Below are 72,089 nucleotides of genomic sequence, written 5' to 3'. Positions count from 1 at the left end.
AATGCCATTGGGATTTTGATAGGGGTTGCATGGAATCTGTAGATCACTTTGGGTAGTATGGACATAAAATCCTTTTTTTAACAATATAAAATCTTCTAATTCATAAACAGTGGATGCTTTATCATTTTTTTTGTGTCTAATTTCTTTCAGCAATGTTTTTCAGTTTTCAGTGCATAAGTCTTTCACCATTGTAGTTAAGTTTATTCCTAAGTATTTTATTTTTTATGCTATTATAAATGTAATTATTTTCTACTTTCCTTTCAGATAGTTCATTATTAGTGTATAGAAATGCAACTGGTTTTTGTGCATTGGCTTTGTATCCTGCTACTTTGCTGAATTCATTTATTAGTCCTTACAGTTTGTGTGTGTGTATGTGTGCTTGTGTGCACATGTGCATTTTATGATTTTCTACATATAAAATCACATTATCTGTGGTAATTTTATTCTTTCCAGTTTGGGTGACTTTTATCTCTTCTTGCCTAATAAGGCAAGGAGGTTAAACTTTAGTACTATGTTGAATAGAAGTAGTGAGAATGGGTATCCTTGCCTTGTTCCTGAGCTTAGCAGAAGGTCTGTTTTTCACTAGTGAGTATGATACTAGTTGTGGACTTCTCATATAAGCCTTTATTATGTTGAGTTAATTTCCCTGTATTCCTAGTTTGTTCATTGTTTTCGTCAAAAAGTATGTTCAGACTTGTCAAATGCTCTTTCTGTATCTAATGAAATGATCACAAAATTTTAATCCTTTGTTCTGTTAATGTTGCATATCACATTTATTGATTTGAAAATGAACCATCCTTGCATCCCCAGAATGAATCCCACTTTCTCATGGTGAATGATCCTTTTAATGTGCTATAACGCATTTGGTTTCCTAGAATTTTGTGGAGAATTTTTATATCTATATATATCCAAGAATACTGTTCTGTAGTTGTCTTTTCTTGTAGTGTCCTTATCTGGCTTTGGTATCTGGGTAAGCCTGGCATTTAAAATGAGTTTTGGACTATTACCTTCTCTTCAGTTTTTTTGAAGAGTTTGAGAAGGATTGGCATGAATTTTTTAAATGTTTGGTAGAATACAACACTGAAGCCATCTGGTCCTGGGCTTTTCTGTGTTGGGAGGTTTTTGATTACTGATTCAATCTCCTTACTCATTATTGATCTGTTAAGATTTTCCCTTTCTTCATGATTCAGCCTTGGTAAGTTGTATGTTTCTAGGAATTTATACTTCTCTTCTAGGTTGTCTAATTTGGTGACATATAATTGTTCATAGTAGTCTCTTATAATTCTTTTCCCTCCTGTGGCATCAATTGTAATCTCTTTTCTGTTAGTCCTGGTATTATTTATTTGAATTCTTTCTTTTTTTCTTAGTCTAGCTAAGAATTTTCATTTTGGTTGACCTAAAAAAAAAAAATCAACACCTAGTATGATTGATTTCCTCTATGGTTTGTCTACTCTCCATCACATTTATTTTTGCTCCCATCTTAATTATTTCCTTCCTTCCTTTAACTTTGGGTTTAGTTGTTTGTTTTTTTGTTTTGTTTTGTTTTCTTCCTGAGGTATAAACTCAGGTGGTTTGAGATCTTTCTTCTTTTCTTAATGTAGGCATTTGCCACAATGAACATTTCCCTTAGTACTGCCTTTGCCACATTGTATAAATTTTGGTATGTTTTCTTTTCATTTTTATTTGTCTCACTATATTTTCTAAGTTCCCTTTTGATTTCTTCTTTGACCCATTGGTTGTTTAGGAGTATGTTGTTTAATTTCCCCATATTCCTGTTCATTCTACTATGGATTTCTAATTTTATTCCCCTGTGGTCAGAAAAGATACTTAGTGTGATTTCAGTGTTCTTAAGTCTTTTCTTTCCAATATTTTGACAAATGTACATTTTATTAATTATAATAATAAATAGTAGTAGTACACATCTGGACACATTATAGATACCACTTATTAGAGTTTTCATAGTTTCACAAACTATTATGACAATTTATATCCAAAATAGATTAAAAGTGTCCTATAAATCAATAATAAATTTTAAAAAACTAGTATTTTAATGGTAAAAACATTCATAGTGGTGTAAATAAGACTGAATTTAACCTCAAGCCAGAAATACCTAGAACACTGAACAAAGTATATGAGAGAGTTGCTTTCAGATACTGGAAAGAAGTAGCACAGGGCTATGATCCCTGAGAAAATGAAAACAAAATGAATCTCACAATTATTCTGGCTTCTGCCTGGAAGGAATGTCTGGACTCCAGGTGCAAGATAGGGAACCTAAAAGAAAACAATGGACTCCCTCATGTGAGCATCCTGAGAGTAGATTTTTCAGAGGCTGAGATGGCTCTAAGATGGAATACTAGAGACTATCCAGATAGAGAAGATGCTAATTTTTGGAACAATACTCTATTTAATTTTAAGTAACAAGTTTAGTTTAAAAAGAATTTTACCATAAAAGTGCCTTAAATAAATGTTTTGCCTGAGTCATTTCAGTAAATCAAAGCTGACAACCTAGAATATCAGAATATGTAATTCAGATCAATTCTCTCAAGTAAAAATGAAGAAAATATTTAAGACAAACTTCTTAAAACATTTGAAAGCTAAAAATAAAGATAAGGCTCACAAGGTTAATCTGAGCTAAAACTAAAATGCAGAGATATTAAGTTTGTTCTTGAGATCTCATTATGTATTGGCACTTCAACAATTCTGAATAAGGACCTGAGAGTATAAGTAGTCCTTTTTTTTCCCCTTCAAATTTTATTTAAATTCTAGTTAGTTAACATATAGTGTAATATTGGTCTCAGGAGTAGAATTTAGTGATTCATCGCTTACATACAACACCCAATGCTCAAAATAACAAGTGTCCTCCTTAATACCCATCAGTGTGATCTATCCTAGAGAATGTCCCATGGGTTGAGAAGAATGTGTATTTTACTAATGTTGGGTAGACTATCTGTATATGTCTGTTAGGTTCATTTGGTCTATAGTATTATTCAAATTTCTGTTTTCTATTGATCTTTCTGGTTGTTCTTTCCACTAATGAAAGTAACGTATTGAAATCTCCTACTAGTATTGTGTTGCTGTCTTTTCTTTCCCTTCAGATCTGTCAGTGTTTGCTGCATATATCTGGGGTCTTGTAAAATATATATTCCTGAAAATCATTTTTCTTAAAGTCTACCTTTTCTTAAATATTAATATGGCTACCCCAGCTTTTTTTATTAATATTTTTAACATTTATCTTTTTTTATTTTTCAGTGCTTATATGTTTTACATGTGTCTCATATAAACAGAATGTAACTTTACTTCCAAAATATACTGCTTGTAAATTTGTCTCTTTGTCCAATTACAAAGTAATCACTAATATTTACCATGTTAATGAATACCTTCTGTTTATCCTGACCGTTTTATGATCAATTTTTAATATGTTCTTCCTTTCTCTTAGAATTATTCTGTATTTATTATTAAGTTGCTTTTCTTTGTTATTTGTAAGTCATACACTCTTTTATTATTATTTTAGTGTTAACCCAGATTACACGTCCTTGGTTAATTAAAATCTAATTTTTGTTTTGTTTTGTTTTTCACGTTATTGAGATACACTTTATACATTTGAATTCTAAACAGTTCGGAGAATCAAATTATGGTTTTATTTCCTCAGTTCACTACTTGTAAAATTTATTTATTTATTTATTTAAAGAAAATTTATTTTATTAACATATAATGTATTATTTGTTTCAGGGGTGCAGGTCTGTGATTCATCAGTCTTACACAATTCATAGCGCTTACCATAGTACATACCCTCCCCAATGCCCATCACCCAGCCACCCCACCCCTCCCACCCCCCTCTGCTCCAGCAACCCTCAGTTTTTTTCCTGAGATTAAGAGTCTCTTATGGTTTTTCTCCCTCTCTGGTTTTGTCTTGTTTCATTTTTCCCTTCCCTTCCCCTATGATCATCTGTCTTGTTTCTTAAATTCCTCATATCAGTGAAATCATATGATACTTGTCTTTCTCTGATTGACTTATTTCACTTAGCATAATACCCTCTAGTTTCATCCACGTTGTTGCAAATGGCAAGATTTCATTTTTTGAGGGTTGCATAATATTCCAGTGTGTGTGTGTGTGTGTGTGTGTGTGTGTGTGTGTGTGTGTGTGTACCACATCTTCTTTATCCATTCATCTGTTGATGGACATCTAGGCTCTTTCCATAGTTTGGCTATTGTGGACATTGCTGCTATAAACATTGGGGTGCACATGCCACTTTGCATCACTACATTTGTATCTTTGGGGTAAATACCCAGTAGTGCAATTGCTGGGTCGCAGGGTAGCTCTATTTTCAACTTTTTGAGGAACCTCCATACTGTTTTCCAGAGTGGCTGCACCAGCCTGCATTCCCACCAACAGTATAGGAGGGTTCTACTTTCTCTGCATTCATGCCAACATCTGTCGTTTCCTGACTTGTTAATTTTAGCCATTCTGACTGGTGTGAGGTGGTATCTCATTGAGGTTTTGATTTGGATTTCCCTGATGCCGAGTGGTGTTGAGCACTTTTTCATGTGTCTGTTGGCCATTTGGATGTCTTCTTTGCAGAAATGTCTGTTCATGTCTTCTGCCCATTTCTTGACTGGATTCTTTGTTCTTTGGGTGTTGAGTTTGATGAGTTCTTTATAGATTTTGGATACTAGCCCTTTATCTGATATGTCATTTGCAAATATCTTCTCCCATTCTGTCAGTTGTCTTTTGGTTTTGTGGACTGTTTCCTTTGCTGTGCAAAAGCTTTTTATCTTGATGAAGTCCCAGTAGTTCATTTTTGCCCTTGCTTCCCTTGCCTTTGGCAATGTTTCTAGGAAGAAGTTGCTGCGGCTGAGGTCGAAGAGGTTGCTGCCTGTGTTCTCCTCAAGGATTTTGTTGGACTCCTGTCTCACATTGAGGTCTTTCATCCATTTTGAGTCTATTTTTGTTTGTGGTGTAAGGAAATAGTCCAGTTTCATTCTTCTGCTTGTGGCTGTCCAATTTTCCCAACACCATTTGTTGAAGAGACTGTCTTTTTTCCATTGGACATTCTTTCCTGCTTTTTGAAGATTAGTTGACCATAGAGTTGAGGGTCCATTTCTGGGCTCTCTATTCTGTTCCATTGATCTATGTGTCTGTTTTTGTGCCAGTACCATACTGTCTTGATGATGACAGCTTTGTAATAGAGCTGGAAGTCCGGAATTGTGATGCCACCAGCTTTGCTTTTCTTTTTCAACATTCCTCTGGCTATTCGGGGTCTTTTCTGGTTCCATACAAATTTTAGGATTATTTCTTCCATTTCTTTGAAAAAAGTGGATGGTATTTTGGTAGGGATTGCATTAAACGTGTAGATTCCTCTAGATAGCGTAGACATTTTCACAATGTTTTTTCTTCCAATCCATGAGCATGGAATGTTTTCCCATTTCTTTGTGTCTTCCTCAATTTCTTTCATGAGTATTCTATTGTTTTCTGAGTACAGATTCTTTGGCTCTTTGGTTAGATTTATTCCTAGGTGTCTTATGGTTTTGGGTGCAGTTGTAAATGGGATTGACCCCTTAATTTCTCTTTCTTCTGCCTCGTTGTTGGTGTATAGAAATGCCACTGATTTCTGTGCATTGATTTTATATCCTGCCACTTTGCTGAATTCCTGTATGAGTTCTAGCAGTTTTGGGGTGGAGTCTTTTGGGTTTTCCACATAAAGTATCATATCATCTGCAAAGAGTGAGAGTTTGACTTTGCTGATTCGGATGCCTTTGATTTCTTTTTGTTGTCTGATTGCTGTGGCTAGGCCTTCTAGCACTATGTTGAATAGCAGTGGTGATAGTGGACATCCCTGCCATGTTCCTGACCTTAGGGGGAAAGCTCTCAGTTTTTCCCCATTGAGAATGATATTCGCTGTGGGTTTTTCATAGATGGCTTTTATGATATTGAGGTATGTACCTTCTATCCCTACTCTGTGAAGAGTTTTGATCAAGAAAGGATGTTGTACTTTGTCAAATGCTTTTTCTGCATCTATTGAGAGGATGCTATGGTTCTTGTTCTTTCTTTTATTAATGTATTGTATCACATTGATTGATTTGTGGATGTTGAATCAACCTTCCAGCCCAGGGATAAATCCCACTTGGTCGTGGTGAATAATCCTTTTAATGTACTGTTGGATGCTATTGGCTAGTATTTTGGTGAGAATTTTTGCATCCATGTTCATCAAGGATATTGGTCTGTAATTCTCCTTTTTGATGGGGTCTTTGTCTGGTTTTGGGATCAAGGTAATGGTGGCCTCATAAAACGAGTTTGGAAGTTTTCCTTCCATTTCTATTTTTTGGAACAGTTTCAGAAGAATAGGTATTAATTCTTCTTTAAATGTTTGGTAGAATTCCTCTGGGAAGCCATCTGGCCCTGGGCTCTTGTTTGTTGGGAGATTTTTGATTACTGCTTCAGTTTCCTTAGTGGTTATGGGTCTGTTCAGGTTTTCTATTTCTTCCTGATTCAGTTTTGGTAGTTGATACATCTCTAGGAATGCATCCATTTCTTCCAGATTATCTAATTTGCTGGCATAGAGTTGCTCATAATATGTTCTTATAATTGTTTGTATTTCTTTGGTGTTGGTTGTGATCTCTCCTCTTTCATTCATGATTTTATTTATTTAGGTCCTTTCTCTTTTCTTTTTAATAAGTCTGCCCAGGGATTTATCAATCTTATTAATTCTTTCAAGGAACCAGCTCCTAATTTCGTTGATCTGTTCTACTGTTCTTTTGGTTTCTATTTCATTGATTTCTGCTCTGATCTTTATTATTTCTCTTCTCCTGCTGGGTTTAGGCTTTATTTGCTGTTCTTTCTCTAGCTCCTTTAGGTGTAGGGTTAGGTTGTGTATGTGAGATCTTTCTTGTTTCTTGAGAAAGGCTTGTATTGCTATATACTTTCCTCTTAGGACCGTCTTTGCTGCATCCCAAAGATTTTGAACAGTTAAAATCTAATATTAATCCATCAGTTCTTCTCTCTTTTCAGCTAACATTAAAATCTTAGAATGTTTTAGCTCCACTTACTACTTTTATGATTTTTTAATGATTTTTACTACTATTTATGAGTACATTGCTGTTTATGATTATTATGCTATTCTAAGTATTTTTAATATTTTATCTGGTCAATATTTGTTTGTATTGATCAAAGATTTACTGGTTTTATTTCTCTTCATTTCTTCCTGCATCTTCAACTTACCAAGTATTGTATGGTTTATTCTAGATGAAGAATATTCTTTATTATATTTCTTTTAGTGTATGTCTGCTAGATAATATATTTTTCTGGGCTTTGGATAGAAAGTGTCTCTATTTCACCAGTATGATATTTTATTTGGGTAATTATTTTCTTTCAGCACTAGGACTATGTCATTCCATTGTCTTTGGCTTCCATTCTTTATATAGAAGTCACCTGTAAGTTCCTCCTTATAGTCTGTAATTTTTTTTAGTAACTTTTACTATTTTGTCTTTTTCTTTAAGTTTTTGTACTTTTATTATGATATGTGAAGGTATGGATTTTTTGAATCTATAGATTGATTGAATGTGCAGAATAGCTTGCTAAATCTGTAGGTTAGTGTCTTTTATTAGTTTTGAAATATTCTTAGTCACATCTCTTCAGTCTTGTCCTATTTTCTCTCTCCTTTCTTTCTGGGATGCTAATTAACGTGTGTGCTATATATTTTTACCATATACTTCATTTCTTTTGTTCCATCATTTTACTTCTCTTTGCCTAGTTTTTTTTTTTTTTTTTACTTATTTTCTCCTGCCTTTATGTTCTATTTTTCCAGGTGTCTCACTAATTTTTTTTAACCTGCTGTGACACCCCCTCCCTGAGTCCCTAATTTCTGGTACCATATTTTCCATTTCTATAATTTCTTTTTTTGGTATTTTAAAAGTGCTCGGTTTCCAGTTCTCTGCTTTGATATTCAGTGTTGATCTTTATCTCTTTATGTGGTGATCACCTTTTCTTTGAAGTCAGTATTAGATAATTTCAATTTCTGGGGCCATTTTAACCATTGTTAGTTCTTTTGCTAATTTTAGTTCATGTGACTTTTTATATTTATTTCTCTTGTACTTTTTTTTTTTTTAAAGATTTTATTTATTATTTATTTTTATTTGAGAGAGAGAGAACGAGAGAGAGCAAGTACATGAGAGGGGGGAGGGTCAGAGGGAGAAGCAGACTCCCTGCCGAGCAGGGAGCCCGATGCGGGACTCGATCCAGGGACTCCAGGATCATGACCTGAGCCGAAGGCAGTTGCTTAACCAACTGAGCCACCCAGGCGCCCTCTCTTGTACTTTTTGATTATATACTTTATAGTTTGGAAAAAAATCAGAAATATTTTGAAGGCAAGAATGATATTTTCTTTCTTCAGGGAAGATTTTTTTTTTTTTCCTTATTCTGAGACCACTAACAATGTAGCATCATTGTAATCCAATTTCAAGAATTAAATGTTTTAGAAATTTGGATTTGAAGTTTAGCTATCATTTGTGCAAACCCTGTTGTATATTCAGCTCATGCTTATATCTTGGATGCAGTCTTTTGCCATTCTAACTCTAAATAGAAGGTGGGTTGCTAAAAACACCATTCTTCATGTGCCCTGTGCTCCAACTTTTGTAGCCTTAATCCATGAGAATATCAAAAATGCTGCCCAGCCTTTCAGTTGCCTTTTCTATATCAATAACTCAAAGTGTCAGCCTCATTTATTGGTCTGTTATTTCTTCACAACAGTGTTAGTCTTTGATAACTTTTGGCAGATTCCATATATACTCCAGATTTTCTAATTTTCTTTTGCAGGTAGTTTGGTTTGATTTATCTAAGTCTTTTATTATCTGAGGTCAATGTCCTATATATTTAATAATTCTTCCTGACTATCTCTATGTTCAAATTCTCTATTGGAGAAGCTGCATAAAGTTATAGTTAAGATTTTGGCCTTTGAATCTTGACTGCCTGGGCTCAAATTCTACCCTGCCTCTTATTAGTTCTTTGAACTTTGGCAAGTAACCTCAACCCTCTGTGCCTAAATTTCTTCATTTGTAAAGAAGACACAAAGCTGTATTTCATTTGTTAAATATCAGTATTTATAAACCATAAAAAACCATTCCTGGTGTGTGTGTGTGTGTTTGTATATATATTCATATACTATTGTAAAGTTACTACTTGATCTATTCTGATCTATGCTGAATGCAACATGTTCTTGTGTGTATCTTTCCTTTTTAATATATTTCTCTCTTGGCCAACCTTCTTTCAGTCTTTTATTAGTTTCTTTTCATAAATAGAAATTTTCTTTCATAAATTTTCTTTTATAAATAGAAAAAAAAAGATTGATTAAGGTGTTTTTTAAAAAAATCAACAACAAAATAGCTATATTTCTTTTTCTGACTAGTACTATACCTGTCTAATATATATGTGTATATATATTATATGTATATGTATATATATTCTAGTAGTTCCTCCTTTTCATTATACATAAGGCCATATAATGCTAGACTTAGATGGGGCATTTTAGTTCACTGGTCCCAAAACACTTCTTAAGCTGTATCAGAATCATGTAAAAGGTTTTGTAAAAATCAGTCTTGAGAGCAGCTCACCCAGGACAGTCTGATATATTAAATCTGGAATAGTTTCCAAAAATTGAACTGTAATAAGTTTTGTCTTCATTCCACTACATCAGTCCCACATCTTACTCACTTGTTATTTATACTTTCTTAAAGTTTAGATACTAGTTATTTTAAAAAGCAAAATGAATACACCTTTTTTTTCATTTGTAGAGGATACTGTATGGTCATTTTCATGCTATCATAGTTTAGTTTTTTAAACCTCTGTGCTTAAAATTCTTCTCACTTCAGAAGTAAAGTGTGGAAAAATTTATTCTGTTCCTGGTCTCACATTTAACATTGTAGTGCTAAAAAGGTCTTGAGTGAATTATTTACTCTTCTCTATGTTCAAAAATTTAAAAACCCACCAGTGAAGAATTTGAGTGATTTTGAATTTTATAGACTACATTCTCACCTAGCACATTTCAAATATAAAAGCATCAAAGATATATATTTACTTATTTAGTTTTTGCCTTAATTTCTCCTTACTTTTTTAAAGTTTGACTGCAGTTCTTTAAATCAAGTTTAGGGAAGTGATAAAAGGACAGAAATAAACTTATGAATTTGATTCACATTGTATGTCAATCCCATTAAGCCCCAATTAAAGTCTCATAAGGCAATTTGGCAGGAGTATAATGGTTTTCTGCTGACACTAAGAATTTATTTAGTGAGAGGGGAGATAGTCTCCCCTAACTGCCCCAGACAGTACTCGTCCCTTTCAGTATTTTCATTATTTTCCTATCAGGTAGTACTTATCCTTCAGGGCACTCACCAGTATTGTAATGAACTATATGCATACTTGTGGTTTTCCCTAAAATACATTACACTTGAAGAGAACAGGGATATAGTCATATTTGATCACCACTTCTCCCTGGGCTTAGATAAGTGTCAGGCATATAGTATGTTTCAATAAATAGTAATACATTTTATTTTTAAAGCAAGGGTTTGAATGGTTCAATAAATGCACCTGCTCTTCAATATCAGAAAAGATATATTTGGATGAAAAAGAATTGTTAACTGGAGTGTAGGTAAATGATTACACATTGTGGATGTTTTTATTCCCCAGAGATATTTCTAAGGCATAAAAGTATTCAAACTTACCTTTAAATTATGAATACTTTTGGGGCACCTGGGTGGCTCAGTTGGTTAAGTGTCTGCCTTCGGCTCAGGTCATGATCCCAGGGTCCTGGGATCGAGCCCCGCATCAGGCTCCCTGCTCTGCGGGAAGCCTGCTTCTCCTCCTCCCACTCCCTCTGCTTGTGTTCCCTCTCTCGCTGTCTCTCTCTGTCAAATAAATAAATAAAATCTTTTTAAAACAATTATGAATACTTTTAGCTTTCTGTTTTTTTTTTTTTTTTTTTAATTCTCTTAAAACCAGTGTGCTTCTGAGCTCTCTGACCTTGTTGGTGATGATTATAAAGCAGGGTTGGAATAAGGACAAGGGTCAAAATGATTTTGGCTAAAAAAGCACACCACATCATGCGTTGAGTAAACATATCAATTAAACTCATAGGTACATTAGCAGTTCAGTAACATTTATAGGCATTGTACCTAACCCAAACTTGTCCTCTATGCTGATTGCTTTATTTGTGATTTTGGACATAGAAGATGTGAATTCTGAAGCTTATAATTAGCAATTAAAGTTGAATAATTAAATCTTCTATTATAACAGAATTTTTCTATGGAGAAAGGGTAATGATGTTGTTCAGCATGATTAAAGATTAAACTTTAATCTAGCTTAAGACATTTTGTTATTCCCTTTAGAGGTTACTGAATATATCATATTTCCTTCATTTAATTATATTGTCTACAACAAGAAATATTTCAGAGAATATATATATACACACATATATATGCAGAGAATACATCTATACACACACACACACACACACATATACACAGAGAAAACACACACAAACATGAGGAGAGTAGAAATGGACGAGGTAGGCAACAATCCTGAAGAATGGCCTATTCTTACTTCTTGCTGAAACACTGCCTCTCCGTAGTGTAAACAAGACTGATGGTATATATTAGTTAGTGCTCCCTTTGTGCCCAGCCCTGTTCTATGTGTTTTATATCTGTTAATTCATCCAGTTCTCAACAATCCTGTGAAGTAAGTGTGATGATTATCCCTGCAGATAAATGAAGTCCTTCATTTTCAACTACCTAGGCTTATTTTCTGACTTCCTTTCCTTCTCTCTTTCTCTCTCCCTCCCTCTCTCTCAGAGAGAGATCTAATTTAGTGTTACTTTGTTTACCTTGGAAAATTTTACATTTATGTTGGTATATTCTATCAATCATTCTGTCTTATGCTTTTTAACTAACATTTTAAAACTTTTTGTTGAATTTAAACCTATACAACATGCACAAATATTGAGTGTGAAGTTGAATGAATCTTTGCCAAATGAATGGACCATTGGAACCCTCATGCGGATCTTGGTTTGGAACACTACCAGTGCAGGGAAGGTGCTCTGGAGTCCTCAGTCATAACTCCCCCAGATAACCATGATTCTGACTTCTCTCAGCACATTTCAGATTTGTTATTGTTTTAACTCTAAGTAAGTGGTGTCATAAATTATAAACTCTTATGTCAAGCTTCTCTCAACATTATGCCTATGAGATTTATCTCTATCGTGTGAAGCAGTATTTCTTTCACTTTCATTGCTCAATAGCATTTTATTTTATGAATGTACTACAATTTATTGATACATTCTACTGCTGGTGATATTTGGGTTATTCTAGTTTTTCCTCTACTAGTGAATATACAAATTGGTATAACCGCTTTGTTTTATTTTTTCTTTTTCAAATTTTTATTTAAGTTCTAGTTAATTAACATATAGTGTAATATTGGTTTCAGGAGAAGAATTTAGTGATTAAATACTTACATACAACACCGAACACCCAGTGCTCATCACAAGTGCCCTTCTTAATACCCATCACCCATTTAGCCCATCCCCCACCTACCTCCCCTCCAGCAACCCTCAGTTTATTCTCTTAGTCTTAGTTAAGAGTCTGTTATGATTTGCTTCCCTCTTTTTTTTCCCTTTCCCCTATGTTCATCTGTTTTATTTCTTAAATTGTACATATGAGTGAAATCATATGGTATTTGTCTTTCTCTGACTGACTTATTTCTCTTAGCATAATATACTCTAGCTCCATCTTCATCATGCAAAGGACAAGATTTCATTCTTCTTTTTTAAAGATTTATTTATTTATTTGAGTGAGAGAAAGCATGAGTGAGGGGAGGGACAGAGAGAGGGGGAAAGAGAATCCTCAAACAGACTCCTTACTGGGTGCAGAGCCTGACATGGGGCTCGATCCCAGGACCCTGAGATCATGACCTGAGCTGAAACCAAGAGCTGGTGCTTAACTGACTGAGCCACCCAGGTGCCCCAAAATTGCATTCTTCTTGATGACTGAGTAATATTCCATTGTCTATTATATATATATAAATAGATAGATAGATAGATAGATAGATAGATAGATAGATAGAGAGAGAGATAATATATACACACACACACCATATCTTCTTTATTCATTCATCAGTAAGTGAACATTTCAGCTCTCTCCATAGTTTGGCTATTGTTGATAGTGCTGTTATAAATATTGTGGTGGATGTGCCCCTTCGAATCAGTATTTTTGTATCCTTTGGATAAATACTTAGTGCAACTGCTGGATTATAGGGTAGTTCTATTTTTAAGTTTCTGAGGAACCTCCATACTGTTTTCCAGAGTGGCTGCACCAGTTTGCATTTCTACCAACAGTGTAAGAGTGTTCCCCTTTCTCTGCATCCTTGCCAACATCTGTTGTTTCTTGTGTTGTTAATATTAGTTATTCTGACAGGTATCAGGTGATATCTCATTGTGGTTTTGATTTGTATTTCCTTGATGATGAGTAATGTTGAGCATCTTTTCATATGTCTGTTGGCCATCTGGATGTCTTCTTTGGAAAATGTCTTTGAAAACTATTGAAACTGTTGTAATCTAAATCTATTAATCTAATCTACTAAAGTGAAACATATAATACCCTATAAGCCAGCATTTCACTTTGAGGTGAATATCCAACAAAAATGCATATATACATGAGCACCAAAAGTATATGCTACAGAATGTTCAATAGAATATTTTTTATAACAGCCAACATTATATTTCCCAGTTCTAGCTGTTGATGTATGGATATAGTTCAGTCACTTTAACAGCTTTAGATCTTTTCATTAGGTGACTGAAGATTTTATTTTTATTGTTATAAATAATATTGCAATGTTTCATGATACACTTGCACAGAATTTCTCTAAGGTATACATATACCCAGAAGTCAAGTTGCTTCTTCTTGTTAGAACCAACATATTTTAACTGTTACTGGATATTTACAAATCACTTTGCAAAATAGTTTTCCTAATTTGTTCTCACTAGAAACTGTACAAATACTTCTATTCTACATGCTTAACAAAACTGGAAATTGTCAGGATTATTTTTTATGAATGTATTTTGTGAGTGTATTTTTTTTTTTAATGAAGTTGACTGAATTTGCTTTGACTTGTGTTTTCTTAAGAGTGGAATTGGAGAGCTGCTTATATTTGGGGAAGGAGAATGTGTGATACCTCTATTAGGAATTACATAGGGGCACCTGGTTGGCTTAGTCAGCTAAGCATCCAACTCTTGATCTCAGCTCAGGTCTTGCTCTTAGGGTCATAAGCTCAAGCTCTGAGTTGGGCTCTATGCTGGGTGTGGAGCCTACTTAAAAAAAAAAAAAAGGAATTACTTAGCATGTATTTCAATTGGGTTGTTGTTTGCTTTTGGATATGAAGAAGTTCTTCATATTTTCTGTTATAAATCCTTGTCTCTGATATGTATTATAAAAATATTTTTAAAGGCTATCTCACCTTTATGCTTGGCTCATGGAGTCTTTCATAAGAGAAAAATTTTTGTTTTTATGTAGTCATATATTGCAGTTATTTTTTATGTTGCAAGATTTGCTTTATATCATCCCTAAATATCCCTTTCTATCCTAATATCATGGAGAGGTTCCCCTATATTATTTCTCATAGTTTTAAAGTCTTGCTTTCCAAATTTATGTCTTTTATTCAATCTGGGTTCTATTTTTTAAAGATATGGTGTAGGAAATCTATTTTTAAAATTATTTAGGGTGCCATTTGTTCCAACATTTAATGAACAGTCCATTTTGTGCCACTTGATTTATACAGTAACCTTGGTCATATGCCAAGATAATACACACACTATATATATTTTTCACTCTTTATCTAGGAAAGGGACAACTCTTATAAGGAGTCTTACAGTGAAATGAAGCAAAGGAATGGGGTAATAGCTGGATTGAGGTATAAATTCAAGTCATGTCTATTCTAACTCCAAAAAAATCTTGGCTGTTATAATTTCTCCTTAACTGCAATGTCAAGACGCCATAGGCACAACCCAAAGACATGTCCGTATAGTCTAAGACACTGTTCTCTCCTATATGGACCACTAGCTACCTCTTGAGTTCAACTCACTGGTCTTCCATTTTGCAATTTTTTCTTTTTTTGAGAAAGAGAGAGAGTGCATATGCAGGGGTGTGGGGAGGGGCAGAGGGAGAGGGAGAGGGAGAATCTTAAGCAGGTTCCACACCCAGTGTGGAGCCCAGTGCAGGGCTTGATTTCATGACCCTGAGATCGTAACCTGAGCCAAAATCAGGAGTTGGAGACTTAACTGACCGAGCCACCCAGACGCCCCCCATTTTGCACTTTGATTGTTTTTTCATCCCCACCCTCCATTCCATTATACTTATTATTTTAATATATTTTATCACATAATAGAAAAATATAATGCCAGATTCAGGTTGGTTGTTTTAGCAGTTCAGTGATGCACCAAGCATCCAGATTCTTTGTTGCTGCCCTGAAATCCACTGACTAGTGTCATTTTAAGGCTGGTTTCCATCTTATGGTGGCAACATGGCTTCCTGTTGTGATTGGGAGGTATGCTCCCACAAGAGAAGGAGCAAATCTATTCTTCACCTCATAGCCAGAATAATTTGTAACTATTTAAATTAGATGTTTCCAAGCAGAATGATTTCACTCTGAATTTACAGGGGATGTTTGGTAATGTCTGGGGACATTTTTTGCTTGTCATATCTTGGGGAGATATGACTGGCCTCTGTTGGATAGAGGCCAGTGTGCTACTACCCTCCTACAATGCAAAGGACTGTCCTCCAAAACAAACAATTATCTGATCTGAAGTGTCAGTAGTGCTGAGGTTGAATAACCCAGATTTAACCAAATCACATCAGTCTCTCTGCAGCAAGCTCTGTCATGTTTTCCCATTGTTCATCAAAGTAAATCGATATCCTTACTATAGGATGCTGCATGATCTGTCTCTGTCAACCTCTCCATCTTTGTCTTGTTTCATTCTCTACTCTGCCCAGCATTCTAGTCACACTGGCTTCTAAAATTTTTGCTCAGAGGCTCCTCTCCTAATGACTCTATCCCGGGCCACTGGTTTTCTGTATTTCAGATCCCTGTTTACTTCCTCCATAGAAAACCACAATTTATGCTTATATACTTATATATTTGTGACATTTATTTTTTCTCCTCCAGACCACATCTAATTACATTCAAAGATTCCATCATATAATTGCTTCCTTTGCAATAGAATATAACTATTTTACTATAACTAAATTATAGCAGGTCCATAACATACAAGCACATATATGCATACTTGCACACACATTTTTACATATGCATATATAGGCAAATAATATAAATATGTAAATAATATCATTTCTGGATATTTAGATCACTAACAACTTTTATTTTCTTCTTTTTTATAGGTATTTTCTAATTTTTCTACAAAAGACATATTATTTTTGTAATAGAAAAAAATAAATGCTGTAAAAAGACAATAAAAGAAAAAAATTCTCAAAATATGTTAACATAAATTTTTAAAGATTATAGTGCATAATAACTTTAAAGTTCCATAAAGCTTTAAAATGCCCTCAGATATCTTGTGGGAATTATTCCCATACGACTATCTCGTGTAGTATATCATGGAAACATCTGCGGTTGTTCAGTACTCCATGGGAATAGTCTTTCCTTTGGCAATGAGAAGCCTAGCCTGCTGTTTTGTTGTCAGTGGTGTTTTCATGAAATTAAACACGAGTACTTGTCAGGACACATTTCATAACAATAACATAATTTATTTTTTCAAACCACAAAGAAGAAAGCATGTTTATTATTTACATAGTTAATTTTATCATTAAAAATGTTTAACACTTCAATATAAGTTTAAAACAGATTTTTAAAAATTCTATGTTTACTGTTACCAAGTAAATGGTGTTAGCAGGATATATTCATTGGGGGCAATTGAATATGTTCACTGAAGTGCTGCTTAATTTTCTCAGAATACAATTCACAAAATGTTGCAAAGGAAATTGTATGGTATACAGTATTAAGAACTATGAGGGAATAAAAAGGAAAGAAATTCAACTGTTTGGAATAATGAGGGAAATTCCACAGAATTATCCACACTGGATCTGGGTCTCTGAACAAGTCGTACAAGGCTGGGGTGAGGGTAACACAAACATTCCATTGGGGAAGCAGAGGAATGGGAAGGAAACATAGCCTATTTGGAGGCTTGTATTGAATAATTATAATGAAAGCCCATGGTATCTTATGCAAAATCTTGGGTCCCAATGTGTTTCAGAATTCAGGAATTTTTAGATTTGAAAAACAGAATATAGAGTTATAAAATACCCTATAATACCCTGTGGGGTCTGGTACAGCACCCTGTCATCAAACTAATTAATTTCTCCAGTAAAATAAACATATATTTGTACTAAGTAGAATAAATATAGACAGATGCAGTCTCGCATCCGTTCAAGTTGAGCTTTACTGCCAAAAGAGTTTGGGTTAGGTCAGGATTTGTTACAAAAGAACTACATCAAAACTTATAATACAACCTTGCAGTTTTGGAATTGCAGATAAGGTATTGTCCACCTTAGGTAACATTTATTGATCAATTATTATGTTCAAGGCAAGTGCCTTGGATGTAATAACTCAATTATTTCTACTTATAATTCTCCCTCTTTTTCAAGTGGGGGAATAACAGAACAGCAACGTCAATACAGCTAGAAAAGTCACACAGTTAGGAGTCACATGCTAGAGAGTGATGAAGCAAGGGTTTGAATGGAGATAATTTTTGATATATGGCCTATCATAACATACTCCAGCCATTATCTATAGTTTGTATGCAGGGTGAGAATGAAGGAGAGTTTGGGAGTGAGTCTTAAGAGATAGGCAGGATGCAGAGAAACTTTAAGGAAGAGGGGACGGATACAGTGGAAATTAAATATCTAGTGGTTATCCCCAAGGAGATTTTTCGAATCTTGTGGATTATCAGTTCTTTTCCAACTATTCTCATCTGTTATGTGCAATGAAAATACTTCTTGGAAGATACATTTGCAGAACAAAAAAACCAGCAAGCAACATTTGGTTGTTAATTTTTACTATTCTTAACTGAATTTTACTTATGGTTCTTAAGTCTTAATCCTTCTATGCCTAGAGGAAACAGCTTAACTCACCTTCATGGAACTAAAGCTTCCTGGTGTCCAAGAACAGCTTCTGAAAACCTGAAATGCCCTCAGAAAGTCAGTGTACTTTTGCCAAGAATGGCACCCCTCCTGGGTTATTTTTCTAAACTTGAAAAGACACCTCAGGCAACCAGGAGTGGAGAGGCTGTTTCATATCCCACATTACTTACAAAGAGATGCAAAAACAACCAAAGCTTGCCTTTGGAAAGCTATCCACTAGCCTCTTCCATAGTTCAGAGAGATAGGATGTCTGACTCAGGCGCCGTTGTGATATATTGGAGAGATGCAGGACCCAGAAAGAAAGGAAGCCTGATTTCTAGCACCAGTGCAGTGTGAGAAGACTAAGCTAAGTCACTTCTCTGGCTACCATGTCCCTAGCTTTAGAATGAGGAAACTAGATCAGGGGCAGCTTTTTGGATATTGCTTTGTAGTTTTTATTATCATCATTTTATCAAAATAGCTTCTAGATTGTAAATATAGAAGATTTTGTAAATTAAGTTCTTGTTGTTGTTAGAGATGTGACACTGTTCATTCATTCACCTAAAAAGTATTTGTTGAGGGGCTACTTCCAGGCAACACTAGGTGTTACAAAAGAACGTGAAAAAAATATACAGGGTTTCTTTGCTCATGGAAGTCTCAGCCTAGTAGGAGATACAATTAAATAGATCATGACAATGCAGTATAATCTGTGCCTTGATGAATTCTGTGGGAGTGAGGAGGAGGTACCTAACTTTTTTGCAATAAAGTGAAAAATTACTTAAAACCCAATGTGGATTTAGTCACACCGTTGTCTTCCATTTGAAAGCAGCATAATTCACATTAGTGAAAAGTTAAATCTCTTTAGAATACTATTCTCATCTATCTTGTAACAGAGATTGATTAAAAAAGGATAAAGACAAAACAAAAGTTTGGGCAGGTCTTCTGTTGCTAGTAGACTGACATCTGGAGTGAATAGTCCTTCATCTTAGCAGGCAAGCATGAATGAGCTGGGTAGAGGGAACCAAATGTTCTGCATAATAATATGAAAGGCATTGGAATTTGCAGTAGAAAAACTGTTGCACAACCTAGCAGGAAAGGGATGACCATAACTTTTAGAGAAAGATGGTTAAAGTCTCAAAGCCTAATATTTTAAATATTTTTAAAGCTCCTTTCTTCAAAACTTGTAATGAAACCTGCTATACATACAATTGAACAAATGAGGTCATCTTGGGGAAAATCAAAAGAAAGGAGCAGGCATAGCAATTTGGGGTAGGAGTGGAAGAGAAGTTGATAAACAGCAGTAGGAATTGAAAAGTGAACAAAATCAAGATTTCAGCGAAGGTGGCAGTTCATAGCCAGAAAGGCTCAGGTTAGTTTAAGTGCCTTTTTGACACAGAAATCTTACTGTCAGTTGTGGGTCAGATACAAGACCCCCAAGGGAGACTGAATTCTGCCCAATGCCGATCTTGCTCTTCCCTGTCTCAAAGTAATTCACAGAGTACAGGAAGATGACTGCTTATATAAAAAAATAATAATTCGAAGGATAAACTACATTTCTTTCTATAAAGTTATAAGTATCAGATACCAAAAAGTTTATCTAAGATTCCTATAAAGAACTTGATCTGCACAGAGCTGAGAAGTGAGACTAATGAGTAGACAATCTCTAAGACCCCTCAAGAATATTTCTTTCCTCCTTGACCTCCTTGACCATGATTAAAATGAGAGCCAACCAGACTGGGCTTGGAGGGAGGAATATGGCACATAGTATCTCCATATACCATAACTGACTTAATGTTCCTCATATGTTGCTTTGTATTAAATTTCTTTTCTTTTAATCTGTATCATAGGACTCTTTTTTCCTCCTAAGGCAAGAGATTATATATTAGGTCATTTGTTGAAATAGCCTGTCACACACTGAACATAGATGGCTTAGGTATTGGGGTCATCTTACGCTGAGGTCCTAGGTAGAAGGTAAGGTCCCTAAACTTCCCTCTTCATCATGTTTCCCTATTGGCATATATGGTGTAGGAGGGCAGGAAACAGGTCTATACTGCATCGCAGCTACAATACCCTCAATTCTCAGTGCAGTGTCTGTCACATAATAAACACTTGTTTAATATCTGTATAATTTAAGGTAAACATTCATGTAAGAATGGTTATGAACTCTCACACATGTAATTGTAGTTATGGATTCACTCTGAGGATGGGTTTCCTCATGAGATTATTTTTCTCCTGTAACAATGAAGTTGCCCTGATATATTCAAGATGCAGTCTTCATTACAGACTTCCTAATAGATTGAGAAAGAATGAGATTGGGGTGCTCGAGACCCCGGAGATCAGAAACCTGAACAAAGCTCACTAGCCCTGCTGGGACAGAAAACAAATGACCTTAGCAGCCATATGATGAAGCATTTTGAATTGTAGCTCAAGGTGAGTGTCAAATAATAAAATGCAGCGAGTCCAGCTTGCAGAATGACAGTTCTTATCAATTTCTTTGATACTCATTCTCCTGTTTCATACTCCAAATTTAAGTTGCAAGAGAGAGTACACATTAAGAGAAACCGTCAGTGCCTTCATCCCTAGTGGTGGAGAGAACTTGTACTAATTAATGTGTACTCTAAGATTAAGGGTGTTAACAGTGAGGGGCTGATCTTACTAGTTTTATCTTAAATGACTTAAAAATCATACTGATGAATTTTATTTCGGTTTTTGAAAATGTTTTTCCCCAAGGTCTGAATGTGCATTTACATAATTTGCAAACATAAATTATTACATGGTGGCTGATTTGTGCAAGTCCTGCTACATACACATCAACGTATTGCTGTTTGTCCTTCCGTTGAAGAAAGTGTCTATGCAAGTCTTTTTGCCTTTTCTTTCCCCTGTAGAATGGGATTATAAAGCACCATGGCATCAAATAAGGCCATAATGGAAAGGCATTTTGACATTTTTAAATGTGTTTTGACAGATCAGATAGTGCTTTTGAAGTGAACTTGAGAAACATGAATTTTTTATGGGTAACTGCATGCAGCATGGTCTGACTACTGAAGATAAACATATTTGTAGGAAAACCATGAGGCAGATAGAAGAATCACAAAAAATAAAGTGTGAAGATATTTATAATCAGATCAAAAAACTAGGTTGCTCTCATGTCACTCTGGCAGGGTACACACATGATAAAAATATATGGGAAATGAAGAATTGTCTGAATAATCCTGTAAGTAATCGAATATGACCCCCAAATTATTATCGGCTATATATACAGCCTCCATTGATCAAGTGGACAAAATGTTGCCAAATAACTCACCTGCTTGCTATAGTATTTCATATGTGGAGATATAAGATGTGTACGTGTAAAACGAAGTAAACAAATAAATGTTGATAAAAACTTCGAAATTATAATTGATGCGAATAGGTCACCTGATGTTTCTAAAGGCAACCAAACAGTTGTCCCTTTATTTCTCTGACTCTCATTCTCCTGCACCTGCTGATATGTCTTGGAAGGCGGTGGCTCAGAGGATGATGCCCAAACTCTCTTTTTCAATTACTCTGTCTTTTCTGTTTCCAGACTCAGCCCCCACGTAATCCATCTTCCTCAGTAGATTCCCGACTATTTTCTATTATCAATCAAGACTTGTTTTTCCCAGTACGTAGTGAGAACAGAGAAGTGTATCTGAGATCGCGGTCTAACAGAACTATCTGAGACTTCAGGGAAAATAGCTGTTTTCGAAAATACCAAATAGGAAAGGAAACAAAGAAAAATGCCATCTTCTATTTTTAACTCTCGCAACCTATCTGCAGTTTTTTTAAATGATGTTTTCCCAATCAGACAGATTCTCTTTGAGAGCAAAAATATTGTTTCATTCAATTTTACATTCTTTTTTTAAAATAAAGATTTATTTATTGGAGAGAGAGCGAGAGCACGAGAGTGCCAGTGAGGCAGAAGGAGAGGGAGAGAGAGAATCTTAGCAGACTCCGTGCCAAATACGGAGCCCCATGTGGTGCTCGATCTCATGACCCTGAGATCACGACCTGAGCCAAAACCAAGAGTCAGGCGCTTAACTGACTATGCCACCCAGGCACTCCTCAATTTTATATTCTTATTGTTTGTCCAAGGGTGTGCCCCAGAGTAGGAGCTCTATAAATGTTAAATGAATGGATTGGTGCCCAGGTGGATGGATGGAAGATCGGATGGATAGATGGTTGGGAGAACAAATAGATGAATGGATGGGTAGATTGATGTATGGAAAACTGGCTTCAGAGGTATTAAATGAACCTGAGTTTCCACAAAGCAATGTGAAGCTGATACAAATATTTTCTTTAGCCTCGTCCTCAACTAAACAATTATCTCTTTTTCCTTTTCTTGTCATGATATTAACAGGCATAACCTACCAAAACTACAGTAAAAAAACGTGTAGTCCCTCTTTCAGTTATCCATTGCTACATAATAAACCACCTCAAAATTTAGTGGCTTACAAGAACAATGTATTATTATTTCTTCCAGATCTTTGACTTGGCTAGGCTCAACTGAGCAGTTCTCATTTGGGATCTCTCCTGAGATTGCAGTCAGACATGGTGGTTGGGGTCTGAGTCCTCTGAGGGCTTGGCTTAATCAGAATATCCAGGATGGCTTACTCATATGAGGTTTTTGGTGGAATAGAGGTGTCTTTGACAGGCAGATCCAATAATGTGTTAGGGAATAACAGAATCCAGGTTGGGATGGGCTAGTGAGATTAGGGAAGGAAGGAAGTGAAGACCCATCTGTAAACATCCTTTTGGTCATTGCTATCTTCTTTTTTCTGCCTAAGAGTCTATGTGTTAACACAAACATACAGAAGTATGCCATCCAATTTCTCTTATTTTACACCAAAGGCACCCAAATCTTGATTATTTTATACTTAGCAATGTATCTTGGAAATTTTCCGTATCAGTTTATATAGAGTTCCTCCTCTTTATATAGCAACATAGCGCAACATTCCATTGTATAATTGTCCCATACGTTACTTAACTATTTGAGTTATGCTGTACCTTATTATTATACTTGATGCTGTGTTTATATATAATTGGAATTACTCTGTTAAAAGCATTGTTCTCCTTAAGATTTGTTCTAATTTGCGTTTCTAACAGCAATGTAGAAGGGGGCTGTTTCCTCAGAATTCAGTCACTTGTGTTATCAAACTTTGACCTTTTTTCTAACCTGATAAAATAAAAATGACATTCCAGTAACATTTAAAAAATATATATGTCATATGTATATGTAAGTAAGTGAAATTTATATCACATAAAATGAAACATTTTGAAGTGCACAATCCAGTGAAATTTAGTATATTGGTAAACTGCTACCTCTTATCAAGTTACAAACATTTTTATCCCTCCAAAAGAAAACCCTGTCCCCATTAAGCAGTCACTCCTCATTCTCCCCTTCCCCCCAGGCCATAGCAACCACCAATCTGCTTTCTGTCTCTATGGATTTACCTATTCTGAGTATTTCCTATGAATGGAATCATATAAATCCTTTTGTGCCTGGCTTCTTACACTTAGTAAAATGTTTTTTAGGTTCATGCAATTGTAGCATGCATTAGTACTTTATTCCTTTCTGTGGCTGATTAATATTCTATTTTTTGTATATACCACAATTTATTTATCCATTGGTCCCTGATGGAAAATCGGATTTTTTTAAAACTTTTGGCTATTGTGAATAGTGCTGCTATGAACATTTGTGTACAAGTATTTGTTTGAATATCTGTTTTCAGTTGGAGGGGGTTACATACATAAGAGTGGAAATTCTGGGTCATATATTAATTCAATGTTTAATTTTTTTGAGGAAATGCCGAACTATTGTCTACAATAAATGGTTATACCATTTTATATTTTCACCAGCAATCTATCAGGGTACCAATTTCTTTACATCCTTGGCAACATTTGTTATTTTCCTTTTGTTTTTTTCATTATAGCCATCCTAGTATGTGTGATATGGTGTCTCATTGTGGATTCTTGATCTGCTTATGGTTACACAATCGTGTTCATTCTATGACAATTTATCAAGCTGCCAATTAAGATGTGTGTATTTTCTGCATGCATTTATTTCAATAAAATGTTTACATAATTTTAATGTAAATATTAGTTGAAGAATAAATGGGTATATGTTATTGAAAGTATTTATTAAATTAGTTTCCTTAACAAATTAAATTTTTAATATCTATTCATCCAAGCCAGGCAGCTTGAATGGCTGTAGAAATTATTCCTTCTTCCCATAAGAGGAATACTTGGCATTTCCCTTTTTATTTCTATTTTATTTTTATACTTGGAATTGTATGCCTGGTGATACCTTGAACTCTTCACTTTTCCATTCACTACCATTCTCATGTGCTTCCATCCCAAACATACTGCGCAAATCTATTCTATCATCTACCCCACCTTAGAGAGTTCATCCTACTTTCAATTCAAATTCAATTCAGAATTCTAAAATGTAAAAATCTGAGGGCTTTTCAAAAAATTACCATTGGCCTCTCAAGCTCAAGAACTTCAGTTCCTAGCTTGAAATGTTTTAAGATGTGATTTTAAACACAAATACTCTTAATTTATGTGGTCACAAAACACAAATGAGACTGTAACTCAAATGCAGAATGGAAATTACTTGGCCATCCAAAACAAGGTTAAAATATGCTTATCATACAGTCACAAAAATTACTAGTATGCGGTTATTCAGATTTTTCTCTTTCCTACCTCTTTATGGCTCACCAAGCAAGCATTTTCCTTTTTCCTTTTTTTTTTTTTTTGTTCTTGTTGTACAAATAATAAAGCTTACTTAATTGTATTAAAATAATCTTTGGTAAGATTGGGGATGTGGGCAAGAGATACTAAAAGCAGGGGAGATATTCATTTATCTGAGAGAAAAATAAATGATGGGAAAGAAAAGGGAGAAGGGAGAGGGGAAGAAAGGAAAGAACCATTATATGGGTAAGGGCTCAAGTGAGTGTGAAGGGAGAGAGAAGCTGAAGGGCGTAAGCAGTATTGAAAGCTAAAGCAATGGGAGAGAGAATTTCCATGGAACATTATTTTGGGTTATAAGTCGGATTGATTTCTATGTCCTTTAGACATGTCAATAGAAAATGAAATATATTTTGGATTCTTTTGGTTGTTGCCTGTGTTATGGTAAATGTAATATCTAATGGAAAGTAGATTATGAAATGCTCTGGCTTGTTTTCAAGTTGTGTTTATATTTATTTTTCTTTTTTTAGGTTATTGAAACAAAAATTCAATATTAAAAAAAACCTGGCGTATAGCCTGAAAATATGTTTGCTAACCCCAGTTTGAGAAATACAGGGACTTTCACAATGTTAGGAGCTAAGACACAAAGCTCAATTAGGCCTTCTTTGTGGAACATAAAAATTATTGAAGATAAAAAATCATAGTTTTCCCACAAAATTGTCAACATAATTTTTTTCTACTATATAACAATCTCCTATGTCTCTATAAGCTTTACATGAGAAATATATACATGAGAAATAGAAATAGAAATAGGAAAGATAAAGAAGGAGCCTTCCGTAACGAAGCAGGGCTCTCAGGGACATGATGGCTCTGGACTCAAAATCTATGTGGAAGTATGGCTGTAAGGGAAGATCTTCAGAAATAACGTCAGTTTATAATTTCTCTTTCTTTCTCATAATACTATATATTTTTCTTTATTGTGTTTTATTTCCTATTATTATAAATATAAAAAAACTGCAAAAAACACTTTAAAAATCACAAATGGTTTCTCTTTATGTTTTTGTCTTTTTTTCCTATAGTCTCCTCAATTTTGTCTGTTTTTTTCTTTTATTTGTGTGTATGTGTGTATTTCAGTTAAAATAAACAAAAAACAAACATGTAAAGAAACAAAATGAATAAAATATGAAAATTCCCTCCCCTAAATTGGCAGGCATCTATCTCCCAATATGAAATTATTTCTCAGTAACTTCCTTGCTCTTGAAATTCAGTTATAGAAATATTCATTTATGTTTTTTTTCTAATGAGGAAGAAGAATAAAGAAAGATACTGCTTGCCAATTAAAGTGTATGTTGAATCCAACTTATCTCAAATAACCACTTGTGAATGTTCTGTTTTTTCCTTTCTCACCCAACCTCTTATAAAAGAAATGTTATTTTAAATTATTTTTTGTTTGTGTTTGTTGCCAAAACTTCTGGACATATGACTAGTTTTAATCCATCAAACACATAATGTCCAGTAGCAAACCATATTATTCATAGGATTTAATCAAATATCCTTACAAGCTCAAGAGTTCTATGTACCCGGCATCAAGAGGCAAGCCCCTTTCCTCTTGTCGTCAGAGTTCACATCTGTTATTACCCAGATGCAACAACTCCATAGAGCTACACAATGTTAACTCAGTTTGAGAACGCTCAGGAAGTCATTCACTGTCTTCATTCACTCTTTTCAGCATACATCTATTGAACACTCTGTGTTCCACTTGGCAATGAAAGGGATACATGGAATTTTAATTCATTGACTCTACCCTCTAAAGAGAAGTTTGTGGGGTTCCTGGGTGGCTCAGTCCATTAAGTGTCTGCCTTTGGCTCAGGTCATGATCTCAGGGTTCTGAGATGGAGCCCTCCACATAGGGTTCCCTGCTCAGCGGGGAGCCTGCTTCTCCCTCTCCTGCTCCCCCTGCTTGTGCTCTCTCTCTCTCTCTCTATCTCTGTGTCAAATAAATAAAATCTTTAAAAAAATAAGGAGAAGTTTGTGAACATACAAAGTTTAACACTAACATGAAAGTTAAATAACAAAAATGAGATTATTATATGATAGTTTTTTAAAGATTTTATTTATGAGAGAGAGAGAGAGCATGAGTGTGGGGGGGGGGAAGGGGCAGAGGGAGAAGCAGACTCCTTGCTGAGCAAAGAGCCCGACTCAGGACTTGATCCCAGGACCCTGGGATCACAACCTGAGCCAGAGGCAGACGCTTAAATGACTAAGCCACCCAGGCGCCCTATATGATAATTTTTTTTTTTTTTTTTTGCAACTAACAATAAATGGGTCTGGCATAGTCTAAGAGGATTGTAAAGAAGAATGGTCAGGGGCGCCTGGGTGGCTCAGTTGTTAAGCGTCTGCCTTCGGCTCAGGTCATGATCCCAGGGTCCTGGGATCGAGCCCCGCATCGGGCTCCCTGCTTGGCGGGAAACCTGCTTCTCCCTCCCCCAACTCCCCCTGCTTGTGTTCCCTCTCTTGCTGTCTCTCTCTCTGTCAAATAAATAAATAAAATCTTAAAAAAAAAAAAAAAGAAGAATGGTCAAAGAAGCTAAGTTGAAGGTAGGACTTGAATTGGAAACTTGTAAGAGGTACAAGAAATCAATTGTGAGAAGAGAAAAGAAAATGTTTCAAGAGAGGGGTCAGAGCAAAAGTGCCACAGTAGGAAAAACAGCCTGGTCAGCAGTGTAATTGCCTAACTGCACTAATTCCTCAGGGTGGGGTAGGAGGTACTCGCAGGGAGCAGCATTAGAGCCCTCAGAACGGCAATGCAAGGGCTTCACCATAGGGGTTTTGATTGACAGAGTGATTCAAGAACCTGACTTTAAAACAGTCTACATATTTTCCCATTCCTTAATTAACTGAACTAACAAAGAGGAACAATTCTAGATTATTTAAAATAATGAAATATTTAATTCCCTTTGGAAGGTATGGAAATTCAAATAAAATTATGTTTGCTCTGACACCACACAGTGCAGATTATAGAAGAACTATGGAGCTTTCTCTTGGTTCACGTTCATCCAAAATATGCACAATACTTACTGGAGAGGTGTGTTGCAAAACCCTAATAGAGTTGGTCTTTTCCTTAAAATTTCTGGGGTAAATGAATTAGACATACTCTAAGATGACTATGTATAAAAAATTAGGCACAAAAATTATTCTTTCAATTGCATTGGATAAAAATAAATTGGGCAATCAGTTAAAAGATTCTCTTTTTTTAAATAAAAATTCACCCTGCAATTTTGGCAGAAAAATTTGTACCTAAGTTCACTGGAGTATGAGTTAGCATTATTGACTTAGGATAATTTTGTGGCATGTCGTTATTTGTTTTATAAGTGAGTTCTCTTGACACTTTTCTGCCTACAATTGCAACTTTAGAATGAACTAAGAATACCTATAGCAGAATGTTAATAATCACTTCAGAGTCACATAATTATTGGTATCAGCCCACAGAAAGTGCAATAGCCTTGGTCCAAATCTAACTCTAAATTTTTAAACGAATAAAGACTAAATTAAACATATTTCCTTGATGAAACTATTGGATCATTAACTGAATACTAACGGAAGGCTAATCTTCAAGGTATTTTTAAATTACTGTCCATTCAATGACATTTGGATTTTATCTTATACAAGTTTTTTCCTGCAAAATTAATATAGTTCAGATAATTCAGATATAAACCTCAAATACATTTCATATCTTGTTTTTTTTTTCAAATACATAAGGGTTAATTGTGTGCTATAGTGATAGTGATGTTTCCCTTTTAAAATATAACCAGAATAAGATATTAAAATAGACTCAGTGAAATTTATCACCATCAAAACACACTGAGAATCTATTTTCATAACATGCATTATTAGTTGCTGCGCACAGCAAATTAGACAGACATAATCTGCCTCTTGGGAATTCAAAATCCAAGGCTGATGTTGCTGACGCAGATGCTGCTGGGGTAACTCAGGTAAGGAGGTCAGCATTAAACAAATAGACAAGTTGAATAGGTGAATTTAGAAAATATTTGGGGGCGCCTGAGTGGCTTAGCTGTTAAGCGTCTGCCTTCGGCTCAGGTCGTGATCCCAGAGTCCTGGGATCGAGCCCCGCATCGGGCTCCCTGCTCCGCGGAGAGCCTGCTTCTCCCTCTCCCACTCCCCCTGCTTGTGTTCCCTCTCTCGCTGTGTCTCTCTCTGTCAAATAAATAAATAAAATCTTAAAAAAAAGAAAATAATTACTAATAACAACTTTTGGTAAACAATAATTTGTATTCTGACACTTCCAATATTCTTGTCTTTCAAATAACTCATCAGCCTCTCGGGACCTGTGCCTCAGGTTCATACACTAGGCACCGGGGCATATAGAGGCTGATAAATAAAGCTGAATTCTTGCCTAGATGGACCACAGAGAAAGAAACATGGGCAGAGAGGTTGGAAATTCCAAGGAAGAAAAGAAATTGGCTTGATGTCTTCGTGATTTAAAATTGGATTAGGAATGTAAATTTGCTGCTCAAATCCAAATAGGAGGAAAATTTAAATTCAATATTGATTCTTTCTTGGTTCACTACTGAATGTCATATGTTTGAAATAACCCACTGAAATAAAAATAAAATAAAAACAAAACCCTCCATAATTGATGGTAAAAAGTGATGAATTACTCCAACAACCTGATCAATAACTCCTAGCCTCTGTGCCTAGGATCAGGAAAACTTCTGGACTAAAAGAAGATCTATTATATTTTCTTTTTTCTCTATGGAAAAAAATCCCTAGAATAAAACAGCAGAAACAAATATTTATTTATATATTTTGCATTTTTTATTGCACTATGTGTATTTCCAAAACAATATAATCCCACATGTTGGAATAGAACACGTGTTCTTACAAAGCTAAACAAATACATAAATGGGCGAGAGCACTTTGGCATGTGTGCTATGGTTAAGGTGACTGAATCTGCTCTACTGTTTTTCATGAAACCCAAATTTGATTCTAGAGGAAAGAAGATGAAGCTAGGTTGGAATTGCTGCTGAAATGTCATAGCTGATATTTATTCATTCAGGTTTGGAGAAAAAAGCAAAAGTCTTTACATGACTTTTTTTTTTCAGATCAACAAAAAAATTCTCATTAAAATGTAAAAAGGGTCAGACTTTTAAATTTACTCACTCTCCTTGTTAAATAAAATTATTTGGGGAATATGAAATTGAAATAGCATATTTTAATACATTAAAGTATTTAGCAAAAAGCTCATAACTTCAAAAAACAAAATCAGGCGAATACTCATTTGCATTTATATATTAACTAAGTAGCTATGGATTCCTGGATTAGTCATAGACAAAAAATACGAAAGAAAAAACACACAAAAGTAGGCAGAAAAGTAATCAAGCTCATGAGATATATATTCTAAAATTATTACGGGGAAAGTTAATTTTGGAAAGAAAAAACATTTTAGTCAACAAAAAATGACAAAAGGAAAATTCTTTCTTCCTCTCCTTCTTTCTTTCATTCTTTGCTTCTTTCTTTTTAATATTTTATTTATTTATTTGACAGAGAGAGATAGCGAGAGTAGGAACACAAGCAGGGGGAGTGGGAGAGGGAGAAGCAGGCCTCCTGCCCAGCAGGGAGCCCGATGCAACGCTCGATCCCAGAACCCTGGGATCATGACCTGAGCTGAAGGCAGACACTTAATGACTGAGCCACCCAGGCGCCCCCCTTTCTTTCTTTCTTTCTTTCTTTCTTTCTTTCTTTCTTTCTTTCTTTCTTTCTTTCTTTCTTTCTTTCTTCTTTCTTTCTTTCTTGTTTTCTTGCTTCTTTTCTTTTTTCTTTCTTTCTTTCTTTCTTTCTTTCTTTCTTTCTTTCTTTCTTTCTTGTAATTTCAAGTTTTTATTTAAATTCTAGTTAACATATAGTGTAATATTAGTTTCAGGAGTAGAATTTAGTGATTCATCACTTACATGGAACACCAAGTACTCATCACAACAAGTGCCCTCCTTAATACCCATTACCCATCTAGCCCATCCCCCACCCACCTCCCCTGCAGCAACCCTCAGTTTGTTCTCTATAGTTAAGAATTTGTTTTATGTTTGCCTCTCTTTTTATCTTATTATTGTCACAATTCACCCAATATGAAATACATAATTTGAATAGTTCCACAACTATTAAGGACATTGAATTAACTTATCACTTCAACCTATGCTGAGATCTGAAAGCACCTCAAAGCATAAAATCAAGTTATTATAAGGCATATATTGTTTGTTTCCCTTCCTCTCATGCATGAAACTCTGGTGTTGCATGCTGTTCAAAGCCTGAAAAAGTTTTTCATATACTTTGTCCAGTTTCCTAGTTGTTTATGGTGGGAGAATAAATATAATACCAAATCTAATAGGGCCATATGCACATTTTCAAAGGTCACTACTTTTAATTAAAATTAAATAGTGATTATTGAACATTGGCAACCTACTTGCTTCTTACCTCTTTAGTGTAAAACTCTAGACCAGAGTATGTTTTTCACAGCAAGAGAAATAGACCCAGCTTTCAGTATTAGGATCTTGAAAAATCACAAGAGATTCCATTCCAGTTTGGAAGGCCCCGAATTTGATATATAACTTTATTTTTATTCCTAATATGGTTGTACAGATTAGAGCTACATTGAGATGTATCAGTCTAGGTTCATTCAAGAGTGAGAACCCCCACAGTAGGTTGAACAGCATAAGTTTAATATAAAGAATTATTTAAGTATGATAAAAGAGTAATCATAAGATAGAACAAGACTCAGTATGCTATCGTGGGGATGAGAGAGTACCTGAGGAAGGACAAACTTGGAAGGTGTTCAGAATTTGCTGGAGAAGGTGTGGTTCCACTCACTGGAGAGCAAAGTGTTTTGCTGCTTTAACAGGGCTGGAGTTGGTCTGCAGAGATTGGGTAAGCAGAAGGTGACCTCGAGCACGGTAAGGGAGCAGGGTTGCTGGAACCTTCCCAGGCCACAGACAAAGGAGTACAGGTTTCATGGGAACCCCACGGAGTTAAGGAAGTCAGGTTTGCATTGGTATTATGGATGCTAGGATGGCTGAGATGACTTCAGTATTAGTATGTAGGGTGCAGTAGGTTTGGGCAACAGTTTGGATAGAAACCCTTTGGGATGCTGGTTTCTGGAATGAGAGAGCTGCTGAAAGGTTATTGCCAAACTAAACTGCAAGATTACTGAGGGACCACGCGTTCTGGAACACACGCTAGGGCAAACGTTCTCATATGCAAGCGGCTGACCCACCGCAGTCCGCGGAAATATGGAGTCCTTCTTGTCTCGTATCCCACCGGCGCCCCCTACTGAGAAGGTTTAGCACCGTACTCACCATAAAGGAGAGATGCTGAAAAGAGGTAGGTAGGACATCTATTGAAGGGTAATTTTGGATCTGAAAGTCAATACATTTATAACTGGCATATCTGGTTACTTGATGAATTTTCAGATCAAAAATGCACTTTTTTCATACCAAAAAAATTGTGAGATTTATGACCTAGGCTGGTAGTGTTTAGGTTACGTTTTGAAAATGTGACCTATGTTTATTTAGCAATCAGAAAGCTACTATTTTATATTTACCAAGTTTCTATTAGAAATTAGATTATAATATCTGGTCTTTTTTACTTTCTGGTTGTTTAAATGACAGCTAAAGGTTTATAGCATAGATTTTTTTTTTCTCAACTGAATTCATTAGAAAGTATATTTTAAGATTTTTGCTTTTTTTGATATCTTTTCCAGGTTTTTTATTTATAGGTGAAATTTTCTCACACTATAGTAAACAAATGCCCCATTTCCAAAATCTTTAGATAATTCCATAATTATATCTGTGGACACCAAAATTAACATGCTTATCCCAAACCAAAATTATGAGACGGAGGAGAAAGGGCTTTTTTTTTTTTAAAGACAGCAAATGGAGTTTATTTGGGATACTTTGTATATGAGGGATCTGATAAGAAAGAGGAATGTCACTCTTAGAAAGGGTAGCATGCAAGGCTTATAAAGGCACTTTTTCAAAGTGTGAGGGACTAGGAGTGGAGAAGCATTTTTCAGTCCCACGGTCATTATCTTGTGGTCGTTACTTTTCAGTGGACACAAGACAATCACAGGATGACTTTTTCCATAATTGACATTCTTTTAGAGCTCCTGAAAAATAGAAATACTTGCGCAAGCAAGCTTTAAATTGTTACTTCTAATTTTCCCAGACAACCATTAATCCTTAATGGCTGTTATTTCTTATTTGTTTGCTTTCCCAGAAGGAGGTATTTATCTCTAAGCCTATGGGAACTTTTAGCCCTTGCCTCAGACCAGTGGCTTTACTGGAGTTAAGTCCTTCTTGATTTTCCTTTACTGTCTCATTTTCCCTCCTGAGATTTTTATCCTCATTCTTCTGCTTTTTTAAAAAAAGATTTTATTTGTTTATTTGACAGAGAGAGAGAGCACAAGCAGGGGAGAGAGGCAGAGGGAGAAGGAGAAGCAGGTTCCCCGCTGAGCAGGGAGCCTGCCATGGGGCTTGATCCCAGGACCCCAGGATCATGACCCGGGCTGAAGGCAGACGCTTAACTGACTGAGCCAGCCAGGCGCCCCTATTCTCATTATTCTTAAAGGATGATGAAGGGCAGTGGTCTCTTCACCTGTAACTGCTTGCTGCTGAGCAGGGCCATTGTCCCTATCTTCTTCTGGAGGTGTAAAAGTCTCTCGCTGACTGTTCTCATGACTTATAGGGACTTGATCCTCCCACAGGGGCATAGGTTGGAGTCCTTACGCCATCACTAGCTTGACTTAGAATTGTTGGAACCTGGAAGACACGCTTCATCAGGGTGTTACAAAGGCAGGGCCTAAAAGTAACAGCAATAAAATGGCCATTAAAGGTCTAAGGAAAGGCAAGAACTAAGTAGCATTTAGTAGGTACCCTTTAACGGAGTCCTGATGCTTTGAGTGGTGGGGTTGTTAAAATTATGTAGCCACATGGCCTGTTGGGGGATGGTGTCAGCCAGAGAAAGGGATTTTTCTTTAAGGTTGATATTTCCAGTTGAGTTTTGAGCCTTTACCTGAAAGACATTAAAGTTGGATTCAGCAAGGGCACAGAATGATGTTGCCAAGTTTTGAAACATGTTATGTCAAGAATCATAAAGAACTGCTCTGAATAGGAAACAACCCTTTGTGCATCAATCAGATAAAATAGCTTTATTTTTTTAAACAAAGCATTGTTCAGTACATCTAAACCATGAAGAACTATTTTCTTTTAAGTTCTTGTATCTTCTGTATTAAAGCAAATTTAACTTGATCTTTTGTGTAAAATTACATGATACATTTATTTCTTTCATTTCTCATTGCTTAAAGCTGTGTCCTTTGTGTACTATTTCTACCAAGGGTTTTATGCAACACGCTGCAGCGCACCTTTGATATCTACTATAACCATTACTCAGATGGTATAACTTTAGCAAATCTGAAAAAAAAATCACTCTTAGTCCAGCCCCAAAACTCATTTCTTTTGACAGTTTCTGTCATCTCTGACAGTTTCTCTTGCCCTCTGACTTGGTAGTCACATTCCTCACTTTGTAAAATAAATCTCTAATTCCTTTAGACAGGTCATTAGCTTAAACACAGATAGCATCATTAGGATAATTTATCAATCATCTGAGCCAAAGAGAAGTGAAAATTTGTAAGAAAGGGAGCAGAATTCAGAATGAAAGGCAGATCTGATGAAACTTTATTTGAAGGGTGGGAATCTACTAGATTTTAATTTCTTGAATTCCAGTTATATTTGAAGGCCTTTCTGCAATCAAGAGAAAGGGAAAGTAAAACAGAATCCCTGCCATTACTGGAAATAACTGAAATCACTCATTATGGTCATAGAACAGAAGTTTCTGAATATTAACTGACAATCTAAGGCAAATTCTTCTAAGTGGAAATGTTCATGGGGGAGAATGGAATTTTTCTTTTTCCTTTTTTAAGATTTTTATTTATTTATTTGACAGAGAGAGCGAAAGAGCACAAGCAGGCGGAACAGTAAAGGGAGAGGGAGAAGCAGGCTCCCCGCCAAGCAGGGAGCCCGATGCGGGGCTTGATCCCAGGACCCTGAGATCATGACCTGAGCCGAAGGCAGATGCTTAACCATCTGAGCCATGCAGGCGCCCTGAGAATGGAATTTTTCAATAGAATATTTCTAGTCCAAATCCAGTAATTCTTCAGGAAAGTGAGAGCTAACAAGCAATTGCTCTTCTCTCATGACAGTTTTTGTTCATGTGCGTGTGTGTGAGAGAGAGACAGAGACAGACACAGAGAGAAATATTGGGTCTTCTTTGTGACATCCTACTGTGCACATGCTGGGTAATGGGTTTGGACTTGGGCTATAAAATCTTGGCAGGACCATCATGACCCATCACCTATGCATACACCATTTAAATATTCAGTGTCTTTTGGGCACTGTAGTCGCAACGAACCACAATAAAAATTTAGTCATGTATGGATAATGAAAATGCTTCTTGAGGCTTTTGCTTATGTCTCATTTGCTTACATCACTTAGGACTATTCAGAGGCACTTTATTTATATGATATGAAATCCATTTGCTTTTACCCAAGGAAACAAAAATACCGAGGGATGCGTGGGGACAACTCTTTGGGAACACCGTACCTAGAAATATATGCTTAAAATGAAGATATAAGTAGGTCTTATTTGCTCATTTTGTCTCACAATTGCTGAAGGAAACATTAACTTTGCATCCCATCAGCTCTTCAGGGAAAGAGCTGACCTTCTTATAAATCGTCAGTACCCAGATGGAGATCAATAAATATGTGTGTTATGAGTGAAAACAATGAATGAATGAATACATAGCCAATGTCGTTTGAGTTCTTTCTCTACAGTAGTAGGAATGATTTTGTACTGATTCATTTACACTATCATATAGTTCTTACACGCAATTGTTTATATGTAAACGTAAGTAGGGTTGCAGTTTATTCTAGTAACTGGACACTTTGGGGTCATTTGGCCTCAGTAGCGTGCTAATACTAAAACATATTTTTCAAAGGCACTTGTTAAACACTTAAGATATAGGGCATTGCATAGTGATTAATTTCATGAACCCTTACCAAAACCCCCATGATGTAAGTACTATGATTATTATATACATGGCAACAGAGGAAAGTAAAGAAAGTTCCCACAGGCTGCTGTGGTGGTCATGTTTGTATGTGAAACCAGGGACTCCTCTGATTCCACGGTCTGCACAGAGCACTGCCTGGGCTGTTGCTTCAGAGAAAAGGCCATGGAGGCCACTCTTGTGAGAAGAGTTGCCCTCATCAGGGACCACACGGCAGTATTTGTAGATCTTGACTATAATTAGGTGGGACATCTCTTGGTCTGACCTCTGTACTCACTAGTCTTTTAAAACTGTGGCTCCCAGAAATTGCAGAAGTATATGACATTCTTCTGGACTGTTAGAAACTCAGGGCGCTATGTGAAGCAAGAATTAAAATCTGTTCATTCATCCATGGATGAATAGGTAGTCTCTGGGTAGAAACTCTGTAACTGCATTAGCAGAAGAAATGGTTTTAGGCAGTGTCCTGTCTCTGCAATCCGGTGAAGCAAAATGAATTCAGAGAATCTTTCTGCACCTACACACAGGAAAGATAGATAGATGTTGAGATAGAGGGAGGAAGAAGGACCTAAGTTTGCTAGAACCCTAAGCAAAAGAGAGTATAAGAGATAGAGAGAGAGAAGGTTTATAGCAAGCCCCCCCCCCCCCGCAAAAAAAGGATGTAAATTCTAAAGTGATTTTCTTTCCAGATTGCAGAACATATTTATTTTTGGTCTTTATTTATAAATTTTAATTCAAGGTGCCCCAATTCCTGGAGACTTTAAAGAGCATAATGCCTTTCCCTCAATAAGACAAGGCATGTGGGTTCTATTTCTGGTTATGAACCTGAGGACGTTTTATGGCTTGGCAGTGTTTCTGTGTGAAATACTGTAGTGATTTAGGAACACTCTGAAAACCTCAGCAAGAGTCATCAGAACCACACTAATTACCAGATTGGCCCTTCTTATTTTCTTTTCCCTCAAGAGCCAATTTATTAAAGTAGAATTCCCTCCTACTCCCGGACCCGGGGAGGAGACTGCTTCCCCCAAACCTTTAGTGTGGTGTTTCTGTGCACAGCACCTTCTCAGCAGGTGCAGTAATACATTTAGAGAAGTCCTAGACTCAGGACTAAAGGGAACTGAACGACCCACTGAATCAACTCACTTTTCAGGGCTAGACTCCTCGGCCCATGCTTGGCTGTCTTCCTTGCTTCTCCACCCAGGGGGGCCTTTCTATCTATGCAAGACTTCTGATTTGTTGGAAATATTTTCTCCCACTGCATAGGAAAAGCTGTGTTCCATGAGTGTCACTCACAGGTCCTGATTCTAGTCCTCACTCACCTTGGGTATTCCTGACGTTTCTTCCATCACCAGGTGTTCAAATATTGAAAAGGAGGTATTGGTATCATTAGATAAACATTCGAGCACCTTCCATGTACCAGGCATTGCACTAAAGACTAAGAGCTCAAAAATAAAGAAGACATAGCCCCTTGCCTACAAGGCGTCATGGTGTAATACAGGAGGAGGAAGGGCGAGCCACAATGAAAATACAGCCTAAGATTACTGGAGCCTGGGTAAAGTGGTGCTTAGCTCTGCAAGGGTCAGGAGGGCTTGTGAGAAGAAGGGATGCTTGCGCTGAATTGCAGAAAAAAAAAATTATAATTTGTTTAAGCAAACAAGATGAGCAAAAGGAGGACCTAGACCATGTGAGAGCATGGAGTCATGAGAACACCAGGTTCAAAGTGGTCAGTTGCAATTTTCTTCACTGAGAGGAAGTGAATTTAAGGAGAGGTCAGATTATAGAGGATGGAGTTTATTTTGACTTGTCAAACATCTGGTCTTTGTCCTGGAAGAATGGGCAACCTTTTACATGGTTCAAAGCAGAGTAGTGACATGATGAAAACTGCCTTCAGATTTCATCTAATTTGGTCTCATAGTCAAGCCTTATCTTTCTCAGGTTAGACTTACCCAGTTCTTTAATCACGTCTCAGATGGTACAGTTTATTTCTTTACCATCTGGCTACTCCTTTTGAAAAATTCTTTAGCTTATTTACACCAGTTGTCTGGAAAATCAAATCCCTACAAGGGGCAGGAAAGAGAATAAGTGTGCGCAGTTGCTGGAAATAAGACACATGAGAGTGATGTGTCCCATGGACAACTGGACAATGCCCATACTGCCCCAAAGTATGCAGATTTCAAGTTTTTCATCACTTTTTCTGGCTGTGCATATAACATCTCCAGATTTGACTGGGCCTGCTATTTGATAATGACCCTTGATCTATAATTTTCCTAAAGCAGAGGTCTCAGAACTTGACATAATATTCCTATTGTGGTCTAACACCACAGACTGAAGCTAGCCAGTTATCTCCTTCACACTGGTCTGTGTTTCTGTTAATCTAGCCTACTATTAATGAACATTATGCTTTGATATTGTCTCATACTTTTTACATTTCTGTTGTAAAACCATATCTTTCCATGCTAAGCTGGAACAGTTCATTTTCTCAGTCAAAATTCAGTAGCCCAGAGTAATGGGGAAAATGTCCATTTGTAGTAGGGGAAGGAAAACCTTGCCTCCAGTTTTGATTCTACTGATAATAGCTTTTTGATCTTGAGAAAAGGGGGTTTGCTCTCTGAAATGCCTTATTTTTAAAAAGGTGGACTCATGCCTTTCCTGAATCATCAAAAATATGTGATTTTTGAATGAATCAGATGATAACATGTTGTGTAAGTACTTTATAAATCATGAGACAGGTCACAAATATTACTATCTTGGTTAAATCTCCTCTATTAGACTTAGTTACTATTCCTGGTGGTCTTCCTTTCTTTCTTTCCTTCTTTCTTCCTTTCTTTCTTTTTTTCTTCCTTCCTTCCTTCCTTTCTTTCTTTCTTTCTTTCTTCTTTCTTTCTTTTTCTTCTTGTTCTCTTTTCTTTTCTTTTATTCTGTTCCTCAATCTGTTCTTTAGCAAGTAAAAAGAACAAGTAATTTACTGACCCTGTGAAGTGAATTTTTGCCTATGGTTATTTGAAATCACATCTATTATCACACATAATTTTGGGTATTCTGTATCCTTTGGTTATAGAAAGCGATCTGTTTCTTGTTCTTTCAGTTTCATTTACAAAGAAAATTTTAACAATTCCTTCATACAAAAATACCACAAAAGATTATAGATTCATTTCTGTATTAAAATTATCTTTTAAATTCTCTTTTTAATGTAAACTTACATATGCTTGGTTTAGGGAGTTTGCTTTGTCTTTGCTTTATTTTTGTTTTTCACAAGTAAAATAGGAAACAAAAAGTCCTTTTGTCATGCAGATATATGGAGATAATTATAATTATGGAATATTCTAATTGAAATGATTATGCATTTTTATTATGGAATATCCAGTTAGTGCTTTAGGGTTTTAGCATAAATTTATTGCCAATATCTTTAAGAGGAGTTTCTTATTCTTGTCATATCATAAAGAGAATGTAATTAAAGGAATCCAGAATAAATACAATATTTCTTGACAGCATTATTTTATTTTATTGAGTTTTCTTTCCAAAAGTTTTGCTTCATGCTTGAATGAAATGGGAACCTCTCAAATGAGACTGTCACAAGGTTTATTTGACACCCAAAATGATACAATTCAGTGAAGGGGAAAATATGTATTTGATTCCTGGTGCTAGTGTTTTGGTGTATTCCCTTGTTTATACATACAACAGTTATCTTTTATATTATTTTTACTTTATAATGTACCATAGGGAATATTTTAAGGTTGAATTCTAAATAATTAGATACATTAAGCATGCAGCATCTTAATTCAAATAAAATTGAGGTGACAAAAAGTTTAAATCATTTAAATGGTTTCAGTAAGTGCTGTTCTCCACTTTAAACCCCGAGATTGTAAGTCATGCAGCTTCCTGGTCCTGAATAGATGAGCAACTTCCTGGCAGCCCCCCTCCCTCCCCCCCCAACAGCAGTCCATCTGCCTGCCTTATTAGAAGGGAGAATTGGTTACACACCATTGATCATCTACATGGCCATTAACTCCCACATTCGTTATACACTTAAAGTAAAAGATAAGAAAAAGGTTACTGTGCAATTTCTCCCTTTTTAGGATGTCTGTATAATGCCTTTCAACTCTTCATTTAAGAATCCATGCAACAGAGAATTAACAAAAGACTATTCTATTCCAGGCAGTATGCTGGGCACTGGAGGTCTTTCTATGAATAAGACTGTTCCTTTGCGCAGGAGCTTACTTTCTAGCAATCAGGGAAACTGACATCAAACAACTAATCCTCAGATTAATTGTTTCATTGGGATTGTGTTAACATCATACAAGAAAGGCACGGAGTGTTACATAAATGCTAGGCATATGACCTTGTCTGCACGTTAGAAAGCTCTCTTAGATCTCGGAGCTGAAATTCTTGAAGGTGGGAGGGGAAGAAAGAATAGATCTTGCAACTGTCTTGCTGTGGGAATGAGCATAACCAGTAGGAACAACCAAAAGAAGCCAGAGGAGCTGAGGGCAGAGTCCACATGGGCTGAATGTCATGAAATGCATTTGTTCTGCTCATCCGGGTTTTATTTCGCCCCACTCTGGGCCACTCTGTGCGTGGTCCTGGAAAAGAGACTGATTACTAATATTGCCCAATGGGGGAAATATATCGGAATGTGAACCATTTTAAGGGAGTAGTAACTTTTGTTTCTGGCACTTTGCTGGAATACATATCCCGAATTACCCTCTTGTTTGAAATAATTAAAATGCTGAGCTGAGCTGGCATAAGAAATAAGGAAAATTCAAAATCGGGGAAAAAAAATGATGTGAGAGTCAGAATCCTGGGAGATAAATTAGCCTTCCTTTTTGATAGCTGCATGGGGTAGAGAAGACAGAAGGTAAGGACTATGCCGGCATGATGGGGAATCTGCAAACAGACTCCCACACAGGTGCTGGTGGCTATGGCCTTAGTATGAGATGGAACCAAACCCTGCCAGCTGGAGAGAGAAGCACGCTGTAGCTTTGAGCTGGGTTGGAAAGTTGTATATTGAGAATTCATTAACAATGGGTGTCTTTCATGAGTTGTGGTCCAAATTCATACAATCAGAGTGAACTGAACAACTTCGAGCTAATAATTTAATTGCAAGTGGCTCTGGATCAGAAGTGCCCCCATAGGCTGGCTGACGAAAGCTCGGTCTCTCTGAGAAAATCCACTTCAACTCACATCTTCACAGATTTCCAAAAATAAAGTTGAAGGAAAAGTGCCTCACTTAGAGTCTAAAATCACAAATCAAGGCCCGAGAGTGAAAAATCAACAGAAACAACACAGAGCTGAAAAGATTCACGAGACTAGTTATTAGAACTATCAGACATAAAGTAGAAAATAATTATGTATAATGTGTTTAGAGAAATAAAATGTGACCAGAGAAATCGTGACTACTAAAAAAACCCCAAAACCAAAAACCAGTCACTTTTGAGAAAAGAACAGCATGGCACTTCTAGAAACAATATGTATAGTAGTTGAAATAAAAAATGCCATGGGCTGAAGAAGGAAGAGGAAGCAGACCTAAGTTTACTCCAGAGTTTTATATGCAGGAATATCTGAATATGGAGATCTTGACATGTCTTTTTCTCTTACCCTTGTTCTATCCCTACATGGTTCTATTCCCGTTTGGACTCAGCTTTTCCTAAGGTTCAGGAAGCTGCCTTTATATTCAGGTGCGAGGCCGAGTTGCCAAATCAGGGCTGGTTCTGCATCTCTGCCCTCTTCTGAAGTGCACGGGTGAGTGACCCCAGCTTTTTCTTGTTACCGTCTGGAATTTGAGCTGGGGATGTCCCTGGGTGAGCAGTGAGTAACAGGACTAAAATAGTCCTTTGGAGAGCTGCCCTCCTTCTGCCTGAGGGAGAGAAGAATTTTCACCCTAGATAACCTGACAGGAATTTTCCCTCTAAGGATGTGGAACAGACTGATCTATGACCCACGGGGCAGAGAACTGTGACTCACTGCTGACTTGCTGTAATGCTCCAATGCAGTGGCCCAAATGCATTTCATGCTCCATCCTATGCTGAGCTATTTTAAAAGCCCAAATAAATAGGGCCTCTGTGGGAGGTTTTAGGATCCTGGAAAATAGCATTTTGGATTATTACCTACCTGTATAATGTACAGGAGCTAATATTTCCCAAAGGATCTAATTTTTCTCATCCCATATTTTCTGCTAAATTAGAATCTGTTCTTGTATTGCTATATTTTCTTTGGCCAGGAAGATTCTGGGGACAATTTGAAACCAGTGCTTACATCCAGAGTCCAAATTAAAACCACCAAGTATTTTAAAAACCCAACTTTAACCAGCCGATACCTGTTTAATCCCTTGCAGAGAGTATGGGGAGTTTTCTTCAATTAATTTCTAATTAGGCTAATTTACTGATAATGCTATAACAAAACTCACATCCACAGAGGATAGAATAATTTGAAAATTTATTCATTCATGTTCTGTGTATATTTCAATCTAGCAGGGTAATTATGTTTGTTTTTCAATGTGGGTATTTTTCAGTAAGTCAATTTTCTGATACGCCTGTCTGAAGAAAACCCGTGTGCATGTGATTCTAATCGTGAGGGTCTATGTATGCACGAATATGGGTGTGGAGGTTGAATAACGTAACGTAACATGTATGAAGCATAGGCAATATCACTGAGTGTTATTACAGGCGACGTCTGAAGCAGGTACTACCAATGACTCAAAGAAACATCTCTGCCTTCAAGTACTCAAGGAGCTGACAACAATCTAATAGTGAAAATACTTAAAATACGTGGAATTGGTTGTGGGTTACAAAAAGAATCATTTTTAAAATTTTTCTCCAGGTACTGTCCTCTACTCTGCTACGTCTCATCCCCCTTTCCATTCTTTTCCTTTCATTGTGAGTTCATCAAAAATCATTTGGATGCTTTTGGATATAAAAAAAGGTCTTACAGGCAGAAGGTGAGTCAAAATTCCATGTTCTAGACTAGGATGGATGCACACGTGTTTACCTGCCCTCACATAGGGTATGTCCCACCTGACTTCCATTCCCCTGTGATGGAGCCCCTAGGAGAACCACTTGTAGAAAATGGGGTACCTGCAAGAGGGGCCACAGGCTCCTTGTTCAGAGTAGAGGTCTGCTAGAGCAGCATTCTTGACTGCTTGACCTCCCTGCTCTTCTACACCCTTCACCATCTGCCTGTGCCAAGAGATTAAAGAGACATGGGGAGGCGGGGGAAGAGTTGGAGTACAAAGCAGTCCTTAAGTATTGGGAAACCTGCCTTTTAGAATGAAGAATAAGCCTGTTTAACCCACTTGCTACTTACAAAGAACAAGGAGAGCCAAAGAGAAGTCATAAGTAGGGAGAGTTGAATTTATTTATTTATTTTTTTGGAGAGTTGAATTTAAAAACTAAAATAAAAGACATTTCTCATAATTGAAGCTTTCCATTCGGCCTACCTAGAAATTAAGTGAGCTCCGTTTGCCTAGAGGCATTGGACTAATGGCTGAGTTATCCAAGGATAAGCATATTGCAGAAGGCATTCTCATACTAGGTAGAAGATGAGAGTGGGTAAACTTTTAATTTCTCTCTGAATTTAAGTTCTCCACTGTCAGTGTTTTTGTTTTAAATAGCATTTTTACTTCTCTTTATCAAAGCCAAAAGCAAAACAGAAAGAAAAAAATAAGAATCTGCTAAAAGAACTCACAACTCAATGATAGTATTGTTATAATTGTATATCTTTCTATACCTTTTTCTCTGTATATTTTAAGAATGCAGAAACGCCACAGACACAATCAAACTCTCTCTTTTATACAAAATGGGATTTTACTGACATAAAACCTGAATTTTTTACTTAAAATACAGCACACATCTTTTCTAACCAATAAATAAGTTCTACATGAAACATTTCAAATACCACACTTAAATTATTTCACTCTGTGCATTTTATTTAGCCAGTTGCTGTGTTTTGAACTTTGGTTTTAATCTGTATGTTCCTGCTATTTATAAATAACACTACAATCAACTACTTTTTTTTATGGAAGGTCATTATGCACATCCTCTATAAATTGCAAGGGGTGCAATTCATTTTCCCGAAATCATAAAATATATCTTTATAATTTAGCACTTATATAAAATAAAATTATTATTATTTTTTAATGACCAAAGCATACAGATGAAGTCAACTAGTACCAGCCTGCAGAACATTTCAGGTTGGCTGATGTTGTGAAAGGAAGCTGTTTTCCTGACTTTCAGATTAATTGGCAATGAGTTACAGGTTGTTTAGAATCCTACTCTACCTTTTATTTAATACCCCCCTTTACTCCTTTTCGCTAAATGTACTGAAAGGAGAAGAAAGTTCGGTGCCTAGCAATATAGTATTGTTCTCAAATGGAATTGTGTCTCGAATTCTAATGGAAAGCTTTTCTGAATAGATGCATTACATTGTCGTCCCCTTCACTGAATTCCTGGCCATTCTGGAGAGCTCTTAACAGGAAAGTTTTTATGTCGAACAAAGAAAAATCAATAATAAGCTGGGGACGTGGAATTGATTTTACCTTGCTACATTTCTAGGGAAAAGCAAAATCGTTGGCGATATTCCTGGAAGAGGGATTTTGCATTACAATATATATCCTATTAGGGATCATATCATATTTGCAACATTCTTGATTCTTAGAGAAGTCAAACTCCGTAAGTCCAGTGGCTGGAAACAATTTACAAACCCTGTAAGCATTCAATGTTTGCTTTGTAGGGATGACCTGGAGAGATGTTTGTTAAGGTTTCTTTCTTAGGCTGCTAATTTTTTTTTTTTTCTAAAATTCTCTCTAGAATGCAGTAGACTATATTTTTAGGATCTTTCTTATTTTTTCTGTTTTTTTTTTTTAATTACATCTTGTTTCTATGTCTTTCCTAAACACCATCTTTTTTTTTTTTTTTTTTAAAAAGAAAGCTTCTATCTTTCTATGACCACTGAATACAGTTTTACTTCACAGGTTGATATATTTCCTGTGGCCATTTTCAACAACGAGCTGAAATAATAACTTTCCATAATTAGGATATAAATAATTTATTTCTTTAAGAATTCTGACAAAAATAGACCTACAGGTACCCAGTGGACTAAGCAAAAAGTTGCTAATAAAGACCCACGAGTGCTCATTTTTGACCTTAGGCAAGTTTTTATAGTCTTCAAATGCCAAAGGTGTTAATTAATTTTACTCTTTCCAAGGTAGAAAGTAATGCTTACTGCTTGGGGGTTCATCGCTTGATGCAATCAATGCTGCATATGAATTAATACCAGGAAGAAATGAATGCATGTAAGGGAAAGGAAAGCTTGATTAGTTACACAGCACGGTATACAGAGCACAGAGATGAAATGGGGATTTAGGAATTACCACTGCCATGGGATTCACCCCTTCCCCTTATGTTTAAACCTTCATCACAGGCGAAGCCTTCTCTGAAGTTCCTTTGGCCGCTTTCACTATGTATGCAAAGCCCACTCATAATTTTCTGTGCCTCCTGTGGATCCCTAAATCCCAGTCTGGCTCTCCCATAGGATCAGTAGCCAGGTTACTCTCTTTCAGTCAGACCATGGCCCCAGTGTCGGCATGTTACCATCATGTTAAACAGCCTCCGTGTCAAGGTATGAGAAATTCTTAATCCAAATCTTGTGTTTCACTCATGTTAGCTGAAGAATGGCTTCAGCTGCAAATAAGAAAATGCCCATCTGACAGTGAGTTAAACCAATATGAGTTTATTTATTTCTACCACTTTCAACGTGTTTGCTCTTCTTCATCAGGATGTTGCTACTTGGTCACAAAAAGCTGCTATAGTTCCAGCCATCACATCTGATTTAAATCACTAGCCCTCGTATAATTACCCTCTGTATTTATAATAACCATTTCACTTCTTTAGTTTCAGTTGTGAACAGACATTAAATGAAGTTATTGTCATTATGCCAGAACTTACCTTATTTTTAAAAAATTAAGTAGGCTCCCCGCCCACCATGAGGCTTGAACTCAGGACCCTGAGATCAAGAGTCGCATGCTCTACCAACTGAGCCAGCCAGGTGCCCCAGAGCTTACCCTTTTTAATTAGATTAAGATCAAGGTTACACATACAGGCATAAACAATGTCTGAAAATATTATGACTATAACATTTCATTGTGTATACTTTCTATATGCAGATATTATGAATCTAAAGGCAGAAAGATAGTGTTGATATTTTTCTTTATATAGAAAGACCCACAGCTTATTCAAAGCACCAAAATAATAAAACAGAAACGACTCTAAGATAATTCTGCCTCCAGCATGGAGATACCCTTAGGCATCTTAACTCATCTAAGTGTACGTACCTAGAAGATTTTTAGACATTAGTGTCATTATGATTCTTATTTCCAGGAGGATGAGTTTTTGTCTTACTTGCCATTTTATTTTTGGCACCTGAAACCTACTAGCGTACTGTATCCTCAGTCAAAAGAATGAATAAATACATCATTTTCCATTAATGCTTTAAATCATCTTTTTTCCCCAAATTCATTTGTTTGGTTTATTTACAAGTTTATGTATTACAAGTGGCATATAGGGCCATTTACTTTTGCTTTTGCAGTCCTGATATTCTTTTATAGTTGTATTTCTCAGAGGGTATCTAACTGCTGTGAACAAAAAACATGAAAGTTCAAGGATTTCCTGACTTTGAAACATTATGTCTACCCATTTGCAATATAAAGGGAAATCTTTGGCCACAGCTCATGGATACTGAACTCATCATCATATATTGAAAATTATTTGAGTTGAAACATGGAAGGTAAGTATTCATCCTAATTTTTTGCAAATAAAAGCAGTGTGAATATACCACATGTGAAGAAAGAAAATGATTTTTCATCTACTGCATGGCATGCTAATTTTTGGATTGAAAAGAACATGCATTTAAATATTCTCTTTGAAATCTTCCTAAAGACTACAGGAAATTGTGGACTTAAAGTAGATATAATTTTAAAAATATACTGACTGGGCATGTTCAGACTTTATTTTTCATACCATTTTCTAGCATTTCCTACTTGTGTTCAGCTTGTCCCCATTTGACTTAATAAAATTCCATTGGAAACCATTTTCTTTCGAATCAGTGCCCTGGAGTGCTATCAAGAGATCTGCTGAGCGCGCCTGGGTGGCTCAGTTGGTTAAGCGACTGCCTTCAGCTCAGGTCATGATCCTGGAGTCCCAGGATCGAGTCCTGCATCGGGCTCCCTGCTCAGCGGGGAGTCTGCTTCTCCCTCTGACCCTCCCCCCTCTCATGCTCTCTCTCTCTCTCAAATAAATAAATAAAATCTTTAAAAAAAAAGAGAGAGAGAGAGAGAGATCTGCTGAGGTTTCCCCCCACCCCTGAAAGAATGTAGCACCGAATGGGCTGAGAAAGTCAATAATTGGCAATTCTCATATTTGTATAAAGACATATCAAGCTTTGCCTTTCTTAACGGCTATAAAAATGCTACCCTGCAAAGCAGCAGTGTGTGGCCTCATTTACTGGCAATAGTACCTTCTTCTGGAACTAACAGAAACAAAGGGAAAAATAAAAACCAACAGAAACAACTTCAAACACACATGCCAGTGAAATATTCAGGGTTGAGAGTCTTCCACTTGAGATGAACAGGATAGTCTCACACTTTATTTTCCATGCAGGTATTTGTTTTGGATTTTAAATTATATGCAGTATATGGTTTAGAATTTCGAATATGGAGTATTTCCGAAGAGACATCACTATCATAACACAGTCATCATCTATCATAACGCAGTCATCATGACCCGGCACTGACCGTTTTTTGTTTGTTTGTTTTTTCTATTTCCCACAGCAAGATATATGTGTGTTCTATGAGTAGAAATTGCTTAATAAATATTTAAAAAACAATTGCTAAAATTTTGCAAGGGTTTGCTGCGATCTGGGAACTGCCTCTACAAAGGGCTTTACATACATTGATACTTGCAAAGCTTGTAGTCCAGGTATTTCTTTGTCTCCATGGTGTGAATAAGAAAACAGAAGTCCAGGGTGATAAAGTGACTTGCCTAAGGTCACACAGCCAGTAATCAGAAGAACAGAGATTTGAACCCAGCTCTGGGCTCTTAACTTCTGCTTTATAGGAATGAATAAATGCCAAGTAACTCTACTAGATACTTACAGGAAATTTGAAGTTACAGATCAAAAGATGTTTCCCAGTAATTATGTTACTGGGCCTCAAGAGGTTAGCAAAAAAAATGTAGGCAAAACACAATGGCCTCTTCATAGTATAGATGAAATCTTCATATTTTCATATATTCTTTTCTCCTTAATAGAGATTATAATAGCACTAATGCTCAGGGATTCTGGAGGACACAGACATGTAAAATGACAGAAAGAACTCAGTGGAAGCACCAAAGGGCTTGGGATATAGCAGCCCTGGACAAAACCAGATTAGGGTTGTAAAGGAGGATAGATTACGATGTGGAAATCATGGGAACCTCTGTGAGTGCAATTTTTGCAGGTTTTCAAGCTTTCTGAGGCTAATAAGTACATATATACCCTGGGCTCTGCCGTTGTTATCCTTTACAGTAAAAGGCTGGGAAAATTTCACTTCCAGTTCATATCATTTTAGAGAAAGATCTCTCCTATCTACAAATTGAGGGAACTTGTTCCGACTAATGGTAGTCCATGTTTATAGCAGTCTGCTTATTTTAACATTTACTGATTTCTTGCAGGTATGCCGGGAGAAGCTATTTTTCTCAGAATCTCACCATGTATTAAAATAATAATGTAGAATACATGTTACATCAGATGTCACCTTAAAAAAGACTGATTACCAGAACAACCGGGAGGTGATTAGAGTTGAAGTTATTTCAGTTGATTTAAAGGCAGAACATGTAGAATATCTTTAAATGTTCAGGTTTTCTTTCTCACCTATATCAATCAAAGAAAACACAATAACAACCCTTTCCCTTTTAAATATTTATACTTCACTTCTAAAGTATCCCAAAGAGTGAGCAAGTTACATGCAAAGTTCAGCATCAGCAGTCTGAAAATACCCAAAAGCGCCTGGTTGTCTGCAAAGCATGGAGACTTGCCCCGTCCTGAGTGAATCAACAGAAACTAAAATAGCAAAACTTTCAGTGCCAACTCTGTACTAGATTTTGCTGGGAAATTTGATGATTAAAAATATTTCTTAAGCTAGACCTTAAGCTTAAGATCTTAAGCTAGATCTTTCACCTTCAAAGAGCCTACAATCTAAACATGATCAAGTTTACTGAAGTGTATGCAGGAACACATAACACCACATTTTTGTTTTGTTTTGTTTTGTTACATGACACTGAGTGCTTCAGTTCTTCTGTCAAAAAGGATATCTCTGGCACCTCTTTATGCTGCGTCTTCGTGCTTGTTTCTCCTCAAAGACCAGTGCTTGGCCCTCTTCTTATCTTTTTCACTCTCCCCTGGCAACATTGAACATTCCCATGATGAGTCTGTGTGTGTATTAAATATTAATCTTGAATCCAGACCTCTCTGTGAACTTCATTCCCAAATGTCTTTGAACCTCATAGACATCACCTCATGGATATCTTACTGGTCTCCCAATACCAGTTTACCTAAAATGACTTTGATTCTGTCTTACCAAATGAAATTACCCTCAACAGTCCCTTGTCTGACAATGTTTCCAACCTATATACAACCCCCTTAGTTCCCTTTGTCATCTTGTTTTTGATTTCTCCCGTGGCTGGTTCCTCAGATAAAATCTGCAATATCGTTTGCACCTGCTTTTTTCTCTACCTTTCACCATACGACTTTAAAACAATCAAGTTGTCTTTCACTTGAAGTATCATTCTAGTCTCCCATCTGGTTCCTCTGTCAATCCTTCTCAAATATTTTAAACAGCTTCATATTGTCTACTGTATTTTTTAGGAATTTAATTCAGTTGCTATCACCTGAAGAACAGTGTCTTAAACAAGATGGGGAGGTATTTCTCTCTCACTCAAATCTGGAGGCAGGCAGTCCAGAAAAAGTACAGTGGCTCTAGAATGTCATCAACACCTCAGCTTCCTTCCATCTCCCTTCTCCATCATCCTTGATTTTCATCCTTGGGGTAACAAGATAGTGGCTATAGCTCCAACCATTATATTTGGTTTCTGGGAATAAAGAAGGCGGGGGGGAAGGTAAATGGCAATATGGGCTAACAGAGTCAGCCTTTACTGTGCTTTCTTGGAGACCTCACTCAAAAACTTTCCTATATATAACATTGATCACCCTGGCCTTCAAGGGAAATGGCAAAGGAGTTTCTATGTGGGTAAAGTGCCACTCTGAAAACATAGCTTTCTGTCAGTAAGGAGAACAGAAATAGATATTGAGTAGATGACAGGCCTAATGTAATTTAGCAAGGGTAATTCAAGGTGTTCCCAATAGAGTGTAAGTTCCATGAGTATGGTGCTTTCCCTGTTTTCTTCTCTTTTATATCCCCATCACGTTGAATAATGAATGCCATATAAATAACTATTGAATGAATAAATTAATTTAAAAATAGATCTGGAAATAGTTTTTCCACTCATTCACTTGAAAGACATTTTTTTTTATGTTTAAGGTACTTAGAAAACAAAGATTTTTTTAAAAGATCTTTGAGAGAGAGATCTTTGTCCTCAAGGATATCACAAAGTACCATCAATACTAGATAAAATAAACATCATTATAATGCAACAGATATAATGCAGAAGACAGGAAAGAATTTTTAAACATGAGGCGTTACTGGGGACGCCAAAGAGAGGTCATCAATTTTTAGTTGGAGGTTCCAGAACCTATTTGTAGAAGACAATGTACGCAAGTTCCATGAGGAAAGGAATGACAAGTATCGTGCTTGCGGCTGTACCTCTGCATCTAGTGCTACATCTGGCACACAGTGAATGTTTAGTAAGTGTTTGTTTTTAAAAGGAATGAGTTAGGAAGGCAAAGAAAAAGAGAGGGGAACAGGGGGAGTGCAGGGTATGGAGCAGTATGTACTAAGATGTGGAAGGATGAGTTTAGGATGTTCAGGTACATTTCAGAGCTTGGTATGGTTGACACTTAAGGTCCACGTTAGAAATATGCAAGAGCTGAGGCTACAAAACCAGCAGTGGGGAAATTATGAGAAAGTTTCCATAACAAGTCAAGGTGTGTAATTTTTAAACTGAAGTGAAAATTGACTTTGACAGTTTTTTTTTTTTTTAAAGATTTTATTTATTTGACAGAGAGACACAGTGAGAGAGGGAACACAAGCAGAGGGAGTGGGAGAGGGAGAAGCAGGCTTCCTGCTGATCAGGGAGCCCAACGCAGGGCTCGATCCCAGGACCCTGGGATCATGACCTGGCAGACACTTAACGACTGAGCCACCCAGGCGCCCCAACTTTGAAGGGTTTTAAGCGAAATATTAGTTAATATTTCTGTATTTGAAAGATGATTCATGAGATAGAGTGGAAAATTAATTGAAGGGTGTTGGATAAGGAGGATGGAACCAATATGGTGGCACAGCAACCAGTAAACCAGAATAGACTTAAGGCAATGATGGCTACAGGAATGGAGTGGGAGGGAAAAGATGAAAGGCATTCACTCCCTCCTCTTTCTTACCTACCTTAAACCACAGTTTGTCTTGTCTCTGTGGTATCTCCTTCACTATTTCTTTTCTCTTCCCCCTCTTTCCCCACCTTTCCATGAATTTTTTAAGATCCATGCCAAATATTTTCTCTCAGACTTTTCTATTCCCCACATTACATTTGGGCTGACCTCTCTTCTAAACCTCTCAAACATTTCATTGTTTTTCTTTCATGATATTACCTACAATATTATAAATATGTGATATGTTTTATTGCTCCACTAGATTTTAAGACATTTGAGTATAGGAATTGTGTTTTACTCATCTCTTTATTTTCCCAGATCTGTGAACAATTTCAAGCACATCATGGGCAGTCAATGAATGTTTGAAAATGAGTGAAGACAGCATGATTACATAATGCACTATATCAGAGAGCTCTGTTCTAGGATTTAGCTAGTGCTGACTCATTTGTTAGCTTGGTGACCTTGTGAAACAATTCACCTTTCTGGTCAGCAGCCTGACTATGGAAGGAGACCATGATGTTCTCCTTCCCTCCATTTATTTATTTAACAAATATTTATTGAACATCTGCCTATTGGTCATTGTGTTCAGTTTGGGGAAAACAAGCTAGAATAAAACATAGCCTCCATCTTAAGGGAATTTTAATCTGGAATGGAGAGAAAGACATAAACTCATCAGTACAAATAACAGTTATAGAGTCTATGATATAATTAAGGGGAAGGTGTGCGTGCACACGTGTGTATGTTTGTATCTGTGTTTATATTAGAGTTCAAAAAAATGACAGAAGGAGCAGAAACATTTTAATAAGCCCTTGAGTGTGGAAAAATGGGTAGGATTATGCTGTATAACAAAAGGAGAATAGCATTTTCATCTGAGAAAGCAGCATGAACAAAACAACAGAACCATGAATGAGCATAGTAGCCTGTAAGAATCACTGTTCTTTGCTCGAGCTCCCCATGTGGGTAGACAGAGGGGAAAGAATGGGAGAACTTGGCAGAAGCAGTTGCTAGGTGCTAGATTGTGAAAGGTTCATGGACAATGCCAAGGAATATGGATTCCATTCTGATTGTCCTAGGAAGTTTTTATTATCTGTTTATATGTTTTCTAGCTAAATTTGAGTGTGAAGTGTTGGGGTAATCATGCTTATTGGTTCAAGGTGACTCTGATTTTTTCCTTTCGTCCTCAGTTATACCATCTAAAGATATGAAAGTCAAAGCAGTATTAGTAACCAATAAATACCCACATTTTAATTTCCCCAATTATACTTTTATAGCTGTGTGGATATGTGTGTGTGTTCTGATCCAAAAATCTCTTCAGAGCTCATACACTACAGATGAAAGCTCATGCCCTCTTTTTCTCTAGTTGCATATAATCTAGAACTATCTTCAGGCTTTGTTTTTTTTTTTTCATAATATTGAATCTTTGAAGGGCCCAGGCCAGTTATTTTCTCAAAAGCCCACATATTTAATTTTTCTGATTGTTTCCTTGTGGTTAGATTCAAGCTAAACATTTTTCAAGAATGCTACAGAGATAATATACATGTATGGCATGTTTCTGTTTGTCTCATTCTGCTTCTTACTCTTCTCCTTTAACATAGTTTTAAAAATCTATCCATACTGCTTACATATAGCTCAGTTTCTCTCCTTCTAAGAGCAGTGAAGTGCTTGTCGGTGGGCTCTATCCCTCAACATATCACCTGAGTGTGCAGTAATGGAGGGTCAGGCTGCGTTCAGCTCATGGTGATCACAGATGACAGCGAGTGAGTATCTGTGTTCTCATCCCCAGCACATGGTTTTTAGGCAGAGGAGTAACATGATCAGACATGTGTTTTTGGAAGATCCCACTTGTGCCTGTGTAAAAGATCAGTTAAAAGGGGGGAGAGTGGAGCCAAGAAAGCAGTTAGGAGACAACATAATTGAGGAGAGAGATGGGGAAGGGCTGGCTTAGGCTAGCTGTCATGGTGAGAAGGGGGACAGAGGGACATTAAGGAGACAGTCAGCAGAACTACACTTAAAGGTCCTCAGCATTTGGGAAAAGCTATATCCCCTTTCCCTTATTTCCCAGACTCCTAGGTGGTGTTGAAAGGAAATGAGTGTTGTAAACGAAATTTTTAGGGAAAATGAGGAAATAAATTAACTCCCTTCCTCATTCACATAGCAGGGCCTATCTTAACTCTACTGGGAAAGGAGGACTGTGGCAAAGCCGTAGCTCAGCAGGAGCCCGGGCTGGGAAATCGCAGTGTTTCCAGGACTGACGCGAAGCTCGAGCCCGGGGTCCAGTCTAGAGTTTGATTTATTTTGACAGTCCAGACAATTGTTTCTTTTTTTTTTTTAAGATTTTATTTACTTATTTGACAGAAAGAGAGCACAAGCAGGGGGAAGAAGCAAGCAGAGGGAGAAGCAGGCTCCCCGCCGATCAGGGAGCCCAATGTGGGGCTTGATCCCAGGACCCTGAGATCATGACCTGAGCTGAAGGCAGATGCTTAACCGACTGAGCCACCCAGGCGCCCCCAGACAATTATTTCTTTACCTCACCTATCCCACGTATCAAGAGGCCAACTCCTAAATTTTGCCCGGAAGAGGGGAGAAAAAAAAAACAACTCAACCCTACAGAGTGTAGTAGTTAAGAACATACACTGGAGGGGTTCACGGGGTAGAGTAGGAGGCACCGGGAATCTGACTCTCCGCCTAGACAACTATTCAGTGGCAGCATCTGTCTGATGTGACTTTTTTGGAACTCAGGAGTCTCTTGAAAGCTTGCAATATCTAAGGGAAGTCTTGGATGGTAAACTGCACTGAATTTTGGTCAATTCAGTTCTTAGGACGGCAGCAGCTACCCATCCGCCATGCCACAGCCCACAGCAGGCAGCCATGCGTGTGTTCCCGAAGGAGTTTGCATGTAGCTTGCGGGTGTCAGGGTGGGCAATAAGGATCCTGTCCTCCGAATATTGGGGGTCTGTTTTCACATGGCTGATTGAGGCTTCTTGTGTGGAGGTGCCAGCGCAGAGATGGGCAGCTTTTGTTGCAGCCTTCAACACCGTGGTTGCAAACTTCTCCTCTCCCTGATGGAGTAACTTTCAGGAGATTTGAAGATTAGGTGCCAGGTTTTGGTTCCTCCCCACCCTTCATTTTTCTCTTTTTCTACTTTGGGAGCCAGAAAATTGAAGATTAGCGCATCCAAAAGCAATCACATATAAAGGGGAATTTAGAAAGTCATTGCTCATATCCAGGGAAAGTTTCAGGCTCAGAAAAGACCTGAAAATGTACCTAATGCCACTGAATTACACACTTAAACATGGTTAAAATGGTAAACTTTATGCCATTTTATATATTATCACAATTAGAAAAATAGAACATATTCTCCAGAGTCTGAGAGCCTGGGTGTCACCACCCACTTCCAAGTGACCATAAGCACCTACTTAACTTCTGCCACCTGTTCTCATATTTCTCAAATGGAGGTAACAATATTCCCGGCCTTAGAAGTTACGGTGTGGGTTAATTAAGATAAAATATGTAAAGCACTTAGAACAAAGCCTCATCCATTGTAAGTGCTCAAAAAGAGCGGGAAATTATTATCATTCAATGGTAAAAGTCAATAAAATTGCAGAAAAATAGATGATTGCTAATAATTTAAATATTTTTAGTAGGGATTTCTTTTTATTCCACATTCCTGTGGTGATTGTTTAAAGACAGCTACCTCACACATAAATCAATTTAAGTGTAGACAATTTTTTTTCTTATCACCTGTGTGTAGAATTGAATAAAGTGTTTCTTCATCGCTCCTGGTATCTCATGACTTTGTAACATTAGTTTCTTAATATTATTTTCTTTGAATCAGTCATTATGGAAAACAATTCTCCACCTTCCGAACCTCTTTGAACTTCCATGGAATACTGTTTTCCAAACTGAAGATTTGAATCTTTTACAGTAGTAGGACAATAATTATTTTTAAATAATAAAATAAGAATATCGTGATAAAGCTTGTGTTTTCATTATCATTATTCTTAGGTTTTAGGAAATCTTTGTAAAAGAAAACAGTCTATTGAGATACAATAAAAAATATCCAGGTTATGAGAATGGGTTTATATATCACAGGTCTGCTCTGAATCCAGGCTTTGTCATTTAAAAGTTGTATGGTTTAAAGGAAATTATGTATGTATGTAAAGCTCTGAGGTAGGCTGCATTATTTTTTACAAATGTCTGCGAATTTACTCTGACGGAGGATTATGCTTCCCTAACCTAATAACATCACGCTTGGCCATGCGCTTGCTTTGGCCAATGTATGTGAGTCGAATGTATCCTTCTGGTTGGAAGCTTTAAGAACCGGCATCTGGTTTCTCCACGTGGCACAAAGAAGGACAATGTTCTAGATGAAAGCGGCCCCTGGTGTAAAGACCCTGTGTAGCAGGGCCACAGTTTGCTTAGAATGTACACCTGATATGAGCAAAAATTAAAGTGTTGATGATTTCATAAAACAAAAATGAAGGATAGTAGATAATGGAAAACATCAAGCTGCACAAGACTAGTGAGTATTGTCCTGTGAAGCTTTGTTTGAATTTCAGTTTTATGTGTGTGTATGTGTTTGTATCAAGATGTGATGGCAAATGTGTTTCTTACTGTGCATTAGTTAAAAAAAAAAGTTTGAAAAACAAGATGGGGTTTTAGAAGTCAGGAGGAATTGTTTCTATTTATAATGCGACTTTAGAAAGGAAAGTGGGATTAATTCACATAATACAAGGTATAAAAGAGTGTGCATTTCAGGCAAAGCTGTATTTTTAAATTCAGTTAGTTGGGTCATTGACTCAATAATTAAAATTTACCTCTGTGTATTACAAAATGTAATAAATTAGTATGCATTTATTCCTTGGTCTCAATTATCACATGCAGTTCTGGGGAGTCAAATCCTAGGGAGCAGAGATACTAATTGTTCCAGAATGGCCCTGATGGCCTTCTGCATGAGCCATGAAGAAGGGGTGTCTGAATGGGGTTCTAGCTGACTTTGGAAATTCTTTCTATCTCTTGGGTCCTCGGATTCTGTAGGTTTATCGGCTTCTAGCCCACATCCAGGAGCACATGAGGGCTCGTTCTCTCATTGACCTTCCACTTCCTGCTACTTCACATTATTGACACTGACTCTGTTTGCTTTCACATCTTGATGGCACACTATTTTCAGCTGCCTGGCAGAAAATGCCAATCCCTTGTGCATACATTTTCCACTTCTTAGTTATTTAGGACATGACTAAATTGTATGAAGCTCAAGGGAGAGAATTTAAGGAAAGCATTCAGTATGAGGCTGACATCATGGTAAAACTAGGGGACTGGGAATCAGGGGAGACTGGCCACTGATCTGGACTGGGTCCCCACTTTCTACGCACACATGGTGTGTGAGGCACTGTAGGGGGTCTCACGTAGGGATGACATGTCACGGAACTGAGATGCAGGGCTCCCTGTAGATAACCTACGTGGTCCCTGGGACCTAGTTTCCTCCCTGCCAGGCAGGTCTGGCCACCCACATCTGGAAATAATAAGCAAAGCACTTTGCTGTGCTTGGAGAAAAACACAAGAGCAGACCGAGCTGGGAAGTATTCTATTATTTATATAAGCATTTTCACAGCAAATCTAGTATCATTGCAGCTCCCATCACGCGGAAAAGTGCAGTGCAAGGCAGCAAACTTACGGCGGGGCCTATGATGTGCCAGACCCTGGCCAAGCACAGCAGATACAAAGATGAAAGGACATTGCATCCACCTCCATGGATGAGCTTATATTTCAGTTGGAGAGTTGGGCCCAGAAATAGAGAATCTCAGCATCATATGGCAAGAACTAAAATATAGGTGTACATCAAGTGTTGATGAACGGTATGTAAGTAGAATTTGAATAGTTTCCAGTAAAGCAAGGCTCACCATTCTCCAATTCCATTTAAAATGGATATTCCTTTCCCTCTTTTCTTGTAGGAGGCAAAAAAAAAAAGTGTTACTAAATAAAATACCTAAGAAGTATAAGTAATGAGAGTCACCTACATGTTTGGCTAATTTAGGTAAGCTAGCATCAACATACACGGTTCTTGTAGATCTTAATCATTACTTGTAAAATACGATGTTTTATTTACTGATTGATATATTTTATTACATACACAGCTGGCACTATTATTCTCAAAAAACAGCACTTTATGAGTGAAATAAATGACTTGTATATAGTTTTCTACAACTAAAAGATGTTTCACAAATATAAATACATTTTGTTAAAATTCTGCACCTGTCTCAGACTCAGAGAACAGAATGTCTAAAGATTATGTAAAGAAAGGCTTTGAGGTACAAATACTTCTAACCAATGAAGATGTAAGCTCCAAAATGGGGTGCCTGGCTGGCTCAGTCACTCTCAGTGTTGTGAGATTGAACCCCATGTCAGGCCATGTTGGGCATGGAGCCTGCTTAAGATTCTCTCTCTCAGGGGCGCCTGGGTGGCTCGGTTGGTTAAGCGGCAGACTCTTGATTTTGGCTCAGGTCATGATCTCAGGATCCTGGGATCAAGCTCTGCAGCAGTGGGCTCCCTGGTCAGTGGGGAATCTGCTTCAGGATTCTCGCTCTCGCTCTCCCTCTGCCCTTCCCTCCATTCTTGCTCACACTCTCTCTCAAAAAAAAAAAAAAAAAGCTCTAAGAGGGCAAGGGTCAGAGTCTGCCTTTCCCCCCTGCTGCACCTCGGCACGGTATATTGCCTAATGAATGTTTATTGCCTTTAATTACAATTCGTACATTAGTATTATTTTTTTTTTTTTTTTTTTTTAAAGATTTTATTTATTTGAGAGAGAGAGAGTGTACGAGAGGGGGGAGGGTCAGAGGAAGAAGCAGACTCCCCACTCAGCAGGGAGCCCGATGTGGGACTTGATCCTGGGACTCCAGGATCATGACCTGAGCCGAAGGCAGTCGCTTAACCAATTGAGCCACCCAGGCGCCCCCATTAGTATCATTTTAAATTAAGACACACAGTTTTACTTCATCTCTGGACTTGTAAAGATTTATTGCCTGGAATGATGATATTGAGTGATATAAATGTCAGGTCTCAAATTTAGGTGTTAGTCAGGTGTAGCATTTAGCATTTTAACCACGGTTTATGTTATATTATTATAGGTCCCCTTATTCACATTCTTATTCCATTACTCTTCCTTCTCCCTCGTGCCACCAAAACTACCTAATGTGTATCATATTTAAATGTCTTTCAAGTAAGAAAAGCCAGTGGGGGGTAGGGGAGAGGAACTCAGGAAACTATATTCATATTCAAAGATGCTCTTCTGGGAAAAGTTGAGAGCAACATTTAGCCAAACATATTTTCAGGAAACTATAGCAAAAGATAGCTACAGAACTTTGTTTTTTTTTTTTTTTTTAAAGATTTTTTTATTTATTTGACAGAGAGAGGGAACACAAGCAGGGGGAGTGGGAGAGGGAGAAGCAGGCTTCCCGCTGAGCAGGGAGCCCGATGTGGGGCTCGATCCCAGGACCCTGGGATCATGACCTGAGCTGAAGGCAGACGCTTAATGACTGAGCCACCCAGGCGCCCCAGAACTTTGAATAATTTAAACTAAAATCGAAAGAAAAGTAAAGGTGGAATGAGTGACAAATGAAACATACATGCCATCTGTTCTGACAAAGAGGAAATGATACAACTATCAAAAAATGGGAAACAAAGAGAGGTTAAATGAAATGATATAATTAATTTCCAAATTTTTAATTATTGAGAATCAAACAACATCAATTAAAGTTGATAAATACAGTAGTAGTAGTTTAAAGAATACACAGGTAAAGAATGATAATACTATAGAATAAATTTGAGTGATGAAGGGAGAGGAGGTAACAGTTTTATTTTTGCTGGTAGTAGGGAATAAATAAGAATTACCTAATTGAAAGGGAACCAAAGGAATTCTGTGTAGATATAGCAGCCGCCACAAGAAAAGGTTGTCCATACACACGTGCACAAAACAACGTAAACAGACCACACAGTGAAAGTTTTAAAATTACAGAAGGAGTGCAAATTACATAATACGACCGAGATAAAGTCAAGGAAATGTGGTTTCCGTAAATGTAATTAGGCTCAATTCACCTATTTAAAAAGTTTTGTATTGTATCACAAAGCAAAAAGCAACTCTGTTGCATACAGCTGTCACACTAAGCAAAGTAATTTCAAAATGTTAAAAGAAAAGTTTGGCCAGTAGAATACCAAGCAAATGCAATACATCTTTCTCTATCAGACAAAGTAGAATTTGGGCTAAAAATTCTTAAATCAGACAAAGGAACACACATTATTATGTCAAAAGATAAAATCATAATAGAGATGTAACATTTGTAAATATCTTTGCACCAAGTAATATATCAAAAATTTTTATAAAGCAGAAATTAAAGGAGATATGAAAAGAAATATACAGAAACAATTATACGAGGAGGTTTGTATCTTTCGTGTTCCAAGACATACCAAGTGTACAAAAAAATGTAAGGACTTACAGAACGAAATCAATGTGGTAAATCTGAGGGATATATATAGCTAACATTACACCTTAATATAGCGAATGTATCTTCTTTTACCTGCCCATAGAAAATACACAAAAATTGACCAATTATAAAGACCACCGAGCAAACTTTAATGAATCTCAAATAAGTAAAATAATAAATATAATATTCTTGGATCACAATTCAATAAAAACAGAAATCAAAATTTTCAAAGTCAGAGAAAAAAATTTTCCTGGCTAGAGATCTTAAAGCTTTCTTGGGAAACTGTTAAGGCAGAGGGCAGTTCAAATAAATATCTTGAATGAAATGGATAATTTTCAAGGAAAATGTTATTAATTAAAGTAGTCTGTAATATATTGAAAAAGGTGCAATTTCCACAGAAGGACAGAGAAAGTTGCAAGTGAGCTAATCCCCCTCCCTTCCAGAGCCTTGGGTTCCAGTGATTCCACAGGACACTTCTACCAAATGTTTAGAGAGCAGAATCCAACGTCATTTAAACTCTCTCAGAGCACAGAAAGGTAAAAATGCTTTCAATTTTTTTCATAAAGCAATACAACATTGATACCACAATTCTCTAAAATATAGATCAATTGATGAAAAAATTCAAAATAAATATTAGCAAGTAGAATTCAGCATCATATATTAAATACATATACACTGTGATAACGTGGGTTTTTCAGAAATGCAAAGAGCTTCACTCTTGGAATATTATCAGTGTGACTTTGATCATATTTAATGCAGCAAAATAGAGATACCTTATAATTTGCTCCAAGGTGACTAAAAATGTCTTTAACAAAGCTTGAATATCCAACTAAAAAACACTTTAAAAATAAATGCTAATAAATATGTCTCTAAAATTAATATGGAAATTTATATACACACACCAGCATAATTTTATATATATAAATATATATATGCTTATATATAATCAAAAAATACATACCTGTACACACATACTTACATAAAAGTATTGATACTACATTTTATATAGATTCATACCTATTATATTGTATGCTTATTGTATTATATAGGTATACATATCTAAAGTATTGCTATTCCATGCAAATAGTAATAGTTTTACCTCCTCTTTCAAATTTTTAGAACTTCATTTTTTTCTTTAATGCATTGACTAATGTGTGAGAAGTACAATTTCCACCTAGTAGCAAAATTTCCTGTTTTTTTTAATTTGCAATTGGTACTATATATGTACATGTATGTATGTATATATATTACATATTTACATATGAATTTTAAAGAAATATTTGTTAGTATTTATTTTTAAAGTGTTTTTAGATGGATAGTGAAGCTTTGTATATATATGTATATACACACACGTAAACATGTGTATTTTAAATATTAAAAATGAAAATTAAAAATAGACTTACCATATGACCTAGCAAATCCACCTATGGATATGTACTCAAAATAATTAAAAGCAGGAACTTGAAGAGATACTTGTACATCCATGTTCAGAGCAGCATTATTCACAAAAACAAAAATGTGGACATGATCCAAGAGTCCATCAACAGATGCATGGATAAAGACAATGTGGCATATATGTACAATGGAATGTTACGTAGTCTTAAAAAGGAAGGAAATTCTGACACATGCTACAACATGGATGAACCTGAGGACGTTTTGCTAAGTGAGATATCAGAAAGTAGAATGGTGGTTGCCAGAGACTGAGGGAGGAAGGGAGAACTATCATTTAATGGGTATAGAGTTTCCATCTTGCAAGATGAAAAGAGTTCTGGAGAAGGCTGGTGGTGAAGGTTGCCCAACAGTCTGAATGCACTTGATGCCGCTGAACTGCACACCTAAAAATAGTTGGGAAGGTAAATTTCCTATTATGTGTATTTTAACCTAGTTAAAAATAATAATTAAAAAATAGTTCTGGAACAGCTTGATAAATATCTGGAAAAAGATAAATTTGGATCTATATTTCTTACCATGCACCTGAATAAAATCCAAATGGATTAAAATGTAAATATAGAAATTAACACTTTAAGAGTGCTAAAATTAAATATGGGAAAAGTCTTCATTGCTTTGGACTGAGGAAAAGTCTTTTTAGATAAGACCAAAGTGAAGATGCCATAAAAGAAAAAGAGAGCTTTAAAAACATACACACTGACCTCCAAAACTTTTACATGACTTAAAAATAGTTAAAAAACACATTAACAATCTAGGTGGGAAATACTGCAACTCATTTCACAGGCTGATCTCCTTACATATGCTAAAAGCTTTTCCTAGTCTTTCCTCTGGCTGCTACCTTTGGCCTCCTTCTGCCCCAGGCTGCAATGCCCCACACCTCATCACCCAACATAAAGTAGTTCAAGGAAGCCTTCAGTCTCCCCAAAGTTTTCTTGCTGTGTTATCTAGTTGTCAGGCGTAGTTACTGAGTTGTGCACTGCACTCTTCTTCCCAAGTTTTTGAGAGTTGATTTTGGGTAAGACAGCCCAAGCCGGTTCACCTATCTGAAAGGAATCTGCAGTTAACATTTTATGTAAATTGATGGCTATTCAATTTCAGTCAATATTGGGGTTCCTGCTACCTAGAGTTGTGTAAAAGTCATCAAGGTATGAAGAAAACTCAAGTGACGTTTAATTGCCCAGAATGGTCAGTGCAGTGCTTTCTCCGGACAGTACTAGATGTACTCCAATCTTTAGTGACCTTGGTCACCCAAACAAATGTCTAGGTTCCCTGATGTACTATACTACCTATCCTTGAGGTCAAATCACGTAATAGGTGCTGATCCCAGTAAAGGCCAGACCTGTACCCTATACTATTCAGGCTGGATAAGTTTCACCTGTCCACCTATCTGCTTCTCTGCCCCACTCTGCCCTTGGTCTTCCTTTGTGGCCTCCTAGCATAATTAGTGCAACAGCTCAAGCTCTAGGAAAACAACACCCAGAATTGAAAGTTAGTGAAAACTTGAAAATAAAAGTTTGTGCAAAACAGAAGTTTGAAGCAACTATTGCTTTGCTAACAGCAAATTTATCTAAGACAAGGAATTTAAAAGGCCTTAGAATATGGGAATGGGGGAGGGGAGCATCTGGGTGGCTCAGTTGGTTAAGCATGTGCCTTTGGCTCAGGTCATGATCTCAGGGTCCTGGGATTGAGCCCCGAGTGGGGCTCCCTGTTCGATGCGGAGCCTGCTTCTCCCTCTTCTCCCTGCTTGTGCTCTCTCTTGCTATCTCTCTCTCTCTCAAATAAATAAATAAAATCTTAAAAAAAAGAATATGGGAATGGGAAGATATGTAACACAAAAAATTAATATTTTAATATACTAGGAAAACTGGACAGTAACATGCAGAAGAATGAAACTGGATCAATTTCTTAAACCACTCAGAAAAATAAATTTAAAGTGGATGAAAGGCCTAAATGTAAGACAAGAAGACATCAAAATTTTAGAGAAGAAACAGGTAGCAACCTCTTTGACCTCAGCCACAGCAACTTCTTACTAGACATGTCTAGTAGGCAAAGGAAACAAAAGCAAAAGTGAACTATTAGGACTCCATCAAGACAAAAACTTTATTCACAGCAAAGAAAACAATCAACAAAACTTAAAGGCAACCAATGGAATGGGAGAAGATATTTACAAATGACATATTGGATAAAGGGCTAGTATCCAGAATCTATAAAGAACTCATCAATCTAAACACCCAAAAAATAAATAATCCATTCAAGAAATGGGCAGAAGACATGAACAGACATTTCTCCAAAGAAGACATCCAAATGGCCAACAGACAAATGAAAAGATGCTCAACATCACTCATCATCAGAGAAATACAAATCAAAACCACAATGAGATACCACCTCACACCAGTCAGAATGGCTAAAATTAACAACTCAGGAAACAACAGATGTGGGCGAGGATGCAGAGAAAGGGTAACCCTTTTGCACTGTTGGAGGGAATGGAAACTGGTGCAGCCGCTCTGGAAAACAGTATGGAGGCTTCCTAAAAGTTAAAAATAGAACTACCCTATAATCCAGTAATTGCACTACTAGGTATTTATCCAAAGGATACAAAAATGCTGATTCAAAGGGACACATGCACCCCAATGTTTATAGCAGCACTATCAACAATAGCCAAATTATGGAAAGAACCCAAATGTCCATTGACTGATAAATGGATAAGAAGAGATGGTATATAAATACAATGGAATATTACTCAGCCATCAAAAAGAATGAAATCTTGCCATTGGCAATGATGTGGATAGAACTAGAGTGTATTATGCTAAGCAAAATAAGTCAGTCAGAGAAAGACAATACCATATGATTTCACTCATATGTAAATTTAAGGAAACAAAACAGATGAGGGGTGCCTGGGTGGTACAGTCCATTAAGCGATGGACTCTTGGTTTCTGCTCAGGTCGCAATCTCAGGAGTGAGATCAAGCCCTGTGTTGGGCTCTGTGCTCAGCATGGAGTCACTTGAGATTCTCTCTCCCTCTTCTTCTGTCCCTCCCACTTGTGCTCTCTTTCTCTAAAATAAATAAATCTTCAAAAAAAAAAAAAAAGAAACAAAACAGATGAACATAGGGGAAGGGAAAGAAAAATAAAATAAGATAAAACCAGAGAGGGAAACAAACCATAAGAGATTCTTTTTTTTTTTTTTAACTTTTTTTTTAAAGATTTTATTTATTTATTCATTTGAGAGAGCGAGAATGAGAGAAAGAGAGAGCACATGAGAGGGTGGAGGGTCAGAGGGAGAAGCAGACTCCCTGCTGAGCAGGGAGCCCGATGCGGGACTCGATCCAGGGACTCCAGGATCATGACCTGAGCCAAAGGCAGTCGCCCAACCAACTGAGCCACCCAGGTGCCCCCATAAGAGATTCTTAACTATAGAGAACAAACTGAAGGTTGCTGGAGGGGAGATGGGTGAGAGGATGGGCTAAGTGGGTGATGGGTATTAAGGAGGGCATTTGTTGTGATGACCAATGGGTGTTTTATGTAAGTGATGAATCACTAAATTTTACTCCAGAAACTAGTACTACACTATATGTTAACTACCTTGAATTAAAAAAAAAAAAAAAAAAGCACACACACCAAAAATATTTGAATGTACTACCCTGCTATAAACATCTGTCTGAATCTTGGAGAAATGACTTAAAATCATGCTGAAGTGATTTTTTTGAGCATCTATTTCCTTCCAGACTGTGAGTTTTGCACTACCAAATGTTATCTTGATTTATAATTTCTTTTTTTTGTTATGTTAATCACCATACATTACATCATTAGTTTTTTATGTAGTGTTCCCTGATTCATTGTTTGCGTATAACACCCAGTGCTCCATGCAGAACATGCCCTCTTTAATACCCATCACCAGACTAACCCACCCCCCCACCCCCCTCCCCTCTAGAACCCTCAGTTTGTTTCTCAGAGTCCATAGTCTCTCATGGTTCGTCTCCCCCTCCGATTTCCCCTCTCACCCTTGTAATTTTTTAAGCCTCTTCCTGACAACACTTGAGTTTTCAAGAAAGAAATTTGAGATAATGCCTTAAGATGGAGTTGTGCAAAATCATTACTGAGGTCATATTGGCCAAATTTAAACTCAGCATTTTATTATATTTTTAGGCATAGATAATTGAATATAAAAATAAATTGTGTCATGTATCTTGCTGCTTCAAAAATTAGAGGTAACTTGTACTGATTTTAGTAGAATTTAGTTGTTTGTTAAAATATGTTGCCATATTCAAGGAGAGGTCATTGTAGGAGGTTTTAAATGTAAATTAAAATGGTGCAGCATTTTCTGGTTCTTTTATACATCATTTTTCATTTAGCTTTATTATTCCAAACATTGTATTACTGATGGGTTTTTTTAAATTGTAGTTTGACAGAATTTAGAAAAAAAGATTTTATGAGTTACTTAAAAATTTCTGATTTGTAAAAAAATGATTTCATTTGGTTATATTTATAGAATACATCTCTGAAATCTCAAAAAGATTTACTGTTACACAGAAATCTGCATTATTATAGTTTCTTACTTGACCTAGACTCTACTTTGGAAAATTTGGGAAAATTGTGAACTCAAATAATACTGGGAAAGGTAACCTAGAGGCTTGTAGAAGCAAAATTAAGTTAATGAGAATGTAAATCTCATCTACAAAAACCAAAGCCAAAATTTCTATATCTGGACTCAAATTATCCAATTTAGCTGTCAACAGTAGTCAATTAATGTGACTGCCAAACCCATACTTTTTGTATTCATATTCTAATCAGTCTTCAGTGAACTAATAAATAGAGCAATGTCACATCATATTTACATGTAATGTCTTATTGTAGCTATTCATAAAAGTGATCCTTTTAAAACTCAAGTCACGGGGCGCCTGGGTGGCTCAGTCATTAAGCGTCTGCCTTCGGCTCAGGTCATGGTCCCAGGGTCCTGGGATTGAGCCCCGCATCGGGCTCCCTGCTCCGCGGGAAGCCTGCTTCTCCCTCTCCCACTTCCCCTGCTTGTGTTCCCTCTCTCGCTGTGTCTCTCTCTCTGTCAAATAAATAAATAAAATCTTTAAAAAAAAAAAAAAAAACTCAAGTCAGATCATGTCGTTCCCCTGCATGAATCTGTTGAATGCCTTTGCATCACAGAGCAGAAGTCCAAGTTTTACAGTGATTTTTAACACAATCACCTTCCTCGCCCTGTGTCCTCTCTGACTGCATCTCTTACTTGCTCTGGATTACCAGCTGGGCCTCAGACATGCCAGGTTTGTTTATTTTAAAAAATATACCATATTTTACAAATATTTATTATTTTTCATCAGTCTGTGGGTTGGTTGGACAGTCCTTCTGCTGGTGTCCCCTGGGCTCACTCCTGTGGCTGCGTTTGGTTGGCAACAGGTATGGGATGGGCCCAGCTGGGACAGCTGGATGGCTGGGTCTCTCTTTCCAGATTCTTTCATCTTGGGCTTTTTCATGCTATGGCAGTCCCAGGGCAGTGTCCCGAGAGAGGAAAGGCAGGAGCCATAAGGCCTCTCAAGGCTCAGACTCCAGAACTTGTCCAGTTGATTAGAGCAAGTCCAAGGCCAGCTCCGCTGCAGAGTGGAGAGAAGAGCCGTACAGGAGTTGTGGGCAGATTTAATGTACCACACATACCACATCATGGCATCACCTCTGAAATCTGGCTCACCCCATTCCAGTGTCCTACTTTTTAGACCAAATCACCCATCCTTCTGCATTGGCATCCAATTCTTCAAGTGGATTGGAAGGACTTCAAGGACTGGAAGTCCCTGACCTCTCCATCACCTCAGCCTCTTCCTAACTTTTCTTCTCTCTCAGTGCAAGTGGCTGATGTCCTGAGCATCCTTTCATCCGCCCTCATCGTCCCTAACCAGGGAGTTGAAGGGGTTGAGGTGGCATTGCTGTACTGAAATCATGCAATCAGAAAGAAAGCACATTATCCAAATGGACTGGCAGACTGGACCCACCTGGTCTCAGACCTCAGCTCTCAACTCCACCTGTCAATTGTTTCACCTCTTCCTGGCCGGCTTCCCCTCTAAAACTAGTCCAAACCTCCACAACTCTACAAGCTCCTTACCTGAACCCCGTGCCTCACTCTTAGCAGACAGTGTTGTCTCTTACTCTGTTAAAGAGACAAAAATCATTAGACATGATTGCTCTCAACTTCCTGTCCCCAAACCAATAGAAGTATCTATCTCACCTTTTTCCCCTTCAGTCTCAAAGGATGAGGTTTTCCCTCATGCAGTTAAAATCTCAAGCCTCCTCCTGTGCCCTTGATCCTAGACCTGCATTTGAATTCTGGGAATCTGAATTGAAGACCTAGAGGTGACAGGCTGGTGACAGGGGGCAGAAGCCAAAATATAGGGGAAAATGGCAATAAGCAGAAGACATGAGGAAGAGTAATTAATAAGCAGCAACTGAGAGGAAGCAGAGACTGTGAGTAAATTGAAGCAATGAAGAAAAGAAAAGGCGAATCAAGAGAAGGTGTTTGTCAGAGGCAAGAGCAATAGAAGCAGAGGCAAGATTTACCAAAGTCAGCATAATAGTCAAACACAGAAAGAGAGAGCTACAGACCCACTGCTGATCTGGAAACTCAATATCCACGTCCCTTCCCAAACTCCCTTCCTGTTTGTTTGTTTTTTTTTAAAGGTTTTATTTATTCATTTTGACAGAGACAGCAAGAGAGGGAACACAAGCGGGTGGAGTGGGAGAGGGAGAAGCAGGCTTCCCGCTGAGTAGGGAGCCCAACATGGGGCTCAATCCCAGGACCTTGGGATCTTGACCTGAGCCGAAGGCAGACGCTTAACGACTGAGCCACCCAGGCGCCCCTGCATTCCTGTTTTTATGAGCCCAACTGTGTAGTGTTCCTGAGATCTTGTGAGGCCCAGATGCTCAGACAAGGGTCTTGTTCTTATTATTGCTGTGTATATTCTTTAGCAAATATATTTTCAATAATTTCCCTTTATTGGTGGGAATTTGAGCATGAAGTAATTCCTTAGAAAACACAGTCATAATGTTATGTTAAAGATAGAGGATGTTTTACTGTCTTTGTGTTGTGACTCATCAGCTTTGACTGGGAAGTTCCCATCTTTCTTTGGATACCTCTTGGATCTCCTCCTCCCTGAGCAGCATTTTCAATTCCCTGTCTCTTAAAAGACAACCGTTTTTATGATGAAATTGGAAGGAAGAAATACAGACATAGTGACTACAAAAGCAAATCCCTAGTACCTCCTCTTGGGATTATATATTTATTTCTAAAATCTTCAAATGGGTGGAAAGTGAAAACTTAATGCATTCGTGTCCCATTGTAAAAGTTGGGTATCAAAATAAATACTAGCATGGGGCTGCTTTTCAGAAAATGCCTATCATTAGGATAGATATAGAAAAGCTCCATTGTAACCATCTTACAGATTTTTAATGAAAGGAAAAATTTGAGAAGAAAGATTAACTGACAAAAAAGAAGCTATATTGCTTTAGTTTAAATTCTAGCCACAAGTGTATTCAAACAAATTCCAAGTTTATATTATCAGTAATCTCCAAGCACGATTCACCTTATTTTATTTATGTTTTATTACTAATCCAATCAAGATATTATTTGTTTATACTTTGCAATAAGAATTTGAGTAAACTTTAGACTATATCTTTTCCATTATTCAAAAGTAAATCATTTAACAGTACTTGAGAAACAAAGAAAAGAAAATTTTCCCAAGAGGGATTTTAATCTAGTAGCAGAGGGACTATAGTGTCTTTTTAGCAGAATCAAAGTCCTTTTTGATGACATCTGCTCATGGATTGACAGCTGATGATTCTTGATTCTCATTCTTCTGATGCTTCACATATCAAAAATTCTGTCAACGTAATTGCTTTTGCCTGTTTTATGCATATGTCAATCAACAAATGAAATGACTATAGTAGTTCAGGCTGTACGATATGAATGTTCTTTGTTGGGAATCCATAACACCGATTATATTCAATATGATTTAGGTATGCACTAAAAAAGACTGAAGTGTTTTATTATACTAGATAATGTATCCCAAACATAAATATTTGACATTAGAAAATAATTTGTTTAAAAATTACTTAAGTGTCAACATCTTTGTCCAGGCATCTCTGGAAATATTTAAAATGTTAAAATATGTGGAAATTACAGTAAGTGTAATTCAACCTAAACATAATAAAATAGTGTCTTATTCATATTAGTAATTTAATACATTCTTATATACAAGGGAGGCTATTAGAAAATATTGGGGAAAATAAAAATTAGAAATAATTCTCTAAAAGATATAAGATAATAGTATTCATTTGTGTATATTTTATTCATTTTTTAATATATACAGTCAATCATTCAGAAGGCATTTATTAAATGCCTGACATATTTCCAAGTCTACATGTAATATTAACCTATCTTCTAAGATTTTATTCTAATGGAAAACAAACCAGAAATGTAAAAAAAGTTGCTATAAAGTAAGATATGAAAACAGAATATACTATACTTGTTAGAAAAAACAATTAGGAGTTTATTAAAGACAGTATTTATGATTAGCTTACTAAGCAAAATCTTCATGGGAGTAGGTAGCATTTTTGCTTGGCCATGCAGAGATGGAAGATACAAAGGGCACTCCAGATATATATGTACCTTTCATTTTACAAAGAAATTGATGTGAAAAGTTTGAAGTAAGTAAATTATCAGTGGATTGCCTGAAAGGGTGAAAGTCCATTTTGAGTAAATCCAACATCTGGGCTATTTCAGGCACAAATTCTATTTATATATATAAAATAGGTTAAAAAAGGGATATATTAAAAGGATACCTATATAAAGGTTATAGAAAAAGGATATATAAAAAGTTTTGAAGATTGGTTAGGTCAGAATATTGAGAATTTTGAACACTGAACTAGATAGAGCATTTTATTTTATTCTATAGGCAAACAACAACAGTTCACTGACTTAATCTAAGTGGATTTAAGACAATTTTGACAATATGTTTGAGGCTATTATTAAAAGTAATCTGGATGAGAAACATATCTGAAATAGCAGAATAAGAAACTCTAAAAGTTTAGTCCTTCATAAAAGCAGTAAGGACACTGTTGAAAATTGTCACAATCAACTTTTCAGAATTCAATTGCAAAATCAAGAATTCTGGAAATTAACCCAAGGCTTACAAAAACTCAGGAACATTTTTTCAAGAAACAATGGTTGTATCTTGGTAAGAATAGCAAATTTTATGGCATTTTAACTTGCCCTATTCCCAGCCCCTTCTTTCCAACTCTATGATAGCCTTGAAGACCAATAACCTTGAAAATACAGTAGTTGTGAAAAGCAGCAGCCTAGCAGAGCAGAATGAGTTTGGAGATCCCCTAACGTCTCATGCTCAGAAAATTGTCACTATTTGATCTGTTTGGAACCCCCATAAAAGGCTCCACACTAAAGGTTTTTCTTTATTTGAGCTGATTCAGAGATTGCTTTGTACACATTGCAAAACCCTATGGCATTTGTCAAAAATGATCAGTGATAATCACTGAATTTTACAATTGCCTTCAATGAAGATTCCAGTTGGGGTAACAGCAAGTTGAAAAAAACCTTAAATATAAAAATTTGCTTAAGATATGTCCACGAAGGAATTTGAAAAGCTCTGAGATTTTCTTGGGAACCTAGAACATTATACATATGATCAAGGCTATGAAAATGCCAAGGAAAGACCTGAGAAGGCCCTAATCTCTCACGTCTTGCTGACCTTGAGGCCTGGTGCAAGGGAAAAGCAAAGGCAGGAATAGAATTGTAAACTGCTTGCTGGAGCATCGAAAGGTTCCTCCAGTCCACAAAGGCCGGGAGACACTGGTTCAAGGTATTTAAGGAAATCTGTCCAACCATTAGCAGACTACTAAAGTAACCAAGCAAAACATCAATGCCCACATATCTAAAAGACTACAGATTTTATAAAATTAGTCAAGGAAGTTGCTACACAAATAAACAGCAGCAATAATAATGAATAGCAGCAACAGCAAATCCTGGTTTGGGGGAGAAGGATTTTGAGTTCCAGAGTTGCCACATTATTATTTGAATGTTTAGTTTCCAACGAAATTACGAAGCATGTAAAGAAACAAAAAATGAGTATAGCCTATACACAGAAAAAAAAACTCAATAGAGCCTGAAGTAGCCCAGATGTTGGATTTATTCAAAATGGACTTTAAGCCATTGTAAATATGTTGAAAACTGTAAAGGAAAGCATGTCTAAATAATTAAACAGAAGTATGAGAACAATGTGCCGTCAAATATCGAGATAGAAGTTATTTTAAAAAGGGCCAAATAGAAATTCAAGAGTTGAAAAGTACAATAACTGGAATGTGAAAATCACCAGAGGGGCTTAGCAATGGGTTTGAACTAAAAAAAGAAACTAGAAGAGAGGTCTAATGATACTATCCACTCTGAGAAACAGAAAGAAAAGGAGTGAAAAAATATAAATAGAAGCTCAGATTATATACATGACCTGGTTGGATTTAAAACAGGAATCTAAAGTTGGTTTATTATATGAGAACAAATCAAAGCAATATAACATATTGACAGAATAAAAGACAA

At 36.7% G+C, this 72,089-nt stretch overlaps 2 long non-coding RNA genes across 2 annotated transcripts; both read left to right on the top strand.

Moving 5' to 3' along the window:
- Window positions 1-32,064: 32,064 nt before the first annotated feature.
- Window positions 32,065-46,773, top strand: LOC118548279 (uncharacterized). Its single transcript, XR_013440938.1, has 5 exons — window positions 32,065-32,262; window positions 41,636-41,736; window positions 42,814-42,931; window positions 45,655-45,699; window positions 46,697-46,773. It is a non-coding gene; the product is annotated as an uncharacterized LOC118548279 (long non-coding RNA).
- Window positions 46,774-53,220: 6,447 nt separating this feature from the next.
- On the top strand, window positions 53,221-55,339 carry LOC144378977 (uncharacterized). Its single transcript, XR_013440937.1, has 2 exons — window positions 53,221-53,321; window positions 53,937-55,339. It is a non-coding gene; the product is annotated as an uncharacterized LOC144378977 (long non-coding RNA).
- The last annotated feature ends 16,750 nt before the right edge of the window (window positions 55,340-72,089 follow it).

This window comes from Halichoerus grypus, chromosome 9, assembly GCF_964656455.1.
Source record: "Halichoerus grypus chromosome 9, mHalGry1.hap1.1, whole genome shotgun sequence".
Taxonomy (NCBI): Eukaryota; Metazoa; Chordata; class Mammalia; order Carnivora; family Phocidae; genus Halichoerus; species Halichoerus grypus.
This window is presented reverse-complemented; position numbering and strand designations above follow the sequence as displayed.